At 48.6% G+C, this 72089-nt stretch overlaps 2 protein-coding genes across 2 annotated transcripts; both read right to left on the bottom strand.

Annotated features, from left to right (window-relative positions):
• Positions 1–17186: 17186 nt before the first annotated feature.
• LOC109787137 (UDP-glycosyltransferase 75C1) lies at positions 17187–19127 on the bottom strand. Its single transcript, XM_020345698.4, has one exon. The coding sequence runs from the start codon at positions 18963–18965 to the stop codon at positions 17454–17456; it is 1512 nt and encodes a 503-aa protein (XP_020201287.1). The 5' UTR covers positions 18966–19127; the 3' UTR covers positions 17187–17453.
• A 2653-nt stretch (positions 19128–21780) lies between these two features.
• LOC141027805 (uncharacterized) lies at positions 21781–50680 on the bottom strand. The gene is made up of 2 exons (XM_073505254.1): positions 50166–50680; positions 21781–22285 (listed from the first exon to the last, which is right to left on the bottom strand). Exons 1-2 carry the CDS (start codon positions 50678–50680, stop codon positions 21781–21783), a joined length of 1020 nt encoding a protein of 339 aa, XP_073361355.1.
• Positions 50681–72089: the final 21409 nt, after the last annotated feature.

The following is a 72089-nucleotide window of genomic DNA, read 5'->3' as shown; positions in this document are numbered from 1 at the left end:
CGATGACATGATGTAGACAAGATCTATCTATGTAGAGATAGACCCCATCATTTTATCCTTAGTAGCAACGATACATACGTGTCGTTTCCCTTTCTGTCACTGGGATCAAGCACCGTAAGATCGAACCCACTACAAAACACCTCTTCCCATTGCAAGATAAATAGATCAAGTTGGCCAAACAAAACCCAAATATCGGAGAAGAAATACGAGGCTATAAGATATCATGCAGATAAGAGATCAAAGAAACTCAAATAACTTTCATGGACATTAAAAGATAGATCCGATCATAAACTCAAAGTTCATCGATCCCAACAAACACACCGCAGAAGAGTTACATCATATGGATCTCCAAGAGACCATTGTATTGAGAATTCAGAGAGAGAGATGAAGCCATCTAGCTACTAACTACGGACCCGAAGGTCTACAAAGAACTACTCACGCATCATCGAAGAGGCATCAATGGAGGTGGTGAACCCCATCCGAGATGGTGTCTAGATTGGATCTAGTGGTTCTGGACTCTGCGGCGGTTGGATGAATATTTCGTCGACTCCCCTAGGGTTTTGGGAATATTTGGGTATTTATAGAGCAAAGAGGCGGTTCGGGGGCACCCGAGGTGGGCCCAACCCACCAGGGCGCGCCTGGGCCTCCTGGCGCGCCCTGGTGGGTTGTGCCCTCCTCGAGGCACCCCCCAGGCGCAGCCAGGGTCCATTATGTTCCTTCTGGTCCAAAAAAAATCTCCGTGGAGTTTCGTTGCGTTTGGACTCCGTCTGATATTGACTTCCTGCGATGTAAAAAACATGCAGAAAACAGCAACTGGCACTTGGCACTATGTCAATAGGTTAGTACCAAAAAATGATATAAAATGATTATAAAACATCCAAGATTGATAATGTAACAGCATGGAACAACCAAAAATTATAGATACGTTGGAGACGTATCAGTGGCCAGGCGAGTCGACTCCATGGCCAATGCCTCGGGGGTCGTCCCGGTGATGTGGGTGTTCAGGAGCTGCTCGTTCCTGCGACGAAGCTTGTCTCGCTTCTCCCGGGTCAGAGCTTGAGGCACGTACGACTCGTGGTCCATGGCATCGCCGTTAGCGTTGCCGTGTGACGCAGTCGCGCGGCCGCCCTGGGCGTTGGTGTACCCCAGGGGCGCGTGGTGCTCGGAGTTGTCTGCCATGAGAATTTCGGTGGTTGACTTGATTCTTTCGCACTCGGACTCCTCAGAGGAATCACCGAGTAACCCGTCGGAGAGGTCGAGGGCGGGCTCGTCAAATTCGAGAGACTCCACATGTTCTGTTGTGGCCTGTGTGGCCACAGGGTGTTTGATCCAGTGTTGCAGCCGCGAGCGCCAGGAATGCTTGCCGCGGCGTGCGAGAGTAGGCGAGCGGCTACTCGGTACGGAGCCGAGGGCTGCCGGACCAGGACTCCGTAGGATGATGCGTGAAAATGCATCGCGCTGCGAACGGGCATCGCCTCCATGTCCAGCGGGGCCTCGCGAAGCCACGCTGAGTCATCGGCGATGAAGGAGAGTGCCCCGAAACGTATTTCGCCGCCGACTGACATGATGATGAAGAATTCCACCTACGCAGTGAAACTTTGCTAGATGCCTATCCCCAAGGTGATGAGGACATGACTACCTTGGATACGACCAAAAATATTGCATACATGCATATTTGTCAGGTGATTTCTAGTGCAAACTATTCAATAATCTATTTATGTTGCCCAGAACAAAAATACTTCACACACTTTTGTGTTTTGTCTTGCAGGTGTATGGGACATTTGTACAATCCACATATGAAGATAAGGCAAAAGGAGAAGTTTAGGTTCTGTTCAAAAATTCCTCTCACGTCACTTTTGGGCCAAGAGAAGATAGAGTCCAAGTCTTTCACGTTCTGGATTCAGATTCGGACTACACACACATAACTGACTCAAAACGCCAACAACTTTTTCATACGGACTCCGAATTGGGTGATTCTTTTTTTGTTGGAAAGTAGATTTCGTCCTCTTTCCAACCCAATTGGATTCACCTTTAAATTCGTCTGGAGTGTTGAGATATGGACGAAACAATCTGACGCTGCAGCAGAATCCGAGTCAAACAACAAGTCCAAAGGTGTTGCATCACCTCCACTTGGGCCCATGAGCCTTGTACGACCTAGGGTTGGTTTTAGGCTTCCTTGAGACGTCCTCCCACCTCCTTGGCCGCCACCCCTTGCTCCTATATAAGTAGATCCATCTAGTAGTTTTTTCTTTGGGATTTATTTAGTTAAAAGTTAGCCATTGCAACTTCGTGTACTTCGTTTGTGTCCAACTACCAGACCAAAACCGCTTTCGGATCCCCACCTTTATCAATACTTCATCTATATTCACAATATTCAGATTGCATTATCATATTCTTGCTTGTTCTTCGATTGCCTGCAGGAATAGACCTTCGTGGTCAGGCTGATTGTGCTTCCAGTATCGTCAGTAACCTCGGGAGATTGGTTTAGCGATTGCTAAGGCACAACGTCGTGCACGATTGTAGTCGGATCGTCAATGTCGACTCCACCAAATCGATAGTTATCATCTCATCGAAAGATCGGGACACCCTCGCCTCTATCAAGTGGTATCAGTTTTCAGGTTGCTCGGTGAGAATTTCCAGTTCCCCCTAGATTAGATTTATTTTTTTACCTATTGTCCAAGAAAAAGCCACAAAAAAGTTAGATCTATTCATCCTTTTGTCCAAGCCAGTCTGAGCCTTTGCAATTTTCTTTTCATTGTTTGCATTATTGAATTATCGGTTGCATCGTCGTGTCGAGTTGCTGGTCTTAGGGTCTAGTTCGTTTAGAGTTTCGAGTTCTGTTCACATTAGTCACGTCGCCGCTGCATCGTTATCCCTTCCGCTGTCCACCACACCATCCATCAATTTCCATCACGTGCTACCCATAGTTCATTGTCACAATCATAGTTGAGGTCGTTGACATCTTCGCTTGATCCAATCTGCATCTTATCTAGTTTGTCTTGGAAAGAGGGAGAGAAAAAAAGCCAGAGAAAAAAAAGAGGAAAAAAAAGAAAAAGAAGTCAGAGAAAAAAAAAGAGAGAAAGAAAAAGAAAAAAAAGTGTGAGAAAAAAAAAGAGAAGAAAAAAAACAAAATTCGGATCTATCTAGGCTCAATCTCGTAGTTGAATTCGGATTGGAATCTGCTTTGTGCACTGTTCAGTAAAACAGGCATAACTTCCTCATACGAAGTCCTTTTTGGCTCCACGAGTACTCAAATGAAAGCTAGCGACGAGCCGCATCTAAATAGTTGCAGAGGCAAGTTCAATATTTGACACCTCAAAATCGTCTTATAAATAGGTATTTTTGCCCTCCGAAGTTCGCGGACACAGCTTATTGCTGTTTTTCAAGACAGTTTCAGAATTCTTTGACTCCTCATATCAACTCGGAATTGAGTGATTCTTTTTGCATTGGAAAGCTTGAGTTAGCAGCATTCTTTGAAAAAATTTATCAGAAAATTGGCTCAAACTTTTCAAGAGGAAAGTTGGAGAGAGAGTTGTTGTATATCCTGCTTGGCAGTTGTTTTTCATTATTATCCTTACTGCCGTTGTGATCTTCACTTATATCTTACTGTCTAGAGCTAGTTAGTATCCTTCATTGATGCTAGTTGTGCTACGCCGTGACCTCATTAGTGTTCTAGGCTCGCGTCTCTAGTCCGGTCTAGCCTAGGACCAACACAGTACCGTCGTTGAGCGTTTATTCAACATTGCATCTCTGAATTGATTATTGCTAATATTTTGCTACCATATATAGCCAACTCAGCTCCACATATTTCTGCACCGTGTATACGTACGTTCCCCTGGCAATCGCTTTACACAACCTTCAGAGTTATTTGACACCGCTGGTTGCCTGTCACCACCTACTGCTTGGTAAGAACTTGTAAGATATTGATATTTGCTTTACTGTGAGCACTTTACAACCACATCCTAGTAGTTCATAGGAACATTATTCTCGAATTTTGTTTCTTGTTTCTACTAATCATGACAGGTTCCGGAGATAGACGTTCTTGGACGATGGACACATCTTCACCAACACGAGAGTTGGGACAACACACACAAGCACATGGTCAGGTTATCTCTTTACCGTCATTTGAGGGTAGATTTAATCCTGCTATTTATCTAGCTTGGGAGCTTGAAGTAGAACAAGTTTTTAGTCACCATGACTTTTCTGAACTTGAGCGAGTACGAGCTGCCACTAGAGCATTTACTGGTTTTGCTTCTGTTTGGTGGAGTGTGCATTGTAAGAAAAACATTGATAACCAACCCACAACTAGGAAAGATTTGCAAAGCTGTAATGAGACAACAATTTTTTCCTCCTTACTATCGTCGTGAATTGCTTCACAAATTGGAACAATTAAAATAAGGAAGTAACACTGTTCATGCTTACTACCAAGAGTTCAAATCTTATATGCATCATTGTGACATAGAAGAATCTGAGGATGATACAATGAATAGATTTTTTGGTGGTTTGAACCATGATATTCAGGCACGATTTCAGTATATTCCTCGTTGCATTACTGGTATGTATGTTCGTGCTTGTACCTTTGAGAGACAGTTACAGGAGGAAGCATTGGGTGACTACAACAACAACTATTCTAGTTCATGCTCACCACCACCGCTTGGTTCCTCCACCGTTGCACCTACTAGAGCAGCCACACCTCAGATTGTGAGCGCGACATCATCTCAAGAGTATGGTACATTGCCATCATCCGTACCTGTTGGGGATCGTAGCAGAATTTTAAAATTTCCTACGCATCACCAAGATCCATCTATGGAGTATACTAGCAACGAGGGGAAAGGAGTGCATCTACATACCCTTGTAGATCGCGAGCGGAAGCGTTCCAATGAACGGGGTTGATGGAGTCGTACTCGCCGTGATCCAAATCACCGATGACCGAGTGCCGAACGGACGGCACCTCCGCGTTCAACACACGTACGGAGCAGCGACGTCTCCTCCTTCTTGATCCAGCAAGGGGGAAGGAGAGGTTGATGGAGATCCAGCAGCACGACGGCGTGGTGGTGGAAGTAGCGGGATCTCGGCAGGGCTTCGCCAAGCTTCTGCGAGAGGGAGAGGTGTTGCAGGGGGAGAGGGAGGCGCCAGGGGCTGTGGTGCTGCTGCCCTCCCTCCCCCCCACTATTTATAGGCCCCCTGGAGGGGGGAGCCGGCCCTGGAACCCATCTACATGGGGGGCGGTGGCCAAGGGGGGAAGGGGGGTGGTTTCCCCCCCCCCCCAAGCCAAGTGGGGCGCCCCCCGCCCCTAGGGTTTCCAACCCTAGGCGCAGGGGGAGGCCCAAGGGGGGCGCCCCAGCCCACTAAGGGCTGGTTCCCTTCCCACTTCAGCCCATGGGGCCCTCCGGGATAGGTGTCCCCACCCGGTGGACCCCCGGGACCCTTCCGGTGGTCCCGGTACAATACCGATAACCCCCGAAACTTTCCCGATGGCCGAAACTGGACTTCCTATATATAATTCTTCACCTCCGGACCATTCCGGAACTCCTCGTGATGTCCGGGATCTCATCCGGGACTCCGAACAACTTTCGGGTTTCCGCATACTAATATCTCTACAACCCTAGCGTCACCGAACCTTAAGTGTGTAGACCCTACGGGTTCGGGAGACATGCAGACATGACCGAGACGCCTCTCTGGTCAATAACCAACAGCGGGATCTGGATACCCATGTTGGCTCCCACATGTTCCATGATGATCTCATCGGATGAACCACGATGTCGAGGATTCAATCAATACCGTATACAATTCCCTTTGTCAATCGGTATGTTACTTGCCCGAGATTCGATCGTCGGTATCCCAATACCTTGTTCAATCTCGTTACCGGCAAGTCTCTTTACTCGTACCGTAATGCATGATCCCGTGGCTAACTCCTTAGTCACATTGAGCTCATTATGATGATGCATTACCGAGTGGGCCCAGAGATACCTCTCCGTCATACGGAGTGACAAATCCCAGTCTCGATCCTTGCCAACTCAACAGACACTTTCGGAGATACCCGTAGTGTACCTTTATAGTCACCCAGTTACATTGTGACGTTTGGCACACCCAAAGCACTCCTACGGTATCCGGGAGTTGCACGATCTCATGGTCTAAGGAAAAGATACTTGACATTGGAAAAGCTCTAGCAAATGAACTACACGATCTTTGAGCTATGCTTAGGATTGGGTCTTGTCCATCACATCATTCTCCTAATGATGTGATCCCGTTATCAATGACATCCAATGTCCATAGTCAGGAAACCATGACTATCTGTTGATCAACGAGCTAGTCAACTAGAGGCTTACTAGGGACACGTTGTGGTCTATGTATTCACACATGTATTACGATTTCCGGATAACACAATTATAGCACGAACAATAGACAATTATCATGAACAAAGAAATATAATAATAACCATTTATTATTGCCTCTAGGGCATATTTCCAACAGTCTCCCACTTGCACTAGAGTCAATAATCTAGTTACATTGTGATGAATCGAACACCCATAGCGTTCTGGTGTTGATCATGTTTTGCTCTAGGGAGAGGTTTAGTCAACGGATCTGCTACATTCAGGTCCGTATGTACTTTACAAATATCTATGTCTCCATTTTGAACACTTTCACGAATGGAGTTGAAGCGACGCTTGATATGCCTGGTCTTCCTGTGAAACCTGGGCTCCTTCGCAAGGGCAATAGCTCCAGTGTTGTCACAGAAGAGAGTCATCGTGCCCGACGCATTGGGAATCACCCCTAGGTCAGTAATGAACTCCTCTATCCAGACTGCTTCCTGTGCTGCCTTTGAGGCCGCCATGTACTCTGCTTCACATGTAGATCCCGCCACGACGCTTTGCTTGCAACTGCACCAGCTTACTGCTCCTCCATTCAAAATATACACGTATCCGGTTTGTGACTTCAAGTCATCCAGATCTGTGTCGAAGCTAGCATCGACGTAACCCTTTACGACGAGCTCTTCGTCACCTCCATAAACGAGAAACATATCCTTAGTCCTCTTCAGGTACTTCAGGATATTCTTGACCGCTGTCCAGTGTTCCATGCCGGGATTACTTTGGTACCTTCCTACCAAACTTACGGCAAGGTTTACATTAGGTCTAGTACACAGCATGGCATACATAATAGACCCTATGGCCGAGGCATAGGGGATGACACTCATCTTTTCTCTATCTTCTGCCGTGGTCGGGCATTGAGCCGTGCTCAATTGCACACCTTGCAATACAGGCAAGAACCCCTTCTTGGACTGATCCATATTGAACTTCTTCAATATCTTGTCAAGGTACGTACTCTGTGAAAGACCAATGAGGTGTCTTGATCTATCTCTATAGATCTAGATGCCTAATATATAAGCAGCTTCTCCAAGGTCCTTCATTGAAAAACACTTATTCAAATAGGCCTTTATACTTTCCAAGAATTCTATATCATTTCCCATCGATAGTATGTCATCCACATATAATAAGAGAAATGCTACAGAGCTCCCACTCACTTTCTTGTAAACACAGGCTTCTCCATAAGTCTGTGTAAACCCAAACGCTTTGATCATCTCATCAAAACAAATGTTCCAACTCCGAGATGCTTGCACCAGTCCATAGATGGAGCGCTGGAGCTTGCATACTTTGTTAGCATTCTTAGGATCGACAAAACCTTCCGGCTGCATCATATACAATTCTTCCTTAAGGAAGCCATTAAGGAATGCCGTTTTGACGTCCATCTGCCATATCTCATAATCATAGTATGCGGCAATTGCTAACATGATTCGGACGGACTTCAGCTTCGCTACGCGTGAGAAAGTCTCATCCTAGTCAACCCCTTGAACTTGTCGATAACCCTTAGCGACAAGTCGAGCCTTATAGATGGTCACATTACCATCCGCGTCTGTCTTCTTCTTAAAGATCCATTTATTTTCTATGGCTCGCCGATCATCGGGCAAGTCAGTCAAAGTCCATACTTCGTTTTCATACATGGATCCTATCTCGGATTTCATGGCTTCAAGCCATTTGTTGGAATCCGGGCCCACCATCGCTTCTTCATAGTTCGAAGGTTCACCGTTGTCTAACAACATGATTTCCAGGACAGGGTTGCCGTACCACTCTGGTGCGGAACGTGTCCTTGTGGACCTACGAAGTTCAGCAGTAACTTGATCTGAAGCTTCATGATCATCATCATTAACTTCCTCCCCAGTCGGTGTAGGCACCACAGGAACATCTTCCCGTGCTGCGCTACTTTCCGGTTCGGAAGGGGTGACTATCACCTCATCAAGTTCCACTTTCCTCCCACTCAATTCTTTCGAGAGAAACTCTTTCTCCATAAAGGACCCGTTCTTGGCAACAAAGATCTTGCCCTCGGATCTGAGGTAGAAGGAATACCCAATGGTTTCCTTAGGGTATCCTATGAAGACGCATTTTTCCGACTTGGGTTCGAGCTTTTCAGGTTGAAGTTTCTTGACATAAGCATCGCATCCCCAAACTTTTAGAAACGACAGCTTAGGTTTCTTCCCAAATCATAATTCATACGGTGTCGTCTCAACGGATTTCGACGGAGCCCTATTTAAAGTGAATGCGGCAGTCTCTAAAGCATAGCCCCAAAATGAGAGCGGTAGATCGGTAAGTGACATCATAGATCGCACCATATCCAATAGAGTGCGATTACGACGTTCGGACACACCGTTTCGCTGAGGTGTTCCAGGCGGCGTGAGTTGTGAAACGATTCGACATTTCCTTAAGTGCGTACCAAATTCGTGACTTAAATATTCTCCACCACGATCTGATCGTAAGAATTTTATTTTCCTGTCACGTTGATTCTCAACCTCACTCTGAAATTCCTTGAACTTTTCAAAGGTTTCAAACTTGTGTTTCATTAGGTAGACATACCCATATCTACTTAAGTCATCAGTGAGAGTGAGAACATAACGATATCCTCCGCGAGCCTCAACACTCATTGGACCGCACACATCGGTATGTATGATTTCCAACAAGTTGGTTGCTCGCTCCATTGTTCCGGAGAACGGAGTCTTGGTCATCTTACCCATGAGGCATGGTTCGCACGTGTCAAAAGATTCGTAATCAAGAGACTCCAAAAGTCCATCTACATGGAGCTTCTTCATGAGCTTGACACCAATGTGACCAAGGCGGCAGTGCCACAAGAATGTGGGACTATCGTTATCAACTTTACATCTTTTGGTATTCACACTATGAATATGTGTAACATCACGTTCGAGATTCATCAAGAATAAACCATTGAATAGCGGGGCATGACCATAAAACATATCTCTCATATAAATAGAACAACCATTATTCTCGGATTTAAATGAGTAGCCATCTCGAATTAAACGAGATCCAGATACAATGTTCATGCTCAAAGCTGACACTAAATAACAATTACTGAGGTTTAAAACTAATCCCGTAGGTAGATGCAGAGGTAGCGTGCCGACGGCGATCACATCGACCTTGGAACCATTCCCGACGCGCATCGTCACCTCGTCCTTCGCCAGTCTCCGCTTATTCCGCAGTTCCTTTTTTGAGTTACAAATATGAGCAACCGCACCGGTATCAAATACCCAGGAGCTACTACGAGTATTGGTAAGGTACACATCAATTACATGTATATCACATATACCTTTGGTGTTGCCGGCCTTCTTGTCCGCTAAGTATTTGGGGCAGTTCCGCTTCCAGTGACCACTTCCCTTGCAATAAAAGCACTCAGTCTCAGGCTTGGGTCCATTCCTTGACTTCTTCCCAGTAACTGGCTTACCGGGCGCGGCAACTCCCTTGCCGTCCTTCTTGAAGTTCTTCTTTCCCTTGCCTTTCTTGAACTTAGTGGTTTTATTCACCATCAACACTTGATGTTCCTTTTTGATCTCCACCTCCGCTGATTTCAGCATCGAATATACCTCAGGAATGGTCTTTTCCATCCCCTGCATATTGAAGTTCATCACAAATCTCTTGTAGCTTGGTGGAAGCGACTGAAGGATTCTGTCAATGACCGCGTCATCCGGGAGATTAACTCCCAGCTGAGACAAGCGGTTGTGTAACCTAGACATTCTGAGTATGTGCTCACTAACAGAACTATTTTCCTCCATTTTACAGCTGAAGAACTTGTCGGAGACTTCATATCTCTCGACCCGGGCATGAGCTTGGAAAACCATTTTCAGCTCTTCGAACATCTCATATGCTCCATGTTTCTCAAAACGCTTTTGGAGACCCGGTTTTAAGCTGTAAAGCATGCCGCACTGAACGAGGGAGTAATCATCAGCACGTGATTGCCAAGCGTTCATAACGTCTTGGTTCTCTGGGATTGGTGCTTCACCTAGCGGTGCTTCTAGGACATAATCTTTCTTGGCAGCTATGAGGATGATCCTCAGGTTCCGGAGCCAGTCCGTATAGTTGCTGCCATCATCTTTTAGCTTGGTTTTCTCTAGGAACACGTTGAAGTTGAGGACAACGTGGGCCATTTGATCTACAAGACATGTTGTAAAGATTTTAGACTAAGTTCATGATAATTAAGTTCATCTAATCAAATTACTCAATGAACTCCCACTCAGATAGACATTCCTCTAGTCATCTAAGTGAAACATGATCCGAGTTAACTAGGCCGTGTCCGATCATCACGTGAGACGGACTAGTCAAGATCGGTGAACATATCCATGTTGATCGTATCTTCTATACGACTCATGCTCGACCTTTCGGTCCTCCGTGTTCCGAGGCCATGTCTGTACATGCTAGGCTCGTCAAGTCAACCTAAGTGTATTGCCTGTGTTCCGAGGCCATGTCTGTACATGCTAGGCTCGTCAACACCCGTTGTATGCGAACGTTAGAATCTATCACACCCGATCATCACGTGGTGCTTCGAAACAACGAACCTTCGCAACGGTGCACAGTTAGGGGGAACACTTTCTTGAAATTATTATAAGGGATCATCTTACTTACTACCGTCGTTCTAAGCAAATAAGATGCAAAACATGATAAACATCACATGCAATCAAATAGTGACATGATATGGCCAATATCATTTTGCTCCTTTGATCTCCATCTTCGGGGCACCATGATCATCTTCGTCACCGGCATGACACCATGATCTCCATCATTGTGTCTTCATGAAGTTGTCACGCCAACGATTACTTCTACTTCTATGGCTAACGCGTTTAGCAACAAAGTAAAGTAATTTACATGGCTTTATTCAATGACACGCAGGTCATACAAAAAATAAAGACAACTCCTATGGCTCCTGCCGGTTGTCATACTCACCGACATGCAAGTCGTGATTCCTATTACAAGAATATGATCAATCTCATACATCACATATATCATTCATCACATCTTCTGGCCATATCACATCACATAGCACATGCTGCAAAAACAAGTTAGACGTCCTCTAATTGTTGTTGCAAGTTTTTACGTGGCTTGTATAGGTTTCTAGCAAGAACGTTTCTTACCTACGTAAAACCACAACGTGATATGCCAATTTCTATTTACCCTTCATAAGGACCCTTTTCATCGAATCCGTTCCGACTAAAGTGGGAGAGACAGACACCCGCTAGTCACCTTATGCAACTAGTGCATGTCAGTCGGTGGAACCTGTCTCACGTAAGCGTACGTGTAAGGTCGGTCCGGGCCGCTTCATCCCACAATACCGCCGAAACAAGATAAGACTAGTAGCGGCAAGAAGAATTGGCAACATCTACGCCCACAACTGCTTTGTGTTCTACTCGTGCATAGTAACTACGCATAGGCCTGGTTCATGATGCCACTGTTGGGGATCGTAGCAGAATTTGAAAATTTCCTACGCATCACCAAGATCCATCTATGGAGTATACTAGCAACGAGGGGAAAGGAGTGCATCTACATACCCTTGTAGATCGCGAGCGGAAGTGTTCCAATGAACGGGGTTGATGGAGTCGTACTCGCCGTGATCCAAATCACCGATGACCGAGTGCCGAACGGACGGCACCTCCGCGTTCAACACACGTACGGAGCAGAGACGTCTCCTCCTTCTTGATCCAGCAAGGGGGAAGGAGAGGTTGATGGAGATCCAGCAGCACGACGGCGTGGTGGTGGAAGTAGCGGGATCTCGGCAGGGCTTCGCCAAGCTTCTGCGAGAGGGAGAGGTGTTGCAGGGGGAGAGGGAGGCGCCAGGGGCTGTGGTGCTGCTGCCCTCCCTCCCCCCACTATTTATAGGCCCCCTGGAGGGGGGGCGCAGGCCCTGGAACCCATCTACATGGGGGGGCCAAGGGGGAAGGGGGGTGGCTTCCCCCCAAGCCAAGTGGGGCGCCCCCCACCCCTAGGGTTTCCAACCCTAGGCGCAGGGGGAGGCCCAAGGGGGGCGCCCCAGCCCACTAAGGGCTGGTTCCCTTCCCAGTTCAGCCCATGGGGCCCTCCGGGATAGGTGTCCCCACCCGGTGGACCCCCGGGACCCTTCCGGTGGTCCTGGTACAATACCGATAACCCCCGAAACTTTCCCGATGGCCGAAACTGGACTTCCTATATATAATTCTTCACCTCCGGACCATTTCGGAACTCCTCGTGACGTCCGGGATCTCATCTGGGACTCCGAACAACTTTCGGGTTTCTGCATACTAATATCTCTACAACCCTAGCGTCACCGAACCTTAAGTGTGTAGACCCTGCGGGTTCGGGAGACATGCAGATATGACCGAGACGCCTCTCCGGTCAATAACCAACAGCGGGATCTGGATACCCATGTTGGCTCCCACATGTTGCACGATGATCTCATCGGATGAACCACGATGTCGAGGATTCAATCAATCCCGTATACAATTCCCTTTGTCAATCGGTATGTTACTTGCCCGAGATTCGATCGTCGGTATCCCAATACCTTGTTCAATCTCGTTACCGGCAAGTCTCTTTACTCGTACCGTAATGCATGATCCCGTGGCTGACTCCTTAGTCACATTTAGCTCATTATGATGATGCATTACCGAGTGGGCCCAGAGATACCTCTCCGTCATACGGAGTGACAAATCCCAGTCTCGATCCGTGCCAACTCAACAGACACTTTCGGAGATACCCGTAGTGTACCTTTATAGTCACCCAGTTACGTTGTGACGTTTGGCACACCCAAAGCACTCCTACGGCATCCGGGAGTTGCACGATCTCATGGTCTAAGGAAAAGATACTTGACATTGGAAAAGCTCTAGCAAACGAACTACACGATCTTTGAGCTATGCTTAGGATTGGGTCTTGTCCATCACATCATTCTCCTAATGATGTGATCCTGTTATCAATGACATCCAATGTCCATAGTCAGGAAACCATGACTATCTTTTGATCAACGAGCTAGTCAACTAGAGGCTTACTAGGGACACGTTGTGGTCTATGTATTCACACATGTATTACGATTTCCGGATAACACAATTATAGCATGAACAATAGACAATTATCATGAACAAGGAAATATAATAATAACCATTTATTATTGCCTCTAGGGCATATTTCCAATAGTACCTACATCAGCTACATCTTTGCGATAAGGTAACTGTAAAGGTATTGATGATATAACTTCACATGAGAATGATGCATGCCTAGTTAACTTGAATACATCATGTGTTGAGTTACCTGTTGATTTGAGCGCATCACCTATTTTAGAGAATCATGTTACTGTCATGAATGCGTCATGTGATCAAACAACTGAAATACCAACAATTTTGAGTGCACCCAATGAATTAACTGTTGATGCAAAAGAACCAATGTTTAATCATTTTGATATGACCTCTAATCTTGGTGATGATTATGTGTCAAATGACTTATTGCATGTTTGTTTATTTAAGCATGTGGTAGCATGTAAATTTGATACAAGTAAGGCTTATTCACCAATGTTGGGATGGTTTAATGATGAATATTTTCAATCTTTTCATATGAATAAGAGCTTCATTTATATGTGCAAACTGAGTTACAATACTTTCATGCCTTCTACTTATTGTGATAATATTTTGGCTTTATATTTTATTAACTATGAAAGTTACTCATGTATACATGTGTCATATGTGCAAAATCCACGGGAAGTAAAAATGGATGACATATACATATACAACATGTACACCTTGTCTCTTTTGTTAGCCACATTTCAGATTATGCAATGCCGAGGACGGCTTTGTTTTCAAGAAGGGGAGGATGATGAGGACATGACTACCTTGGATACGACCAAAAATATTGCATACATGCATATTTGTCAGGCGATTTCTAGTGCAAGCTATTCAATAATCTATTTATGTTGCCCAGAACAAAAATACTTCACACACTTTTGTGTTTTGTCTAATTGCGGGTGTATGGGACATTTGTACAATCCACATATGAAGATAAGGCAAAAGGAGAAGTTTAGGTTCTGTTCAAAAATTCCTCCCACGTCACTTTTGGGCCAAGAGAAGATAGAGTCCAAGTCTCTCACGTTCGGGATTCAGATTCGGACTACACACACATACCTAACTCAAAACGCCAACAACTTTTTCATACGGACTCCGAATTGGGTGATTCTTTTTTTGTTGGAAAGTAGATTTCGTCCTCTTTCCAACCCAATTTGATTCACCTTTAAATTCGTCCGGAGCGTTGAGATATGGACGAAACAATCTGACGCTGCAGCAGAATCCGAGTCAAACAACAAGTCCAAAGGTGTTGCATCACCTCCACTTGGGCCCATGAGCCTTGTACGACCTAGGGTTGGTTTTAGGCTGCCTTGGGACGTCCTCCCACCTCCTTGGCCGCCACGCCTTGCTCCTATATAAGTAGATCCATCTAGTAGCTTTTTCTTTGGGATTTGTTTAGTTAAAAATTAGCCATTGCAACTTCGTGTACTTCGTTTGTGTCCAACGACCAGACCAAGACCGCTTTCGGATCCCCACCTTTATCAATACTTCATCTATATTCGCAATATTCAGATTGCATTATCATATTCTTGCTTGTTCTTCGATTGCCTGCAGGAATAGACCTTCGTGGTCAGGCTGATTGTGCTTCCAACATCGCCAGTAACCTCAGGAGATTGGTTTAGCGATTGCTAAGGCGCAACGTCGTGCACGATTGTAGTCGGATCGTCAACGTCGACTCCACCAAATCGATAGTTATCATCTCATCGAAAGATCGGGACACCCTCGCCTCGATCACAAGGTGGGCACCAACTATCGGGGTTACGATCCTGACAATGAGTACTAGGGGTACGAATAAGAGGCAGAGCCTAGCTACGGCGCAGGTGTAACACATGAAGGGTAACGGTTGCGCGAGTCCACGGAGGGCTCCACTCACGAAGGGTCCACGAAGAAGCCACCTTGTCTATCCCACCATGGCCATCGCCCACGAAGGACTTGCCTCACTCGGGTAGATCTTCACGAAGTAAGCGATCTCCTTGCCCTTACAAACTTTTTGGTTCAACTCCACAACTTGGCGGGGGCTCCCAAGCGACACCTAACCAATCTAGGAGACATCACTCTCCAAAAGGTGATAGATGTTGTGTTGATGATGAACTCCTTGCTCTTGTGCTTCAAATGGTAGTTTTCCCAACACTCAACTCTCTCTCACAGATTTGGATATGGTGGAAAGATGGTTTGAGTGGAAAGCAACTTGGGGAAGGCTAGAAATCAAGATTCTTGTGGTAGGATTGGTATCTCTTGATCTCAACACATGAGTAGGTGGTTCTCTCTCAGAAAATGTATGCTGGAAGTGTAGGCACGTTCTGATGGCTCTCTCACAAATGGAGAAGGGGGTGGAGGGGTATATATAGCCTCCACACAAAATCCAACCGTTACACACATTTGACCCTACTCGGTCAGACCGAATTGATGAACTCGGTGAGACCGATTTAGTTCAGAATGTGAACATTAGGAATCTCGGTGTGACCGACTGGAACAATTCGGTGGGACCGATGTGCTAGGGCTTAGGGCAAACGTCATCTCGGTAGCGCCGATTGCATCAACTCGGTGAGACAGTAGTGAAGCAATAGGGCAACAGAGAATTGGTCAAGCCATCTCGGTGAGACCGGCCGCTATTTCGGTGAGAACGAAATAATTGCAACAGGCAACAGAGAATTGACAAGGCCATCTCGGTGAGACCGAGATCCATATCGGTGTGACCGAACTGTTAGGGTTTCTGGCAGTGGCTATGTCATATGAACTCGGTGGCGCCGGATAGAATAAATTGGTGGGGCCGAGTTGGAGTTTAGTTGGTTAAGTCTCGCAACGAGCGCAACCCTTGTGTTTAGTTGCCACTATGAGTTTGGAACCCTGAACAGACCGCCGGTGTTAAGCCGGAGGACGGAGAGGATGAGACCAAGTCATCATGTCCCTTATGCCCTGGGGTTTTGACATATTTGGAATGAGAAAGTGGTTGAGGGTTTTGGAGCAATATCACTAAGCATTTGAGTAAGCAACCCATTAAGCAACACCTCATCCCCTTTTAATAGTATTGGCTTTCCTATGAACTCAATGTGATCTTGGATCTCTAAAATAGAAATGAAGAGTTTTGAACTTTTGCCAATATGTGCCCTTAGCCTTTTGAGGAGTCCACATCTCTAGTCCATGCCATGCCATTCATTGAACTTTGTGAAATATTACACTTGAACGAATATTAGTTCAATGAGTTATATATTGTTATGAATTATCAAAACCATCGGGAGATTAATTGCACTTTCAAAGGGCTACATCCGCTCTACTATAAGGGCAAAGGACCGACGAGGAAGTGGTGAATTCATCGGCCCTCTCCATCTTCGTTTTGTGTATCTAGTAATTTTAGTTTAAATCTCTGTCCATTTGCCGGCTGAACTGTGATGCTTAAACTGTGTATTTTGATCTGAATTAACTACCGGCTGGTTCTATGTCTATTTATTCTATGTTCTGGAATTTCGTTGATGATCTATACGGTTTATTTTAGGTTTCATCGATAGTATGGATTTTTTTTTTTGAATACATAATGTAGATTTAGGTGACATGAGGTGCACTGCTGCGGGAGCATTTGAGGATTGATCAGTCAGTAGTCAGTGTCCGCAGACGCATCCAGTGGTGTGCGCGGACGTATAAGGGCCGGAATAGCTTGCTGTAGATGCTCTTAAAGAACCCACTTGAAGTGCACGGCTGTAGACTTAGCATATTTAGATGTGCATTAGGAAAAACGACCTTCTATCACCCGATGACATGATTAAGAACCAACTTGGAGTGCATCAAAGTACGGCTGCATTTTCCTATCCTTTTTAGACAAACAAAGCTAGTATACGGCTTTGTGCATCTCCATACATCGCCCTGTCCTCGGTCTTGAGAATGACCGAAAGAGACAGACATCCGGACACGATAAGCATCGCGTCAATCACTTCGCTTCAGCTTTCGATCCTCTTATCCTTCCATGGGCAGGGCAGTCACAATCCCCCGCGGCATTACACTCACAACAGTAACTAACCGGAATAAACGTGCAGCCGCAGTAACAATTTCAGGTACTACCGCCTGCAATCCGCCGCACAAACTCCCTCAGGCTCCGCTCTGAGCCGCCGCCGTCGGCCACGGCCACCCTCGCCTCCTCCTTCCACGACGCGGCGCGCGACGTCACCGCCTCCGACGTAGCTATCTCCACGCACCTCCTCAGCTCCCCGGCCTCCAGGACGCCATCCTCCGCGCGCGCCGTGGCGCGGACACCCACGCCCAGCGCCCGCTCCACGAGCCACGCGTTCGTCCCCTGGTCCGAGTACTGCGGCGCCGCAACTATGGGCACGCCGCAGGCCACGCTCTCCAGTGTCGAGTTCCACCCGCAGTGCGTCACGAAGCACCCCACGGACGGATGCGAGAGCACGCGCGCCTGGTCGCACCACTCCACCACCATGCCACCGGCGTCGTCGTCGTCGTACGTGGCCGCCGACGCCGTTGCGAGGAGTCCCTTGATCGCATCGCCTTCGTCCTTGTCCCTGCAGTTGTCTTTCCGTAGCACCCATAGGAACGGCCTGTTGGACTGGCTCATGGCGTCCGCTATCTCGGCGACCTGCGTCTTGCTCATCACCGACGTGCTCCCGAAGGAGATGTACACCACCGACTTGGCCGGCTTCGTATCCAGCCAGTGGAGGTAGCCTTCGCCGTCGTGGTCGAACAGGTCGTTTGGACTGTTGCCGTCGTGGCCGTCGTGCAGGAACGAGAGCACGGGACCGACGGTTACCACTTCGACGTGAGGCCTCAACGAAGCCAGCGCATCAGGCTCCATGGCCTCGAACGTGTTGGCGAGGACGTACGTAGGGGGCTTCTCGGAGTCGCCGTCGAGCGCGTCGATGAGCTCGCGGAACTCCGGGATCAGGCAGGCAAACGGGTCGTCGTCCGAGGTGACGGCGAGGAAGGACGGCAGGTCCCGGAACCGGAGCGGCGGGAGGCCCGGGATACACACCTCGGCATTCGGGTCACGCGACGCGGCGGCCGCCATGACGGCCTCCCGGCTCCCTCGGAAGTAGTGGTAGTACGCGGCGAGCGCGGTGACCGGCTGGATCCAGAACACCGCGACGACCGCCACGCCGTACGCCCGCGCAACGGCGGCCACCCACGGCATGAGCAGCGTGTACACTGCGCAGGTGACGGGGTGCCCGCGATCGCCAAGGCGCCGGAGCAGCCCGGACAGCGTGCGCGCTCCCTCCAGCCTCACCTGCGACATGTAGTGCGCATAGTCGCCCGCGGTGCGGTCGAACCCACCGTCGTAGCCGTCGGAGTAAGCGGCGTATGCGACCCCGCCCTCTTCCCTTATCTCGTCGCCGCCCACCGCGCTTGTTGCGTCAGCGAACATCTTCCGAAAGGCCGAGACAGGGGTGCATATGGTGACGCGCGCACCGCCGGCGCCGGCGGCCGCGCGCACGAGACGGCGCGCGAGGTGACGCGCCGGGGTGATGTGGCCCTGCGCCGGGTACGTCACGATCAGGAAGTGAGGCTGGCTCTCCTCATCCGTGGCACGCACGTCTTCCTGCAGCTCCATTGGCGGTAATAACTCGAGCAAGCTTGGGTCGCGCGCTTTGACACGAGGGATGGGAGTGGAAGTGGGAGCGACGAAAAATGATTTTTCTACCAGTACCGGTACCAGTACGGCCGTACCTGGCGACGAAGCATATCAACCTTTGGCTAGACACGAGTCGTTTTTCCTCTCAGGCGGCCGACTAAAAACCCCTCCCGCCGCTAGGAGAGTCCGTTCGCCGCCTTCCTCCGGCGGCCTCCCTCCGCCGGCGGCCTGGCGACCCCCTATGCACGTGGATTGTGTAGTTTAGGTTTTTGGTCTTCATCGTCTTGACTTCGACGACGGTGATGGGAGTGCCGAATAAAAAAGATTCAGATCCTACCGAGGCAATCGGTACTATGGTCGTAGATGAATTTAAAAAACCAGTCTGTTTAAATAAGAATGACGTGGCAGCGACGGCATTCTTGTGGTGGAGTCGACGTTTTAGTCGTGCAAGGATGTTAGGTCTAGAGTTTGATGGCGTGTTTGAGGTGTTGCCCTGATCTGATTCGTTGAACGATAATGGATTTGACTTTGGCGAGCCATCTTGAAGCTCCATAAAGCTACATATTAGCAATAGAGCCAAATCAAGCTCAGCTCAGAAGGTGATTCGTCATTTTTTTCCTTTGGTGGCTGTTGCGATGGTGTGGGAGCCAAGTGACTTTTCAGTCTAGTTTTGTTAGGTCGGTGGTGCCGGAGCCTGGACTCATATGCACCATTTGCTACAATAAAATCTAAAATAAATTCAGAAAATTCAATATATTTTTAGCAACAAGCATTGATGTATGTTCCACGTGCGTGAAAATTTTCACGTTGAAATAACATTCATAGAGGTTTGGGAAAAATAATAAAACTGTTAGTCCAAATAGATTGTTTTTGGAAGCATTTGGAGCATCGGTTTTATTTCTTTTGCCGACACCTCCATGAATGACATTCCATCACAAACAGTTGCACACACTTCAAAGTTTGTTTTAAAAAATCAGATTTTTTGAATTTATTTAATATTTTTTGAATTTTACTGTAGCAAAGGGTGCATGTAAGTTCGGGCTCACAAGAGTACTTCGGCGAAGGGTGAACTGCCCCGGTGAAAATTTCAAGCACGAGCTGCCGCCCCACAAGACGCGCTCTAGAAGCCGGGACTCCATGGCCGGCCCTCGAGTGCACCGCCTGGGCCTCCACCTCGGTGCAGGCTCCCTCTTGACTCTCTTCCGTCTCCTGTCATAGCCCCACCACGGCGTTGTAATTTCGTCCGGGTTGCCTTGCCACCGCCGCCCATGGCGTAAGAAGTGATGTGCCACCGCGCCACGACCAATTTTGAAGGCAAGTGGCTCTCAGGAGGGAGAAAATCGAGCTGGATTTGACATCACAGAGCTCACCCAGCATCCCATTGTCGGTATGTCGTCGCCCCCATCGCCAACGCCTCCTATGGTGCCCAGGTTGACACCCGCATCACTGTCGGCGCATCCACCATGTTTGGTGAAATGCTCAAACGAAATTGCTTTTTTATTGAATAAGATGGTATGTACTCAATATAATGTATCAAATTGATAATTTTCCACTGACTTGTAATTTGCCATGAATATAAATTAAAATTGAGATCTATACTTTTTTTTCATTTAGAGAATTAGAAGCTAAAAAATATGTCTATTCATTCTGGTTATGCTGCAAAAGTTCAAAACTGTAATTTTCATCTAATTTTCGGTATGCTGCAAAAGTAAAAATAAATAAAAAGAATTGACTAGCCTAATTTTCTATCCATTCTGTTCATAACTGGTTTGGATAATTAAAATACGGGTATATTGTTGGGATGCTCTTGTGTCATTATTCATTGTCTATCCTAGAAGGCTGAAATTATTGGAAGGGTTGCTGCGTCCAGATTAGCCACGATGGATTAGTAATGGTGTCGAAAGCTTTTGGAGTCAAGTGGCTGATCCTATATCTACTCAGCGAATCGGGAGAAATCTACCTAGATAATCGTAAGGCCCCCAACAGAATTTCTACGCACACGCACCCATCTGCCATCTCTGTCAGTATATGGTCCCCGTCCGGCCGTTCGCCCGACAACGTCGCTGCCCCGGTTCGAGTCCATCCCACGTGCCGTGTTCAACACATTTGTCGCAAGTTTCTCGCATGGCCCTGCCCTGCACGGGCAACACCAAGCAATGCAAAGACCTGCAGAGACGAGCTCCTGTGCTTGGTAGTTGCGACACTGTCGCTGTGCCTGCATGGGACCGAAGCATCTTTCTGCAAAGGGAGGGACTACATGTACCGTTGCCGTAATGCATACGAACTGCTTTAGAGCAACTTTAGTAAAAGACATATAAAGCGCGTTTTATATTTAGCCTCCCGAGGCAGTCTTATGCCCTTCAATCTTGAGGTAATAGCACCCGACATCATACAACTTTCAGGGGTTGTAATGATTTGGTCAAAAACTTGTAAAAGTGAACTGAGGGCTCCATCAACTTGCATCTCCATGTGACGTTTTGGTCCAAAGCCAATTACCGCGCGACAGGTGGCACCCTGATGGTTGGACCCGTTAGCACATGCACTTTTGCACAAAACCTCTTGCCGTTCCACTCAATTAACCCGCATAGAAAAGTTGGTCAAAATTCAATACATAATCTGCCAAAGTACAGGCACTCAACCTTGCGTTCACTTTTGCATAGTTTTAGGCGCTCAACCTCATAATTCAATGCTTTGTCCAGTGGTTGTTTGGATAAACAAAATTAGCACTTAATTTTAACAAAATCCGCTTTCTGCTCTCGCGCCTCCCTCTGTCGCCCCCTCGCGTCGCCTCCCCCTAGGCGACGCCAGGGCCCCCGAACCCTAGCGCCGCAGGCCTCCTCTCGCGCCTCCCTTTGCCGCTGCTGCCGCCGGCGAGGGCCGCGGTGGCGGCGGGCCCGACGCCGAAGGCACCTGGGCGGGTGGTTGCGGCGAGATCCCATCTGAGGCGGCAGGGGCAGCCCTTCTCGTGGGTTCCGAAGGCGGCGGCTGGGGCGGCGATCCCTTGCCGTGCGGCGGTGGCCGAAGCGCCATAAGCCGGCGGAGCGGAGGCCCTGAAATGGACGGCGGCGGTGGCAGCGCCCCATCCGTCGGGGTGCCTGATCTGCACGGAGATGATGGTGGCGGCGACTACGGATCCAACCCCGATCGGATCCGCCGCGGGGTGGCCTTCAGCCGACCGGCGGCGCGTGGAGGGACCGGTGAGGAGATGTCGGATCTCCAGCGGTTTACCGACGTCGGCGTTCGTCTTGGTGGCGAGACTCCGCTCGGTTCCAGCCAACCACGAGATCGGGACGACGTGGCTTCCGGTGAAAATCGCGCCTGACTGCGGTCATGGCGGACGATGGCGGCGTCTCAGACGTCGTTCCCTTCTCGAGTCATCGTTGTTGCAGGTCACGTCAACCTGATCGGAAGGTTCCGGAGGAAACCCTAGATCTGGGTCTACCGGATCGGACGATGGCGATGTTTCGATGTCGTTCTCCCTCCTGGGGGCATCGTTTTGGAGCAAGTGTTGGCTGGAGGGGACAAGAGAAGGAGCGGCGTGGTATCTGACACGTCGACAACGGCGGGTCTCAGCGGCATGGAGCAGCGGGGTCTCGCCGGTGGGCGTGTGATGATGGACGAGCGCAGGATGGCGGAGTTGTCTGGCGTCGTGGTGGCGTCGACGACAACTAGACCGGGCAAGGTACATGCAACAGTACAACACTAAAGATGGATTGGTGGCAGGTGGCTGCGGGCGGCCTCATACCCGACAGGCGTCCAGGTTGAGGAGTGCGCCGGACTGGTGGGTGTCCCATACCCGGCAGGCGTCCTGGTTGGGACCTCAGGTCTTAGATGTTAGGTATGGCTGCAAGGTCTGTTTGGTATTAGGCCCAGACTATCAGCATCCCTTCATCAACTGGATAGGAGTAGCGACAGATGTTGCCTAGACGGTGGCTTTAGTCTTACTTTTGTATGACTTTGTAAGGTCTTGTGCGAATAATTAATAAAGTGGCTGCAATGCATCGTCCAGATGCAGAGGCCGGAGGTCCTCCTCCATTTCAAAAAAAAGTAGGATTTTTAGCTAAACTAGTTTTTTTTACTAATAATTCAGTTACAAATAAGTATGCATAAAATCTTGTTTGAATGGTAAACCATGTTTAAGCACAAGGGCTGCACCATTGCCCCATGGTTGCCACTACCGAGCACGGAGCCGTGGCCACGGCCTTGCTTCCGCGGAAGAGATGGTTGCGTCCTGCGGGGTTCCTCGTCGTACTCCTTGGCTGGTGTCCGTCATTTGATATAGGCTTAGTAGCGCCGCAACTCGACGGGTGGCACAACAATGACTAAGCGCCGCAGCTCGACTTGTGGCACAACAATGAACGAGAGACGATGAGAACGCTGATGAGGCCATGTAGTGGAGGCGCTTGACAGTTCTCCATGCATCTTTAGCGTAGACTGCGGACTGCGCAGCTCAGCGACAAGGCCGTGACTCGTGAGTGCAGGTGGAAAACCAGTCTGAGCGACACGACATCGTCGCCGGTGAAACTGAGGAGATACTGATGGCGGCCATGTGGCTTCTACTTGGCGACTCGGTGCGACGACGGCGGCGGCCGTGCGGCTTCCACTCGACGACTCCACGATTCGGCGCGACGACGTCGGCGGCGGCTTCCACTGGAATACTAGGCGTGTGCGCTCGGCGGCGGCCGCTTCCCTCGACGACTTGGTACGCATGGACGGCGGCGGTTTCCACTTGCCGACCCAGCGCGCGTCCACTCCCGCTTTCCTTCGTCGACTCGGCCAAGATCAGTTGCGATGAGTATCCGTATAATCGTGTTTTCATAAAACGCATATTCCTGGCTTTGTGGAAACTGAATGTTGCTAATTCACTTTTTTACTGCAGGGCCCAAACATGGTTTAAGTCTGTTACACGGTTGTCTGGGTTCATGGAAAACTAGTTCTGCCAAAACTACTTATCTATTCATTCCTTTTGAAGCAGATATAATTACTGCTGAAGCTTTGGCCATGCGAGTTGGCCTTGTGTTTGCGAACGTCCTTGTATGTAATCGAGTGGAAGCGAATCAGATTTGTTAGATATATATTTGGGATACTTGTATTTGATAGTCTAGAATTTATAATCCGTCTCCTACTTTATCTTCAGGAAAAGCATCTTGCCCTCTAAGTCTTGTACTCAATATATACTCGGCCTCGAGGCTCAATAATACATCCATCATATTCCGCAACAATCCCTCTATCTCCCTTCTAACATGGTATCAGCCTAACCGATCCAAACCCTAGCCGCGCCGTCGTTTCCGCTCCGCGCCGCCCCCGGGGCGGTCGGTCTCCATGATCGCCGCCGGGGGCCGCGCCGCCCGTACCTAGGGTTCGTCCGCCGGCCATGTTGGCCGGCTGCCCTAGAGAGACTTTTTCCCGGGCCCTTGCTCCGGGTTTTTTCGCTCTCTCGCCGGTCGTTTTTTGATCGACGTTTTTCTTTGTGGTTTTCCGATCTATTCTTGATCGGTTTGCGTCGCCCGCCGCCGCCGTCGATCCCCGTGCGCCTCTACTCCGACCCGGCGCGACCAGCCGGCCTCTCCTCCGACCCGGCGGCCACGCGCGCCGAGGCGGCCCGTTCGGGCTAGCCACCGTCCGCGCGTCGCCCTGCGCCGGTCGTCACCGCCCTGTTCCGACCGGGACACCTGCATTGCCGCGACCCGGCGGCCTCGCGCCATGCGTCGGCCAATCATAGCCGACGCTCGCGCGCCGGCCCGCCCATCGATCCACGTCACCCGCCTCCGCCGCGTCTGCATCAGGCTCGTCCTCGGCTGCATCAGGCTCGTCGGCCGCCTCAACTCGGGCGCCGCTGCTCCGTTGGTCGCTCGGGCCTCGCTGCCCGGGCGTCGGCGCTGCTTTGGTAGCCCGGGTGCCGGTGCAGACGTCCCCCGCCGTCCGTCGTCACCGGCCTCATCCCGGACTCTGCCGCCACCACTCCTCCACCGAGCGGCGTCCCTGACGTCGCGCGCGATCGGCTTGATCATCCGCTCGCCGCCGCGATCCGCCTCATCTACGCCGCGCGACCGACCTGGCCCGTCGGTTACGCGCGCCTCCGCTGGTCCCGTGAAGATCGTCCCCGAGTTCAGCGCGCCTCTCCACCGATCGAGCATCATGTCACAGCTTTGCAAGTACTTCAAGACTCCTGAGCGCACCATCAACTTTGAAGAGATTGACCTCCAAGAAGATCTGTCTTATCATGAGCACCCCGTTGCTATTCTTGAAGAAACTGAGCGCAAGACTCGCAACAAGTCAATCAAATTCCTGAAAGTGAAGTGGTCGCACCATTCCGACCGAGAAGCCACCTGGGAACGCGAGGATCACCTTCGTTTCAAATATCCGGAGTTCTTTCAGTCCTAGATCTCGGGACGAGATCCTCTCGTAGTGGTGGAGTGTTGTAACGCTCCGGATGAAACTTTCCATATTTGTAACTCCAACTCTTGCCATTTTCGGCTATGTGTTATGATATTCCCTTCGTGGTCGGGTTTGTCTTTCGTTTTGCATTTTTTCATGTCATGCATCTCATATCACGTCATCATGTGCATATCATTTGCATACGTGTTCGTCTCATGCATCCGAGCATTTTTCCCGTTGTCCGTTTTGCAATCTGACACTCCCACACGCACCGGCGCCCCCCTCTTGTCTCTTTTCGTGAGCGGGTGTTAAACGTTCTCGGAATGGACCGAGTCTTGCCAAGTAGCCTTGGTACACCACCGGTAGACCACCTGTCAAGCTTCGTTCCATTTGGAGGTCGTTTGATGCTCCAACGGTTAACCGGGTAACCGCAAAGGCCTTTTGTGTTTTGCAGCCAAACACCCCTCCAAACAGCCCAATAACCCATCTAAGCCCCCTCCATGCTCTCGGTCGTTTGATCACGATCGTGTGGGCGAAAACCGCACTCCATTTGGAGTCTCCTATCTCCCTCTACCTATAAATAGGTGATCCCCGCGGATTTTTCGCGCAGACGAAACCCTAGCCCGCTCCCTCTCCGCCGCCGGACGCGTCCGGTCCGCGCCGGACGAAGTCACCACCGCCTCCGCACCACTCACGCGCCGCCACGTGGCGCCCCGCCGCCCGCGCCAGCCTGTCGAGCCCATCGCCGGCCCCCGCGGGCCCGTACGCCGCCGCCCGCGCCCGCGTCTCCGCCGCCCCACGCCCCGTCTCCCGCGCCTCCGCCTCCTCCCGCGGACCCCGCGCCTCCGCCGCCGCCCAGGTCTCCGCCGGCCGCCGCCGCCCGGCCGCCGACCACCCGCGCCTCGTCCGCCGCCGTGCCGCCCCGCTCCTCCGCCGGCGACCCCGCCGCCTCGCCACCCGCGCGCGCCTCCCCGCCGCCCGCGCGCTCCGGCCTCCCCGGCGCTCCCTCGACCTTCGCCGGAAGACTCCCTCAGCTCCAACTCCGGCGAGCCGCCTCTGCCTCGAAAATCGCGCCCACAAACCCTAGATCGAGGTTGATTTTCCCCCCTCTGTTTTCTGCCAAGTCCCGAATTTATCACTTTATGTTGCTCTATTCATCATGGCATATCTCATTGCATATTGCTCCGTTTTGCGTGCATGATACATCTAAATGTTCATCACGAGATGCTCTTCATTTTGTTCCATTGTGACATGCTCATTTGAGTCTATATTGAGGCCCAAATCTCTGATGCAAGAGTGCTATATGTTGTTTACTGCTGTTACTTATCAGAACTTGATGTTTTGTTATTTTTGTTGCATTTGATGTGTGCATCTTACGGGCATGAGCTCTACAAATGTTTTGATCTATGCCATGCCATCTTTACAGAGGTCTATGCCATGTATTTTTGTGATCTATGTGGTGACTAGCACAATCATGCAAACTAGGCATCGTGATATTTCTGTTTTCAGGGACTTAGGATTTTGGCAAGTCTTTTACTGCTGTTATTTTAATGCCATGTATCCATGTGTCTACAGTGAGATCTATACTTATTTTGAGTATGTTAAGTAAGGATGTTTTCAACATATGGTTGTGCTCTATCCATACATGCCCCTGTTTGCAATTATGGAGTGCCCTACCATGTCTCAATCTTGCTCTACTTTTGCTATAAAATGTTCCTGGCAGAATGTTAACATGATATTCAATTTGCCAAGGTTGTTTTAGTTGATCCATACATACTATGTACTTGCTCTTGCCATGGTTAGCTTCATGAACATGCCATCTTGCTGTAGGTATGCTTGTTTTGTCATCCATTGCTTTGTGATGAGTGAATCGAGCTCACAAAGATGCCTTGATAATTCTGTTAATGCCATGTTCTGTTTTCTGCTAAGTCTGAAACCTGTTAACGAAACTTGCTATGTTTACATGGGTGCCATCATATCTTCTGATCCTTTTTGGCTCATGATCAGTAAGGGACTTTTGTTCTATGCATCTAGTAAATTCATGCCATGCCTTGTTTTGCTATGATAAGTGCCTATAGCATGTTGATTGCTTGCTCTGAACATTGCTACCTGATGCTGTTTCAGCCATGTCCAGTATTTTCACAAGTCTGTGAAGCTGATATCTTTTGCACTTTTGCCATGCTTGTTTGAACCTTTTATTTTGTGATTTAGCTGTAGCTCAGTGTTCTTCTTTTGTCAAGCATCTCTTGTAGATCACTGCCATATGCTTTGTTGCTATATTGGGCTGCTGTAGCATAGTTACTTGATGTATTATAAGTGCTATCATGCTGTTAATCGCAGAATCGTGTCATCCTTGTTTTGCTTGCCATTTGCAAACAGTGCATCCGTTTCCGGTGATCTTTATATCGATTTCGACCGAAATCATCTCATCTTTCCAGTGGAATACTTGGGTTGCCAAGTTGATGCCTTGTTCATCCTTTTTCTTCCGGAGCACGCATATGCATCGCATATCACATCTCGCATATCATGCATGTATTGCATCATGTTGCTTGTGCATTGCACCATGATTGATTGTGGTTCCATTGCTTGTGTTCTTGCTTTGGGTAGAGCCGGGAGACGAGTATGCTTACGAGGAACCTGGTGAGAACGCTTACGAGGATCAAGCTTTCGTCAACTCTGAGAACCTTGCAGGCAAGATGACCATACCCTCGAAATCACTTATATCTTTGCTTTGCTAGTTGTTCGTTCTATTGGTATGCTGCGCTACCTACCACTTGCTATATCATGCCCCCATATTGCCATGTCAAGCCTCTAACCATCTTTTCCTAGCAAACCGTTGTTTGGCTAAGTTACCGCTTTTGCTCAGCCCTTCTTATAGCGTTGCTAGTTGCAGGTAAAGTTAAAATTGGTTCCATGTTGGAACATGGATATTTTGGCATATCACAATATCTCTTATTTAATTAATGCATCTATATATTTGGTAAAGGATGGAAGGCTCGGCCTTATGCCTGGTGTTTTGTTCCACTCTTGCCGCCCTAGTTTCCGTCATACCGGTGTTATGTTCCTTGATTTTGCGTTCCTTGCGCGGTTGGGTGATTTATGGGACCCCCTTGACAGTTCGCTTTGAATAAAACTCCTCCAGCAAGGCCCAACCTTGGTTTTACAGTTGCCTACCTAAGCCTTTTTCCCTTGGGTTTTCGCGAGCCCGAGGGTCATCTTTATTTTAACCCCCCTGGCCAGTGCTCCTCTGAGCGCTGGTCCAAACTAGAGCCCTTTGCAGCGCCACCTCGGGGAAACTTGAGGCCTGGTTTTAGTTGTACGGACTGCTCATCCGGTGTGCCCTGAGAACGAGATATGTGCAGCTCCTATCGGGATTTGTCGGCACATTCGAGCGGCTTTGCTGGTCTTGTTTTACCATTGTCGAAATGTCTTGTAAACCGGGATTCCGAGACTGATCGGGTCTTCCCGGGAGAAGGTTTATCCTTTATTGACCGTGAGAGCTTATAATGGGCTAAGTTGGGACACCCCTGCAGGGTATTATCTTTCGAAAGCCGTGCCCGCGGTTATGAGGCAGATGGGAATTTGTTAATGTCCGGTTGTAGAGAACTTGACACTTGGCTTAATTAAAATACATCAACCGCGTGTGTAGCCGTGATGGTCTCTTTTCTGCGGAGTCCGGGAAGTGAACACGGTTTGAGTTATGCATGAACGTAAGTAGTTTCAGGATCACTTCTTGATCATTCCTAGCTTCGCGACCGTTGCGTTGCTCCTCTTCTCGCTCTTATTTGCGTATGTTAGCCACCATAAATGCTTAGTGCTTGCTGCAGCTTCACCTCATTACCCCATCCTTTCCTATAAGCTTAAATAGTCTTGATCTCGCGGGTGTGAGATTGTTGAGTCCTCGTGACTCACAGATTCTACCAATACAGTTGCAGGTGCCGACGATACCAGTGCAGGCGACGCAACCGAGCTCAAGTGGGAGTTCGACGAGGAACGTGGTCGTTACTATGTTTCGTTTCCTGATGATCAGTAGTGGAGCCCAGTTGGGACGATCGGGAATCTAGCATTTGGGGTTATCTTCCTTTCATTTGGATTGGACCGTAGTCGGTCTATGTGTGGATTTTGGATGATGTATGATTTTAATTTATGTATTGTGTGAAGTGGCGATTGTAAGCCAACTCTCTTTATCCCATTCTTGTTCATTACATGGGATTGTGTGAAGATGACCCTTCTTGCGACAAAACCTACAATGCGGTTATGCCTCTAAGTTGTGCCTCGACACGTGGGAGATATAGCCGCATCGTGGGCGTTACAAGTTGGTAATCAGAGCCATCCCCGACTTAGGAGCCCCCTGCTTGATCGAATCGCTTGCGTTGTTGAGTCTAGAACAAAAATGTTTTGAGTCTTAGGATTATATATATCGGAGAGTAGGATTCTTTTTACTCCTCAGTCCCTTCGTCGCTCTGGTGAGGCCTCCTGACGTAGAAGTTTTGACTCTTCTCTCCTCAAATTTCACAAAAAAAAAATTTAGGATCACACGGGTATCTTAGAATCGTTCAGATGGTTTTGTGACGAGAACATTGTTCTTGGTGCCTCCTGACATTTAGGGGTTGTGGCAGTGTCCCGGGAGTTGAGCTCCGAGGTGTTGTCGTCACAATTTTGTCGTTGCAGTTCTGGAATACCTGAGTTTTGCCGACATCAAAAATCTCTTTTATGCAGTTGTTGGTGAGGTCACCTCGACGCCACCCAGTACTGGGGCGGGAGTTCGGGAGTATTGCCATAACTCGTATAACGGATGATTTTCGAAGGTTGAGGTACACGATTTCCGAAGGTTTCTTGGTTATGTGTTGATGGATGGATACAGCTGGATCTAGGGATTGCTAGTTTGGGTGATATATTTTGTGTCCCCTGTATCCCCAACACCAGATTGCATAACCAGAAAGTTTCGGGAGTTTATAGGTGGGATTCAAGTAGCTCTTAGCATTTCTTCCCGCAGATATTTGGTTTGTGATTGGGTAATCCTTACCACTTATTTGTTCCAGTCGTACCTTGTTATTTTATTCATCAACCCTTTATCAAGTGGCTTCTCACCTTATGGAAGTGTGATGATTTACTATGGAATTCATTCGTTCATCCTTGTTCGAATGTTTATTGTGAAGACTATATGTTGCAATTTCTATCCGTTGATTCAATTTGTCTATCTGTCTATCAAGATGCTAACGGATGTCACCCTCTTCAGGATGGCTCCGCCAACGCGTCAGAACCCGGAACGCAATGATGGGAGTCAGGCGAACCCTCTGCCACCACCTCCGCCTCCGGAGGCATGGCAAGCTATCATGGCAGCCACCAACGCCAATGCTCAGATGATTTTGCAACTCTTGCAAGAGCGCACCCAAGGGCAAGGCAACCAAGGAAATCAAGGCCAAGGCAACAATCAGCCTCACTTCGCTACCCTCAACCAATTCCTCGCAAATCAGCCGAAGTCTTTCAGCTACTGTGCCGAGGCCACATACGCCGATGATTGGCTCGTGGACATCAACGAGCATTTTGAATGTAGCAATGTCAGGCCTGAGAACTTTGTCAAATTTGCTTCTTTTCAACTCAAGGATCAAGCTACCGAGTGGTATCAACAATACAAAGATTCCAGAGGAGGTCGTGTGATTACCTGGGATGATTTCCGCCGAGACTTCAAAGCTCACCACATTCCACAAAGTGTTGTTGAGAGCAAGCGTGAGGAGTTCCGCAATCTCAAGCAAGGCAGCATGTCTGTGTATTAATACAATACCCAGTTTCAGAAACTCGCTCGCTTCACTAAGCAAGACGTTCCTGATGAAAAGAGTATGATCTATCAATTCAGAGGTGGCCTTAGAGAAGATCTGCAATTACCTCTCGTGCTTTTTGAGCCGACCAAGTATGATGATTTCTACAACATGGCACAGAAGCAAGAGGCTGCTGAGCTCAAGTGTGAGGCTTCTAAGAAGAGAGTCAGGGACGCAGTTCAGTCTTCTTCTTCCTCACTAGTGGCTGCTAAGCAACAGAAGTTCTCGTTGCCTCATCCTCCTCCGTTTCGTCAGCCTTTCCAGCAGAAGAACAAAGGTGGCCATGGATCTTCCCACCCACCCAACCCTGGCTATCAGAACAAGTCTCAGAATCAAGCTCCAAAGTCAAATGCTCATTATCATCATCCACTCTCAGAGGTGACTTGCAACAAGTGTCAGCAGAAAGGTCACTATGCTAACAAGTTCTTCAACCAAAGGCGCCTTCTGCCTCCTCCTCCCGTGAGATCTTCCAGCAATGTAGTGGCCAAGCTTAATCCCAAGTCTGCAAAGGTGAACATGATGAATGCAGCTCAAGCAGAGGAATGTACTGATGTGATAATGGGTAATCTCTCAGTTAATGATATTCCTGCAAAAGTCTTATTTGATACTGGTGCATTGCATTCTTTCATTTCAAGACCTTTTGTGGCTATGCATGATTTGGTTACTCAAGTATTGTCGAGTCCATTGTCTATTTTTCCCCGGCTCGGCAATTGACTTCTCGAGTATTCGTTCGGGATTCCGTTATCAAGATGGGCGACTATAAATTTCTGTCTTCTCCAATTGTCCTTGGTGACTCGGATATTGATCTAATTCTCGGGATGGACTGGCTTTCTAAGCACAAGGCTCAACTTGATTGTGCTGCCAGGGAAATTCAATTGACACACTCTTCTGAGGATGTTATCATCTATGCCGCTCGTGATGAAACCATTCGGTTGTTTTCTCTCAATGAGAAGGGCGAGTTGGATGCTATTTCTCAGATTCCAGTCGTTTGTGAGTACCAAGATGTCTTTCCAGAAGAGCTTCCGGGTATGCCTCCTCATCGGCCAGTCGAGTTCGTTATCGATCTTGAGCCTGGCACGGAACCCGTTTGCAAGCGTCCATACAAGCTTGGACCCAAGGAGCTAAAGGAATTGAAGAAACAGCTCGATGAACAAGAGCGTCTGGGTTTGATCAGACCGAGTTCATCTCCGTGGGGTTGTGGTGTTCTTTTTGTCCAGAAGAAGGATGGCACGGACCGACTTTGTGTCGACTACCATCCATTGAACAAGAAGACAATTAAGAACAAGTATCCACTTCCCAACATCAATGAGCTATTCGAGCAACTTAAAGGTGCTAAAGTATTCTCCAAGCTTGACCTTCGAATGGGTTATCATCAGATTCGCATTCGTGAAGAAGATATTCCCAAGACAGCATTCAGAACAAGCTTTGGTTCTTATGAATATACTGTCATGTCTTTGGGTCTTGTCAATGCTCCTCCAACATTCTCTCGAATGATGAACTTCATCTTCAAGCCCTATACCAATGAATTCGTCCTAGTGTATCTCGATGATATCTTGGTCTTCTCCAAGAATAAGAAGGATCATGCCAAACACTTGCGATTGGTGCTCGACAAGCTCAGAGAGTATCAATTCTATGCGAAGTTTTCCAAATGTGAGTTTTGGCTTGATGAAGTTCTTTACCTTGGTCATATCATCTCTGCCAAGGGCATCGCTGTTAATCCCGAGAAGGTGTCTGCAATTGTGAATTGGGAACCTCCTCAGAATGTCAAGCAGCTCCGTAGTTTCCTTGGTCTTGCAATCTATTGCCGAAGATTCGTTGAGAATTTCTCTAAGATTGCAAAGCCTCTTTCCAACCTCCTCCAGAAGCATGTGAAGTATGTCTGGACTCCTGAGTGTGACGTTGCTTTCAACACTCTCAAAGAGAAACTCGTCACAGCTCCTGTCTTAACTCCTCCTGACGAATACAAGTCATTCGAAGTTTTCTGTGATGCTTCTCTTCAAGGTCTCGGTGCTGTGTTAGTGCAAGACAAGAAAGTTGTGTCCTATACCTCTCGTCAGTTGAAGCCCAACGAAAAGAACTACCCCACTCACGATCTTGAGTTGGCGGCAGTTGTCCATGCATTAATAACATGGAGACATCTCTTGTTGGGAAGAAAAATGGACATATTCACCGATCACAAGAGTCTCAAGTACATCTTCACCCAGCCCAACCTCAACCTCAGGAAAACTCGATGGGTCGAGATGATTCAAGAGTACAATCTGAGTATTGAATATACTCCAGACAAGGCCAATGTCATTGCAGATGCTTTGAGCAGGAAGGCTTATTGCAACAGCTTAATTCTCAAGCCATTTCAACCGGATCTTTGCGAAGCTTTCTGCAAACTCAATCTCCAAGTTGTTCCTCAAGGCTTTCTTGCCAACCTCCTAGTCTCTCCTACTTTGGAAGATCAAATTCATGAGGCACAACTCCTGGATACCATGGTGAAGAAGGTGAAACGTGGTATTGACAAGGGTCTTTCCAAATACAAGTGCTATCACATTGATGACAGAGACACTTTATTCTTCAAGGACGAAGATGCACCATTATGAATGAGGCGCACAATTCTATTCTTTCCATTCATCCTGGAAGTCATTATGAATGAGGCGCACAATTCTATTCTTTCCATTCATCCTGGAAGTACGAAGATGCACCAAGACCTCAAGCAGTCGTATTGGTGGACTCGAATGAAGCGAGAAATCGCTCAATTCGTGAATGAATGTGATGTCTGTCGAAGGGTGAAAGCAGAACACCAACGACCAGCTGGTCTCCTCCAACCTCTTGCTATTCCAGAATGGAAGTTTGATCATATCGAAATGGACTTCGTGACTGGATTTCCTAAGTCCAAGCGCGGAAATGATGCTATCTTCGTTGTCATCGATGAGCTTACTAAAGTGGCTCATTTTCTTCCAATCAAAGAATCTATCACAGCAGCTCAGTTGGCAGAGCTATACACCTCCAGGATTGTCTCCTTGCACGGCATTCCACAATTGATATCTTCAGATCGTGGAAGCATCTTCACTTCTAAGTTCTGGGACTCCTTCCAGAAGGCCATGGGCACCAACATTCGCTTCAGCACAACTTTCCATCCTCAAACTAGTGGCCAAGTCGAGCGAGTCAATCAAATCCTTGAAGATATGCTCAGGGCTTGTGTCATTTCTTTTGGCATGAAGTGGGAAGATTGTCTTACATATGCCGAGTTCTCCTACAACAACAGCTTCCAAGCGAGTTCGGGCAAGGCCCCATTCGAGATTCTCTATGGCAGAAAGTGCCGTACTCCTCTCAATTGGTCACAGACTAGTGAACGCCAACTTCTTGGCAATGACTTAATCACAGAGGCTGAAGAAATGTGTAAAGTCATCCATGAAAATCTCAAAGCCGCGCAATCGCGCCAGAAGAGTTACTATGATAGCAAGCACCGTGACTTGGCTTTCGAGATCGGAGACCATGTCTACCTCCGCGTCTCTCCAATGAAAGGCACTCGTCGCTTCGGTATCAAAGGGAAGCTTGCCCCTAGATACATGGGTCCTTTCAAGATCATTGGCAAAAGAGGCGACCTCGCCTATCAACTTGAGCTTCCCTCCAACTTCGCGAACGTGCACGATGTGTTCCACATGTCACAGCTTCGCAAGTGCTTCAAGACTCCTGAGCGCACCATCAACTTTGAAGAGATTGACCTCCAAGAAGATCTGTCTTATCATGAGCACCCCGTTGCTATTCTTGAAGAAACTGAGCGCAAGACTCGCAACAAGTCAATCAAATTCCTGAAAGTGAAGTGTTCGCACCATTCCGACCGAGAAGCCACCTGGGAACGCGAGGATCACCTTCGTTTCAAATATCCGGAGTTCTTTCTGTCCTAGATCTCGGGACGAGATCCTCTCGTAGTGGTGGAGTGTTGTAACGCCCCGGATGTAACTTTCCATATTTGTAACTCCAACTCTTGCCATTTTCGGCTATGTGTTATGATATTCCCTTCGTGGTCGGGTTCTGTCTTTCGTTTTGCATTTTTTTCATGTCATGCATCTCATATCACGCCATCATGTGCATCTCATTTGCATACGTGTTCGTCTCATGCATCCGAGCATTTTCCCCGTTGTCCGTTTTGCAATCCGACACTCCCACACGCACCGGCGCACCCCTCTTGTCTCTTTTCGTGAGCGGGTGTTAAACGTTCTCGGAATGGACCGAGTCTTGCCAAGTGGCCTTGGTACACCACCGGTAGACCACCTGTCAAGTTTCGTTCCATTTGGAGGTCGTTTGATGCTCCAACGGTTAACCGGGTAACCGCAAAGGCCTTTTGTGTGTTGCAGCCAAACACCCCTCCAAACAGCCCAATAACCCATCTAAGCCCCCTCCATGCTCTCGGTCGTTCGATCACGATCGTGTGGGCGAAAACCACACTCCATTTGGCCCCGGATTTTTCGCGCAGACGAAACCCTAGCCCGCTCCCTCTCCGCCGCCGGACGCGTCCGGTCCGCGCCGGACGAAGTCGCCGCCGCCTCCGCACCACTCACGCGCCGCGCCAGCCCGCCGAGCCCATCTCCGGCCCCCGCGGGCCCGTACGCCGCCGCCTGCGCCCGCGTCTCCGCCGCCCCACGCCCCGTCTCCTGCTCCTCCGCCTTCTCCCGCGGACCCCGCGCCTCCGCCGCCGCCCAGGTCTCCGCCGGCCGCCGCCGCCCGACCGCCGACCACCCGCGCCTCGTCCGCCGCCGTGCCGCCCCTCTCCTCCGCCGGCAACCCCGCCGCGTCGCCACCCGCGCGCGCCTCCCCGCCGCCCGCGCGCTCTGGCCTCCCCTGGCCGGATCCGGCCTCCCCGGCGCTCCCTCGACCTTCGCCGGAAGACTCCCTCGGCTCCAACTCCGGCGAGCCGCCGCTGCCTTGAAAATCGCACCCACAAACCCTAGATCGAGGTTGATTTCCCCCCCTCTGTTTTCCACTAATTCCTGAATTTATCACTTTATGTTGCTCTGTTAATCATGGCATATCTCATTGCATACTGCTCCGTTTGGCGTGCATTATACATAGAAATGTTCATCACGAGATGCTCTTCATTTTTTTCCAGTGTGCCATGCTCGTTTGTGTCCATCTTGAGGCCCAAATCTCTGATGCAAGAGTGCTATATGTTGTTTACTGCTGTTACTTATCAGAACTTGATGTTTTGTTATTTTTGTTGCATTTGATGTGTGCATCTTATGGGCATGAGCTCTACAGGTGTTTTGATCTATGACATGCCATCTTTACAGTGGTGTATGCCATGTATTTTTGTGATCTATTTGGTGACTAGCACAAGCATGCAAACTAGGCTTCATGATGTTTTTGTTTTCAGGGACTTAGGATTTTGCTAAGTCTTTTACTGCTGTTATTTTGATGCCATGTATCCATGTGTCTACAGTGAGATCCATGCTTCTTTTGAGTATGTTCAGTAAGGATGTTTTGAACATATTGTTGAGGATATAAACCTTAGAGTCACCCGCCAGGAGGGGCCGGGTTACTCATAATGGTCATCGTCTGAAGCCCGGTGCCAAGCCTGAAGACGGCGGGCCGAAGATGGGCTTAAGACCCGGATATGGCTTAAGGCCCGTAGTTACAACCGTCATTATGGTATAACTTGTAGTGTAAGGCAAGAATATTTGAGAGTCCAAGCCGGACACTCTTATGAGCCGGCCGGGACTCTGAGAGCTGATGGGCGTCAACCTCTCTATATAAAGGGACGACCCGGCGGCGGTTTAAGGGCAAGAAGGATCTCGTCGAGAGCCAGGCATAGCAGTTAAGCTCCCTGGTCATCGAAACCCTAATCAATACCACCTCAACTGGACGTAGGCTTTTACCTTCACCGTAAGGGGCCGAACCAGTATAAACCTCGTGTTCCTTGTCCCATTTAACCCCTTCAAGCTTCCTAGCTGCGATGGCTCCGCGACTAAGTCCTAGCTCGAGGACATCTGCCGTGACAATTCCACGACAGTTGGCGCCCACCGTGGGGCACGCGCATGGTGGATTTGAGTTCTTGAAGGGCAGCTTCGAAGGGCTCAAGGGATACGCAGTGGGCCGGATGACCAAGAGTCATCGCGGCAAGCTCTACATCGACGATGCAAACTGGGGCCCCGACGCCGGCTCAATTGAGTACGGATACCGGGTCCCCTTCGACGGAAACCAAGGAGGTGGCAAGCGTAAGGCCGACGGCAGCCTAGAGTTTGTGGCCAACGCCAGCTCACAAGGGAATAACCAGCGACGCAAGGGGAGGCCGCCTCCCCGAGCCGGCGGGTCAGGCCCGACGCTGGAGCAGCTGTTGAATGAGCCTTGTCCAAGGCACGGCTCTAGGGAGAAGCCAGCTACTCATTTATGGAAGGATTGCACGATCATGAAGGCCTTTAAGAGTTCCAATGCTTTTAATGGCAACCATGGCCCAGGTGGCAGCTCAGGCGCTGGCGGTTTTCATGGCCCGGGCGGTGGCTCAAATTCTAATCCATAGAACGGTCAAGGGGGCTTTAATCAGCAGTCTGGCCAGGGTCATCAACAGCAGCAGGGGGTTATCAGACCAATCCAAAGCAGCTTAATGGTGGACTGTATCATGTGTTTACCACCAGTCCGTGTAAGCGAGATCAGAAGCTTCATAAGAGGGCTGTGAATGCGGTTGAGCCAGCGGTTCCACGCTATTTAAGATGGTCTGAGCAGCCTATCGTGTCGAGTAGGGAGGATCACCCTCCCCGGGTTGATAATCCGGGTCACTTGGCCTTGGTGGTGGCTCCTCAGGTGGGAGGATATAAGTTCACTAAGGTGCTCATGGATGGAGGCAGCAGCATCAACATCCTCTATTATGAGACTTTCCGTCGTATGGGGTTGATTGATAAGAACCTCAGCCAGTCAAACACTATTTTCCATGGTGTGGTGCCTGGTAAGTCGGCTTATCTAGTTGGCAAGATCGAGTTGGAAGTGGCCTTTGGAGACGAGTACAACTACAGGGTGGAAAAATTGACCTTTGAGTTGGTCAAGATAAGAAGTCCGTATCATGCTATATTTGGGCGGCCGGCTTACTCCAAGTTCATGGCACGGCCGTGTTACGTATATCTATAGCTCAAGATGCCGGGTCACAATGGGACCATTACGGTTCACGGCAGCCGGAAGGTGGCCTTGGAGTGTGAGGAAGGCGATGCAGCTTATGCAGAATCTGTTTGTGCAACAGAGGAGTTGAAATTTTACAAAGACAATGTTGACCCAACAGATATGACCTCTCTAAAAAAGCCGACTACGGAGCATGAGCCGGCAATGAAATTTAAGTCGGCTGATGAGACTAAACTTGTTGACTTCGTTCCAGGTGATTCATCTCAACAGTTTAGCATCAGTGCCAATCTGGATCCAAAATAGGAAAGTGCGCTCATCGAGTTCATCCGTGAGAATAGGGACATTTTTGCATGGAAACCTTCTGACATGCCAGGTGTACCTAGAGAACTCGCTGAGCACACTCTCAATGTTGATCCGAAATTTAAGCCGGTCAGGCAGTTCCTTCGGCGGTTTAATGAAGAGAGGCGGAAAGCCATTGGTGAAGAGGTGTCCCGGCTCTTGGCGGCGGGGTTTATTGTTGAAGTCTTTCACCCAGAGTGGTTAGCTAACCCGGTGCTCGTGCTCAAGAAGAACGACACCTGGCGGATGTGTGTGGACTACACGGACTTAAACAAAGCATGTCCGGCTGATCCTTTTGCCCTTCCCCGTATTGATCAAATCATTGATGCTACGGCAGGTTGCGAGCGCTTAAGTTTCTTGGATGCTTATTCAGGATATCATCAGATTAAAATGGCAGTTAAGGACCAGGAGAAGACGGCGTTCATCACCCCCTTTGGAGCCTTCTGCTATGTGTCTATGCCTTTTGGACTCAAAAGTGCACAGGCGACTTATCAGCGTTGCGTGCAGAACTGTCTTCATAACCAGATTGGGCGCAATGTTCATGCCTATGTGGATGATATTGTGGTTAAGTCCAGGGAGAAGGAAACCTTGATAGATGATCTGAGGGAAACCTTTGATAATCTCCGGGTCTACAAGATGATGCTTAACCCGGCCAAGTGTGTTTTTGGTGTTCCTCCAGGCAAGCTCTTGGGTTTCTTGGTTTCTAACAGAGGCATTGAAGCTAACCCAGAGAAGATCAAGGTAATCACCTGTCTGGCTAAGCCGGCGTGTATAAACGATGTCCAGCGACTGGCGGGTCGTATCACTGCTTTAAGCCGTTTTATAAGCCGTTTGGGTGAGAAGGCCATGCCATTGTACCAGTTGATGAAGAAAACTGATAACTTTGTCTGGAATGATGCTGCTAATACTGCTTTTGAGGATTTGAAGAGACAGCTGGAAGAGCCCCCTGTCCTTGCTGCTCCGGTTGACAAGGAGCCTTTATTACTATATGTAGCTGCTAACACACGGGCCGTCAGTGTGGCTTTTGTGGTGGAGCGCAAGGAACAGGGTAAGGAGCATCCGGTTCAGCGGCCGATTTATTATGTCAGCGAAGTGCTCATCGAGTCCAAACAATGGTATCCACACTGGCAGAAGCTTGTTTATGGTGTGTTCATGGCAAGCCGGAAGCTTAAGCACTATTTTCAAGGTCACCCTATCATTGTGGTTAGTTCTGCCCCCCTTGGAGATATCATCCAAAACAGAGAGGCTACAGGGAGAGTGGCTAAGTGGGCTATAGAGCTTGGGCCTCATGGTCTAAAGTACGTGCCACACACTGCTGTTAAATCTCAAGCTTTGGTGGATTTCATCAATGATTAGACAGAGCTACAAGTGCCCGAGGAAAAGCCGGATAATACATACTGGACTATTCACTTCGATGGGTCCAGGCAGTTGGAGGGCTCGGGGGCTGGAGTTGTATTGGCTTCCCCTAAAGGTGACAAGTTCCATTATGTGCTACGGTTGATGTTTCCTTGCACTAACAATGCGGCTGAGTACGACGCCTTGCTCCATGGTCTTCGGATGGCTAAGGAGATGAGCTTGAGCCGGGTAAGGTGCTTCGGCGACTCAGACTTAGTGGCTCAACAAGTATCAGGCAAGTGGGATTCCAAAGACCCTCTCATGGCGGCTTATCGCCGTGAGGTTGATGCCATTGCTGGACACTTTCAGGGTTACCAAGTAGAGCACATCGATCGCAGGAAGAACGAGGCGGCTGATGCTTTAAGCCGGCTGGGCTCTCAGCAAAAACCGGTGCCGCCTAATACTTTCCTGGATGTCTTGCATAACCCTTCTGTTAAGTTGCTTACAGAGGAAGACTTGGCTGTCCCTAACCCGGAGGCACAATTGGTGGCGGCTCTCCACATCATCCCGGACTGGACAGTGCCTTATCTAGCTTATATGACCCGAGGAGATTTGCCTGAGGATGAAACTTTGGTCAGACAAATAACCCGGCGGTCTAAGTCAATGGTTGTTATCAATGGTGAGCTGCATCGCCGCAGTGTTACGGGAGCGTTCCAGCGCTGTGTCTCCCCTGAGGAAGGTCAAGAAATCTTGCGTGAGATTCACGAAAGGGATTGTGGCCATCATGCCGGCTCAAAATCCCTTGTGTCCCAGGCTTTTCGTCATGGTTTTTATTGGCTGACGGCTCATGCTGATGCGGAGGACTTGGTCAGTAAATGTGATGGTTGCCAGAGGTTCTCACGACGGGCTCATGTGCCGGCTCAGGAGCTGAGGATGATGCCAATCACTTGGCCATTTGCGGTCTGGGGACTTGACATGGTTGGGCCTTTTAAAAGGTCCAAGGATAAGAAGACCCACCTCTTAGTGGCAGTTGACAAGTTCACAAAGTGGGTTGAGGCAGAGCCCGTTAGCAAGTGTGACGCAGCCACGGCGGTTCAGTTCATGAAAAAGGTGATATTTCGCTTTGGCTTTCCACACAGCATTATAACTAACAACGGCACCAATCTATCCAAGGGTGCCATGGAGGAGTTTTGTCAACGAGAGCATATTCGACTTGATGTTTCATTAGTGGCTCATCCTCAATCCAATGGTCAAGCTGAGAGAGCTAATCAGGAGATTCTGAAGGGCATCAAACCCCGGCTTTTGGTCCCTATGCAACGGACGCCAGGTTGTTGGGTGGAGGAGTTACCCTCCGTGTTATGGAGCATCAATACTACTCCTAACAGGTCTACGGGTTACACGCCTTTCTTCATGATTTATGGAGCGGAAGCAGTCCTCCCCAGTGACATCCGTCATGACTCGCCTCGAGAGGCGGCTTATGTTGAGGCGGATAATGAACAGGCGCGCCAAGATGCTCCTGACTTGTTGGACGAGCAGCGTGATGTGGCAGCGGCTCGATCCGCGATTTACCAACAAGACCTGCGCCGTTATCACAGTCGCCGGGTTAAGTCCCGGGTCTTCCAGGAAGGTGATCTGGTGCTCCGGCTCATCCAAGATCAAACAGATGCGCACAAGCTATCCCCGCCTTGGGAAGGACCCTTTGTGGTCAGCAAGAACTTGCACAACGGGTCATATTACCTCATTGACATTCGGGAGCACAAAGATTCACGCAAGTCGGAGGAGGAGACCCGTCGGCCGTGGAACATAGCTCAGCTTCGGCCCTATTACACTTGAGCCACCAACTCTCATAATGTACCTATTTCTATAGCCATGTATATATTATGATAAGCAATAAAGCAGGACCTCTGTCCTTTTTTCAACTCCAAAGGTGAACGTGTTGTTTCCATTGCAAGATCACATGATAACTTGAAGGAGGATCCGGCTTATGATCGTATTCGAATCTAGCCGTACGCAATATAATCACTTGGGGGCTTCCTGTTCAAACATAGGTCGTATTCGAACCAAAGAGAACATAGCTGTCGATACCCATTTGATTGGCAAAGTGCCGAGCTCATTGGGGAGTTTTCTTTGATCATATTTGAATCATAGTTCAACCCCCTTTGGGAACCGACGTGGATCGTATTCGAATCAGCGTCGTTAAACAACTGCTAAGGTCATTTGGGGGCTTCCTGTTCAAACATGGGTCGTATTCGAACCAAAGAGAACATAGCTGTCGGTACCCTCTTGATCGGCATCGCCAAACCCGCTGGGGGCTATATGATCGCATTCGAATCTTAGCTTAACCCCTTTGGGACGGGTCTCTGGTCGTATTCGAACCGGAAGCCCCTGAGTTTTGATTTTCTGATTTACAACGAGTTCTTCTGATTGTATCAACAGTGTACACGGCGGTTCTTATTCCGTCGGCTTAACTTTGATTCACAGTGCTCGTCAAACACAATTGGCGTTATCAAGACTGGTAAACCGGAATTGAGGTACCAACCTTATTACCCGGGTTATATAAACCGGAAGTGTATTTAAAGGCCGGTAAGTGTGTTATTACGGTTATATCAAGGATATAATTGAGGACCAGTCTTTCATGACTTAGATTTATATTCCGGGTTATATGTGTCAGACTATGATTCTCAGTGCGGTAAGCCGCCTAGAGACTTGTGATTTGTTCTTCTACGCAGGATAGTTAAAGACAACTATTTGAGCTTAAGGAAGATGAATGATCAATTATGACCCGGAGGAGTATAAGGAAGCAACTTCAATGGAATTAAGCGTTCAGAATGTGCACGATGGCATGACAAGGTTAAAATGTTGATCCTACTCTATTACAAGACTCCCAGAGTCCAAAAGATGAGGCATTGTTTTCAGATGTAGTCATGAGCCGCCTACAAGTTAAGATGCTTGTCGGGTTGAAGCTTCCGGCTCATCCCTCTCCGCTCCTCCGGCTATTCCCATGACCTGGAAGGTTGATGATTTCCAGTCAATGCCGCTCAAAGCTTCGAATTGAGCCTCCTCGTCAATTAACCCGGCCGGGTTAATGTCTGGGGCAAAAGTGTGCTTACGAGTCGGCGGGACCAAGCCGACGGCTTCGTAACGCGGAGTAGGGATCCTCTGATTCTCTGCATCGTAGCCCGACTGGTACTTTGTCAGATCAGTATCATTCCCAATCAGGGTGGCCACCAGGCGCACGATCTTCACACAGGCAGCGAAGTCCTTTTGATCGAAAGGAGTGCCGTCTTCCTTCAAGATGGGGTAGCCAAGTGCAATGTCCGCCGGGTCTAGCTCTGGAAGGAAAGCCTTGGCCCGGCTCAGAGCAGCTATGGCTCCGGCTCTTGCAGAAGCCCGTCGCAGCTCTTGGACACGTTGAGGAAGAACGGCAAGCCAGCGAAGAACTTCCGCCAGGTGAGTCGGAACCTCATTGGATAGGGCCACCACGGCTAGGGCGCGCTGTGACCCGGTGTAGAGTTGCTCCACCAGAGTGTACACGGCCTTCAACTTGGTCAGCACATTTTGGTTGAGGTTGGCGCTTCTTGGACCTGTTGAACAAAGTAAGATAGGCCGCTGGTAATGATGGGAATTACGAGACATAAAGATTATAAACTTGACGAAAGCCGGTGGAATGACTTACCGAAGATTGCGGCGACCATCTGTGACACGTGGCGCTTTAAGCCGGAGAGTTCGGCGGTTCTCTCCGTCAGAGCCTTCTCCGCCTGTTCGGCCCGGCTCACCAGAGTAGCCTTCTCTTCGACCCAAGTCTTCCTTTCAGCTTCAAAGTTCTTTTTCAGCTTCTCTTGAGCGGCGATACTGGACTCAAATTTGGCGTTGGCCTTCCGGGTCTCAGTTTCCTGAGTCTTCAGGCGGTTCTTCAGATCAGAGATATCAGCCTCAAACTTCTTGCAAGTAGCCTGCACAATTTCCGGGTTATAGTATGAACAGTTATTATGCAATTTTAAAGTCCCAAGCACTTTCCAAGCAAAGACACTTGGCACTTGGGGGGCTAATGCATGTCGAACGTTTCTATCTACAAATTACCGGTTCATGGAAGTAAGCCGGAAATTAAGTCTACAACATATTCAATCATAAGTCGTCGACTTGGGGGCTAGTATGGTAAAGATAACTATGCAGTAAGCAGTAGAGTGGTACCTCAGACTTCTGCTGTATCTGATTCACCATGTTGATCTCCAAATCCCGGCTCTTGTGCACCTGACTCACATAGCCAGAGACGATCTCTCCGACGCTCAAGTTAGTATAGTTGGTGAGGTCCAGATTGGCCCGGCTGCGCTCTAGCAACTCTTCCTTGGCGGAGCACTTGGCCAGCGCAGTGGGTCTCCCCGGCTCAACAAACTCCGTCCGGGTGATTACCACGTCCGGGTCATCGGCCGGCTGAGCTGGGCTGGAGATATCCGGGTTGGTGGAAGTCTCCGTGGCTGGCTCGTCGGTGGGAGCGGTGGCTTCAGGAGCAGAGGCGGCTGGCGGCTCTTGAGCGGAAACTTCCGGTTCCGTCACAACCGACTCCTCCGCCGGCTTATTCTTCTTTGCTCTTTTACTGAGCTTTGCTTGAGCGCTGAAAGGACAAAAGGTTAGTACAAAAGTATGAGTAAAGATAAAGCACAGCAAGAGATGATCATCATTACCCGGGTACGGTCTTGAAAGCCGGCAGATTCGACTGCATCGAGTCACCAGAGGAAGGAGACGTCTCCTGATAATTTGAATCAGAAGAATTGAGAGGTTGACGTATAACACCCGCCAGAGGATGAAAAGGATATAAGTTGGAGATAACCTCGGACCGGCGCTTCCTTGATGCCTCAGGTAAGCCGGAGGAGAGGTCAGCATCCTTGTTGGTCCGGGTGTGCCGCCGGCTCTCATGAATCTGTTGCCTCAAAAGAAATTGAGGATCTTGATAAGCTAAAGGATGTGAAAATCTTACTTTCCGGGTTACCCTTCGGACTTTCAGCCTTGGCAAGGGCTCCGAGTCGGAGGAAAGTGTCATTACCTCTTCAACCACCGGGTTACTTGCTCCGGTGTCATCCTGTTGATGAACAGTATTGATAAGGTGGACAGAAATAAACAAGAAATACAACAAGAGCTTATAGGTTCAGGGGTTACCTCTGACTCGGAGCTGTCGCTTAGTTGCAGCAGCTCTGAAGCAGTAGGCCTGCTTCCCTTCTTGCGGGGAGCGGCTCTCTTGGCGGCTTTCTTAGCCTTCCTGGCCTTCTTGGCCACCTCATGGTCATATTTGACCTTCCAGAATTTGTCATCAGCCTGAAAAATGCAATGACGATTTCTTAAGGTTCAGATGAATGCTATCTACAGAAGAAAATAAGATGTTCAGATCAGCGGCTTACCGCTGGGGCTGGGTTGGTCTTGCAGAAGGGGCTTAAGCCGGTCCTCCCGCAGTCTGCCAAGCTCTCGTTCAAGAGGGCCTTGGTCATGTCTTCAGCAACGTCTTCAGGAAGATCGTTGCGGCTGTGTCTCAGGGTGTCATCTTTCCGGCCCGTGTACTCACACATTAAGCCGGGGCGGCGGCTTAAGGGGATCACCCGCCACGAGATCCAGACTCGGACCAGATCAATGCCATTAAGGCCATTTCCCAGGAGAGCCTTGATTTTGTTGATGGTGGGGATCAGAGGTTAGCGCTCCGACTGAGATAACTTGTCTGACAGAGGGTGAGTTGGTTCCAGACGCGAAGGACGAAAGCCGGGCAGCGGGCTCTCGTCAGCCGGCGAAGTGTCTTGGCAGTAGAACCACGTCTGGTTCCAGTCCTTTGGGTGGCTTGGCGGCTCGGCGTAAGGAAAAAGGCAGTCTCTCCGTCGCTGAATGGAGATTCCACCAAGTTCTAAGCTTGGCCCGTTGGCGCACTCGTTCTGGTGGTTCAGATAAAAGAGCTCTCTGAAGAGCAGCAGGCTGGGCTCTTCTCCAAGGTAGACCTCGCAGAATACTTGGAAGTTGCATATATTCGACACCGAATTGGGTCCTATGTCTTGTGGCCGCAGGTCAAAGAAATTCAGTACATCTCTAAAGAACTTTGAGCCGGGCGGTGCGAAGCCCCGGCTCATGTGATCCGCGAATATTACCACTTCACCATCCTTTGGTTGCGGTCTCTCTTCTGATGGGTCAGGGGCACGGTAGGACATGACGTCCTTCTTGGGCAGGTAACCCATTTTTACAAAGTCTGCTAAGGTGTCATCAGTGACGTTGGACCTCATCCAGTTGCACGTGATGGGTGCTTCGGGAGCTTTGGGAGGCATGGTGAAAGTCGGAAGCCTATGATAAAAGGAAATGTCCGGTTTAATTATAAGCTGGAAGAAATTTACAGTTCAATGTTTAAAGTGGCGGCTTATGAAGGGGCCTAATGACATATAGCTAAGTGCGTCGAGTTATCTAAGCCGCTGGACGCATTGAGAGTAATTCAATTGTCTATAGTTTTATCATAAATAAGCCGGAAAATTTCACGGCGCGTGGCTTCTTTTGAGCCGGAAGGTTTTACGGCGCGTGGCTTCTTTGAGCCGGAAATGTAAGCCGCCATAGCTCAGCGGATGCAGTTTTTTACTAAGTGTGGTGAAAATAAGTTTCACAGATCGCAGTGAGTATTTTGGATCAAAACGGTCGACTAAAAGGAAAGGTTTCTAGACCTAAAACAGACGCAGAGGAAGTTCCTAAGTTTGAACGGAGCTTTTATGCAGTAAGAAGGGATCTATGAACATTGGAAACGAGCGTGAAACAACTACCGCAGCAGTTCTATACAGTCAGAGATCAAGAAAGGTGGTAAAAATGAAATCTACCGAGAACTAGCGAGGAACGGCGAAGAACACGGGAAGAACAGGAAGAAACCCTACTGCAGATCTGTTCTACGGGGTAGCAGAGACTTACAAGTGTTGGAGAGTTGCGGAGATCGCCGCTGTTTATCTAGTCACGTCAGGTTGATGCAGCGGCCGGAGTTGGTGAAGACAAGAAGACCCGCGGCGGCGGCGGCGGCGGTGGAGCTCGAGCACAACACTGTGGCGAGAGGAAGAAGATGGAGGTGGCGAAGTGACTGGAGGCTCATTGGGCTGGGCTATTTATAAGGCGAGGCTCATAAGTGGGCGCGAGAAACAAGGAGGCCACGACGTGGCTATCTCGCCATAAAAACGCCTCGATTTTCGGGACGGCAGTTAAAGATAAGATCCGTTGCGGATATGGTGGAGTAAAAAATGGACTTAATGGAAGATGACGTCACGGCAGATTACCCGGAATCCAGAGGATGACGTCACGCCGGGTTATGGCCTTCACACAATTGTAAGCCGGAGATTTTCTGTCGAAAGGATTGAAGATTGACATGAGCCGGCTCAAATCAATCTGGGGCCTAATGTTGAGGATATAAACCTTAGAGTCACCCGCCAGGAGGGGCCGGGTTACTCATAATGGTCATCGTCTGAAGCCCGGTGCCAAGCCTGAAGACGGCGGGCCGAAGATGGGCTTAAGACCCGGATATGGCTTAAGGCCCGTAGTTACAATCGTCATTATGGTAGAACTTGTAGTGTAAGGCAAGAATAGTTGAGAGTCCGAGCCGGACACTCTTATGAGCCGGCCGGGACTCTGAGAGCTGCTGGGCGTCAACCTCTCTATATAAAGGGACGACTCGGCGGCGGTTTAAGGGCAAGAAAGATCTCATCGAGAGCCAGGCATAGTAGTTAAGCTCCCTGGTCATCGAAACCCTAATCAATACCACCTCAACTGGACGTAGGCTTTTACCTTCACCGTAAGGGGCTGAACCAGTATAAACCTCGTGTTCCTTGTCCCGTTTAACCCCTTCAAGCTTCCTAGCTGCGATGGCTCCGCGACTAAGTCCTAGCTCAAGGACATCTGCCGTGACAATTCCACGACACATATGGTTGTGCTCTATCCATCCATGTCCCTGTTTGAAATTATGAAGTGCCCTAGAATGTCTCAATCTTGCTCTACTGTTGCTATAAAATGTTCCTGGCAGAATGTTAACATGATATTCAATTTTGCCAAGGTTGTTGTAGTTGATCCATACATGCTATGTACTTGCTCTTGCCATGGTTAGCTTCATGAACATGCCATCTTGCTGTAGGTATGCTTGTTTTTGTCATGCATTACTTTGTGATGAGTGAATCGAGCTCACAAAGATGCCTTCATAATTCTGTTAATGCCATGTTCTGTTTTCTGCTAAGTCTGAAACCTGTTAACGAAACTTGCTATGTTTACATGGGTGCCATCATATCTTCTGATCCTTTTTGGCTCATGATCAGTAAGGGACTTTTGTTCTATGCATTTAGTAGATTCATGCCATGCCTTGTTTTGCTATGATAAGTTCCTGTAGTATGTTGATTGCTTGCTCTGAACATTGCTACCTGATGCTGTTTCAGCCATGTCCAGTATTTTCAGTGTCTGTGAAGCTGATATCTTTTGCACTTTTGCCATGCTTGTTTGAACTTGTTATTTTGTGACTTAGCTGTAGCTCAGTGTTCTTCTTTTGTCAAGAATCTCTTGTAGATCACTGCCACATGCTTTGTTGCTATGTTGGGGTGCTGTAGCATAGTTACTTGATGTATTCTAAGTGCTATCATGTTGTTAATCGTAGAATCGTGTCATCCTTGTTTTACTTGCCATTTGCAAACCGTGCATCCGTTTCCGGTGATCTTTATATCGATTTCGACCGAAATCATCTCATCTTTCTAGTGGCATACTTGGTTTGCCAAGTTGTTGACTTGTTCATCCTTTTTCTTCCGAAGCACGCATATGCATCGCATATCACATCTCGCATATCATGCATGTATTGCATCATGTTGCTTGTGCATTGCACCGTGATTGATTGTGGTTCCATTGCTTGTGTTCTTGCTTTGGGTAGATCCGGGACGATCGGGAATCTAGCATTTGGGGTTATCTTCCTTTCATTTGGATTTGACCGTAGTCGGTCTATGTGTGGATTTTGGATGATGTATGATTTTAATTTATGTACTGTGTGAAGTGGCGATTGTAAGCCAACTCTCTTTATCCCATTCTTGTTCATTACATGGGATTGTGTGAAGATGACCCTTCTTGCGACAAAACCTACAATGCGGTTATGCCTCTAAGTCGTGCCTCGACACGTGGGAGATATAGCCGCATCGTGGGCATTACAGACGTGTCCCCGGGCCTGGCAAGCCTGGTGCGGTGCTTTGTCAACTTTGTCTTCGACCGTCTACGCATGCCCGGTGCTGGCAACACCGACGCGTGCCTTCGTCTACGATGTGTCCCCGGGGTTGGCAAACCCGGCGCGACGCATCGTCAACACCATTTTCCTTTCTGGCGCATCACTTCTTCGACACCACTACGCCCATGACTAACTCGGCGCCTCCTTGCGCCTGCGGCTCCACGACGACTCGCTCGACACCGGCTACCCCGACTCGACATCGACCACGGCGTTCTTCGCACGGCTACCTCGACCACGACTACACCACCTTCCGCTCTCGGCTACATCGACATCAGCACAAAGGGCTATCATCCGCTTGAGCAACTCGTCAGCTTCCTCTACAGTCAACGCGCCCACGACGCGACACCGTCCACGATGCTCCCGCTAGTACTGCGGGGGGATGTCAGTCCGTCGGCTGCTATTCTCTCCAGTCTGACCGTCCGCGACGCTCCTGTTGTTTGCAACGCTACCGCTACGACTGCGGGGGGATGTTAGAGATATATTTGGGACTTGTATTTGGTAGTCTAGGATTTGTAATCCGTCTCCTAGCTTATCTCCAGGAGAGGCGTATTGCCCTCCAAGTCTTGTACTCAATATATACTCGCCCTCGAGGCTCAATAATACATCCATCATATTCCGCAACAATCCCTCTCTCTCCCTTCTAACAAGATTCTCTGCAGGTCATCAATTTTTGCAATGGTCAAACAACTTGATGGGACGCTGCAGCGGCCATTTTCGCAGAATATCTAGACACTAGTAATTCTATTGAAAAGGTCATTTTAAGCACTGTTATCGATCTTGTAATCAAGCGGCTCATGTGCTAGCTCATTTTTTATTGTAATAAGATTTCTTTTAGCTGGTTGGACGAGCCTCCTGACATTGTTGTCAGCAAGCTTGTAGACGATGTAAACCTATTTTGAGTTTCAATAAAACTAGCCATGATGGCCTTCCCTAAAAAACTACTTATCCAAACAAGGACGCCCAACACACCTCCTGACCCTCTTAGGATCGGTCAGCAAAATCTGCGCGAGGTGCTCACTGTCCATGATAACCTTCTTATCTGCCTCACTGAATTCCTTAATGTTTGCGAATTCCATGGCAAAGAGAGCAGCGACACCACCAATGGAACCACTTCCACTGCGTGCCAGCCGACTAGCAGTACCTGGCCCCGGAGATGGAGGCGGCATGTTGGAGTTGGAGTTGGACGGCTCCAGGCCGGAGGGTTCAAACTTGAACTTCCCTACAAGGTTGTCCGCCGACAAGCTGCGGCAATGCCTGGGCAAGCTACCGTCCGCGCTCTCGGCTTCATTCTCGCTGCTATCAACGGGGCTCCACGCGGGAGCTTGGCAGTCCAGCTGGTCGCGCCGCTCCTGGCTGACGGGCCCGGAGGAGCCGACCGTGCCCACGCCACTCGTACTCATGTTGTACGCACCAAGGATCCCGTCGAGGGTGCTGTTGTTCGCGGCCACCAGGGCCTCCGCGTTCACCGGTGCCGGAGGTGGCATGGGCAGGTTCGGCTGGGAGGAGAATGCGAGGAGAACGTCGCTCTACGACCGCTGATGCCCTGCCCATAGCAGCGGGAGTCCGGATGCCCCCCGCTCGGAGCCCGACGGCCGTGGCAGTCCGGACATCCCCCGGTCTGAGCCCGGCGGCGGCGGGGGGAGAGCGCGAGCGCCGCCGGCGCAAATAGATCGGGGTACGGGGGGCCGGAAGAGAAAGTCCATGGAGAAGAACTAGGGCTGCGACAACGAGCGTGAGTGATGGGATCCTGCGCCACCGCTCGCCGGCGGCGGCAGCGACGGCGGTGGCAGCAGCGGCACGTGGTAGTGCCGAAGCCGGGGATGAAATGGACGACTACGTAGGTGGGGTGGGCCGGCGAGTGAGGGCAGGAGGTGGCGTAGGGAGTAGGAGGAGAGGTCGGCGGCGGCCGAATGAGAGGTTAGTGGCGATGGGATGAGAGGCGAACACACATGGATTGTCTAATGGTAGGCGTCCATGTGGGCCCAGCAGTGGGAGGACGCGGCAGTGGTGCGCGAGTGCGCGAGGACGTAGTAGCAGGACCGGTCAGCGCATGCACCAGCAACAAGCTATCTACCATAAAGTGAACGCAAATGCTAAGGGCGCATCAGTCTTGTAGTGCTGTAGTGCGGGTTGATTGAGTGGAACGGCAAGGGGTTTTGTGCAAAAGTGCAGGCGCTGACCGTTCCAACCACCAGGGTGCCACTTGTCACGCTGTGATTGGCTTTGGTTCAAAACATCACATGAAGGTGCAAGTTGAAGGAGCCCGCAGTTCACTTTTGCATGTTTTGTACCAAATCATCACATTCCCTGCAAGTTGTAGGATCTGGGGTGCTATTACCTCTTCAATCTTGTCTATACACATTATGATGGCTGGTTGGGCCCTTGATGTCAGCTTGGTTATGCACATGCTTGATTTGGTGGGTCATGCATGTCTAACATCCTAAGATGTTAGAGTATCTACGGCCGGACTTGGCAAATCTGACCCCTCAAACGCCCGTGTGCGCGTCCGGGAGCGTCTGCGGGGACTGATCGGGCACGCCTTATATTTTGTCTTCCACACTCGCGTCCCTCATATCCGAAACCTCAAAATCATGCAATTCAACGCTACGTAAAACACATGATCAAAGCGTAGTTCATCGGATTAGCCGGACAAAAGGAACATGATTCATTGGAGTTCAACGGCGGACAGTGCAAATCCATACTACAAACTTATGAAACATAGATAAAATATAGATAGAGCGAGGAAGGGCGCACAAAATCACCATTTCCTCGCCGGCCCCTTCCCCTTTCGTCGTCGGCGTGGCTCTGCCCCTCCTTCGTGTAGGCGTCGGTGGGCAGAGGCGCGTCGTCGTCAGAGCTAGAGGTGGAGCCATCCGTCATATCCGAGTCAGAGCTGCACCTCATGCCCGACAGCCTGCGGAGCAGGCGGTCCTGCTCCTTCGCATGGCGGGCCGCCTTCGCCGCTGCTTCCTTTGTTGCCTCGTGCTCTGACAACTCAATGGCGAGTCGGAGCGCCTTGGCATTCTTGCGGCGGAGGCGCCGCACATCCGTTTCTGCCGTCATGAGTGAGCGGTGGAGGACAGATGCGAGGAGTGGTGCCTCAGGATCGACCGGCGCGCTCGCGCGCAGACGGTGTGCGGACATCGACTCGGATGCCGCTGCCGTCTCCCTCGCCTGCTGCCGCTCGTGCCAGGCCGCTCATGCCTCCGACTCATGCGTCCGAGTGCGCGATGGCCCCGGTGCCAGCACGAGGACCCAGCGGTGGCTGGGCACCACCTCCGGAGCAGAGTGTGCTGGTGGTGGGCGGCGTACCTGGAGGAGCGGAGCAGAGTGGTCGGAGCTGCGCGCAGGGCGGGAAGGGCCGGCGACGTCGCCGACGCTGTGTCGACGCGCGTCGGGCACTGACAAAATGGATCCGCCGCTGCCGAGTCCGTTTTGGTCGATAACCAAATGCCTCAATGCGATGCGGAGGGCGACCTCCTCCACATTGTCGGGGTCTGCTTCGGGCAGCAGGCTAGACCAGTCGTCATCGGAGCCAGAGTTCCCACCGGAGGCAACGCTGCTTCTGTCGTTGGCCATCAGATGCATTTGGAGGGGATCAGAAGTGGAGTGGGCAGAGAGGGGAGTGAAGTGGAGTTCGGATTGACTGTGGTCTAGGGTTTTCCGGACGGCAATATTTGTGGGGCACGCATGGGCCAGGTTGGGCCAAGCCGACATGGCGGGCGCACCCGGACGCACCCGGACTGCCCCATATCTGCCCCATATTTGGGCTGGATATGAGGGGTGTCGTTCAGTCCGGGCATTTGAGGCCCGTTTGGGGCGCTCGGTTGGGTCGATTGTTTGTGACCGGTCAGCCCGCTCGGGCGCTTGAGACATGTTTAGGGCGCCCGGCTGTAGATGCTCTTAGGGCATCTCGCAACCTGCAAATTTTCTCCTGCATCTGTCCGTGGACAATGGAGATTAGTCAGCGGACATGGATGCGGTAGGCCGTCATCCAACCGTAGTCGCATACATTTTAACAATAGTTCAAACTAAGTGGACGAATTTCGATCAAACCGAACGATTTAATTAAAGTTCGGACATAATTTACATAAAAGATGGATATTTCGACCATTTAACAAAAAAATAACCTTATACCAAACAACCACCTCGTACATGTGACTGCCATGCCCTGTCGCACTACCGTCTCCGTCAATGCCACCGTCGCCGTCGTCTTCGTGGTCCCTTCAGCGGCAGAACGGTGCCAGCAAGCCACAACAGCCTTGTCTGGTGGCTGCCTGCCGCTCATGGAGGAGCCGCGCCGTGCGGAGTGCTGTTGCAGCCACTGCCGACGTTTCCTTTAGAGCCCTGGCGGCGGCCTTGCCGTGATCGGCATTACCGGAGCAGTCTCTAAGTGACCACTCCTCACCGATCTTGACGAGCTCGCCGTCAAGGCGGTGGCGGTGGCACCTGGTGGCCGTCGCTGTGCTGGTCATGGAGCGGTTCAGCGCCCACGCGGCGGCGAGGTCAGGGTCATTACGGACCTAGTCCAATGCCACGTCGCTCTTGGAGAACGCGCAGCGGCGACCTGGATTGCACCGGTCGTACCTCGCTTCCTACCGAGCCGCACGCTCTGCCTTAGAGACGACGACCATCGAGCCCATGGGACCACAGTAAACGCCTCCCCTGAGGTAGTGGAGGAGGCGGCCCCGCCTTCTTGATCGCGGGTGGCAACTCCTCCTTGATGGTGAGGCGGTAGCAGCGCGGCGACGACGATGGCGCGTCCATGCGGCCGTACTAGCGATGTGGCGGGGACGCCCGCTCCTCCATGACCCAGCATTCGATCTGGACGTTGTGGTGGTGTGGGGGCGAGGCCACTTCTTCTTGAAGCGGCGTCCGATCTAGACGCCGCGGTTTCCAGGGGGAGGCTGGCTCCTCCTTCACAGGAAGGAGAGGGGACGCCGGCTCATTCTTCACGCTGTAGCGCGGCAGGGACGACAACTCCTCCTTCAGATGCACCGGCGATGGAAGTAATGGGCCCATGTAACCGAGCGACCGCTCTGTCATTATCTCGACCTGATGGACGAAATCTTCGTCTATCAGAGCGGCCTCCTTGAGGAGTCGGGGCGGCTGCTACGGTGGCGCCTGGTCCTACTCGTCACTGGAGGAGATGAGAATTTCCTCCTTGGCGGAGGAGCCGGCCGCCATGGATGTCGACGGGCCCAGAGAGTAAGGGTGGTGATGCCACGAACCGCCGGAGGAGTTGCTCGGGGAGGGAGACTGTGGCTCTGTGCGTTGCTGGCGCATGACTTACATAGCCTTGGCGAGGCCCAGGCGAACGAGCGGTCAGCCCGCTTCAATGTGGCGGAATGGCAGGAGTTGGTTCCTCCATAACGCGGCACAGTGAAGCAGCGACTGCCGAGAGGTCGCACTGGTCAGCACCGCCCTCCATCCGGTCACATCATGCGGCATCAGTACCAAGCACTCCGTGTTTTGGGGTGGCACGAATGTGGCGCGGTAAGCGGCGCGTGCATCAGAAGAAAAGTGCGGGAGGGGCGGGTGGGGTTTTTGGGTGGGCAGGTGGTCAGAAGAGGGCTTGGGAGTGGTCCAAACTTACGCAAAGCCCCCCATGTTTGTCTCCAGTTTGCGGGAACAAACACGTCCAGACAAATACAGGACCGCGCTGGATGGCTTCCGCGGTGCGGACAACGCGGCCTGGACGGAAGCTGGAGGTTTGCAGGTTGGCGCCGGAGATGCCCTTGGTAGACGAAATCGATTCGCTAAGGATGGTAATATATCTATGGACAAAAACATAAATTAAATTGGCCATATATTAGTTTTTTACTGAGTTGATTGTGATTCAACTTGTGCTTCACAAATCAAATGCTTTCAAACTTTAGACCATGACAAAATGATGGAAAGTTTGGTGCATTTAGAGCATCTTCATCGGATTTGGCAAATCCGGCGCCTCAAAAGCCTGCGGATGTGTCAGACCGGGTCTGCGGATACTGACAGATAATACCTCAAATTTCCCTTATAAAAAACGGACAACTCAATTAGCATACCTCAAATCCATACAAAGTCATGCAACTACGTAAACGATGTAACACACATCGTCCGGCTACTACATCAGCACAATGCCATCGGACTACCAAAATTTGGCATGTTCTATCTACATACTAGCTATGGAGAACGACTTTCCCTGCCCTTCCGGCGCCCTTGTCGTCCATCTCGGGGAAGTAGCGGTCGAAAACATAGTATGGATCAAGCCGGATCTGCTCTTTGCCGGAGTTGTCCGACCCATCGCTCCGCTCCTTCTCCTCCTGGGGGGGTGGGGGGCAGTTCGGACATGGCATGGACAAACCGATTTTCCTCTCAGGCGAGGGCGCGCGTGTTACGTCGCTGCCGCTTCTTTAAGATGCGGGCGCGGGTGGCTACCTCCTCTGCGTCAGCACTCGCTGCCACCTTGTCGATAGTGAGGCGGGCCTCGGACACCGTCATCCTCTCCTTCCCACAGCAGGCACACTGGTCCTGCTAGCACTCGTGATCCGGTAGACTGGTGGTGGGGAAAGGGAGATTGGAAGGCTCCCGGGAGGGTCGCGATGATCCAGTCCCGGAGGATCCGAGCGCCTGATTGCGTGGACGCAATGGACTCACGCCGGACAAAGCCCGCCGTCGGTGGGGCGTAGTCCTCCTGTGACTGGTGGACTGCAACGCGGATGGCCATTGCCTCCTCCAACCCGCATGGGACGACGCCCCAGTCGACGAATCCAGACTTGTCGGAGTCAGATCCACTACCCGCCATGACGGGGAAGACTGGAGATTGCCGGACAGGAGCTTGGGGTGGAGTGGAGTGGCTAAGGTTTGGTCCGGGGAGCAGATGGGGACAAATATATATGGCGTCAAATGGGCCAGCGTGGGCCGGGACCGACATGGTGGACGCACCCAGTTACACCCAGGCCTCCCCATATCCGCCCCATATTTGCGCCGGATATGAGGCATGCTGGTGAGCCTAGGCGTTTGAGGCCGATTTGAGGTGCCCGTCTGGATCGGGTCTTTTAGCCGGTCTGTGACTGGGTCGTCCGCCCGGGCGGATGAGGGCGGTTTGAAGCTCCCGACTATATATTCTCTTAGTTGATGGATTATCCATGCAACTTCAATTTACTTTGTAGTCGTCACTGATCAAATTACTCGGTTATTTGATTAAGTTTTAACATGGAATCCAACATATATACTTATATATGAAGACGGCTAAGCTAGCCCGCCTCATGTGCTTACACAATGTTATGTGAGGTGTGTTGACATTGCGTGATACGTCTTCGTCGTATCTATAATTTTTGTTTGTTTCATGCCAATATTCTACAACTTTCACATATTTTTGGCAACAATTTATAAGTTTTTCTTGGACTAACATATCGATCCAGTGCCCAGTGCCAATTCCTGTTTGTTGCATTTTTTGTTTTGCAGTAAATCCATATCAAACGAAGTTCAAATGCGATAAAATTTTACGGAGATTTTTTTGGAATATATGTGACTTGGGGAAAAGAAGAGTCAACACGAGGCGATGCTCGAGGGAGCCACGAGCTCAGTGGGCACGCCCTACCCCCCAGGGTGCGCCATGTGAGCTCGTGACTCCTCCGTAAGTTGGTTGGGGCCCTTCTTTCGCTGCAAGAAAGCTAATATCTGGAAAATAAAATCTTGTTAAAATTTCAGCCCAATCAGAGTTATGGATCTCCGAGAATATAAGAAACAGTGAAAGGCCAGAAAACAGGAACGCAAAACAGAAAAGAAATAGAGAGAGAGAGAGTGCCAATCTCGGAGGGGCTCCTGCCCTCCAGGAGCCATGGCGGCCATGGACCAGAGGGGAAAACTATCCTCCCATTTGGGGGGAGGCCAAGGAAGAACAAGAAAGAGGGGGGGGGGGCTCTCTCCCCCTCTCTCCGGTGGCATCAGAACACCATCGGGGCAATCATCATGTGACGGCGATCTACTCCAACAACTCTGTCATCAACACCTCCATCACCTTCCCTCATCTATATTCAGCGGTCCACTCTCGCGCAACCCACTGTACCCCCTACTTGTACATGGTGCTTTATGCTTCATATTATTATCCAATGATGTGTTGTCATCCTATGATATTTGAGTAGATTTTTGTTGTCCTTTGGGTAATCGGTGAATTGCTAGGATTGGTTTTCAATTTCTTGTGGTTATGTTGCTGTCATTTCATGCCCATCATATGAGCGCGCGCGTGGATCACACCATAGGGTTAGTGCTACTTGTGAGCTCCATTGGGATTTCCTCGAAGAGGAGAGAATGATGCAGTATGATAGAGATAAGTATTTCCCTTAGTTAATAACCAAGGTTATCAATCCGGTAGGAGAACCACGCAAGACCTCGTGAACAACACCTACACACAAAAGAACAAATACTTGCACCCAACGCAATCAAGGGGGTTGTCAATCCCCTCGGTGGTTAATTGCAAGGATCAAGTCTCATAATGGTAGATAGATAAAAAAACACAAATAAAATAACGATAAATAAATTGTAGCAAGGTATTTTAGGATTTCAATATATGATAAAGATAGGCCCGGGGGCCATAGTTTTCACTAGAGGCTTCTCTCTCGAACAAAAAGCTTACGGTGGGTAGACAAATTACTATTGGGGAATTGATAGCATAGCGCATAGTTATGATGATATCCAAGGCAATGATCATGTATATAGGAATCACGTCTGAGACAAGTAGACCGACTGTGACGCCCCCGATTCAATCGTACACTAATCATACACGCAAATGTGTACGATCAAGATCAGGGACTCACAGGAAGATATCCCAACACAACTCTAAACACAAAATAAAGTCATACAAGCTCTATATTAGCAGCCAGGAGCCTCGAGGGCTCGAATACAAACGAGTCAGCGTAAGCAACAATATTTGAGTACAGACATAAGTTAAACAAGTTGCCATAAGATGGCTAGCACAAACTGGGATACAGATCGATAAGGCAAGGCCTCCTGCCTGGGAGCCTCCTAACTACTCCTGGTCGCTAGCGGCCTCCACGTAGTAGTAGGCACCCTCGGGGTAGTAGTAGTAGTCATCGGCGGCGATGGCAGCTGGCTCCGGGGCTCCGAGATCTGATCGCAGCAATCAGGTATAGAGTGGAAAAGAGGGAGCCAAGCAACCGTGAGTACTCATCCAAATTACTCGCAAGACTTACATCAGATCTACACTACATATGCATCAGTATCAATAAAGGGGGTAGTGTATGTGGACTAAACCGTAGAATGCCAGAATAAGAGGGGGAGAAGCTAGTCCTATCGAAGACTACGCTTCTGGCAGCCTCCATCTTGAAGCAGTAGAAGAGAGTAGCAAGTATAGTATCAAGTGTCAAAGTATAGCATAATCCTACCCGGCGATCCTCCCCTCGTCGCCCCGTGGGAGAGTGATCACTTGGTTGTATCTGGAACTTATCTGGGTGTGTTTTATTAAGTATCCGTTTTTAGTTGTAAGAGGCTAGAATACAACTCCAAGCGCCCTGTTACCGTGGACACGACAATTCGAATAGATCAACTTCCCTGCAGGGGCGCACCACATTGCCCAACACGCTCGATCACTCTGGCCGAACACACTTTCCTCGGTCATGCCCCGCCTTGGAAGATCAACACGTCGTAGCCCTACCTACGCTCAACAGAGAGGCCATCACGTCGGTCTACATCCTAAGCGCGCAGGGGTCTTGGTCCCATCGCCCTTTGCACTCCTGCATGTTGCGAACGCGACCGGTGAGCAGACCTAGCCCCCTTATACAAGCGCAGGCGTTCCAGTCCAAGCCGGCGCGTGCCACTCAGTCGATGGCGTCTGGAGAGCTTCGGCTGATACATACGACGCCGAGTGCCCATAACTGTCCCCGCGTGGTGGATAGTGCGTATAGGCCAAAAGACCAACTCAGATCAAATATCAAAAACTCATTAGGCGTGTTATTAAGAAATAACTGCGGACAATGACCAGGGACCAGGCCCACCTCTCTCCTAGGTGTCTCAACCTGCCCTGTCGCTCTGCCACAAATACTCAATTAGAGGGCCGTTGGATAACATGTCCTTTCAGCCCCCAGACCGTGAATCACTCGCGGGCACTCTACGAGCCGACCCGACTTTAGTCACAACATGTATCATGTATAGTATGTATATAAGTATATACCCATGATCAGCACCCGACGTGATCACGACCCGATAGTATAGCATGGCAGACGGACAAGAATGTAGGGCCACTGATGGAATACTAGCATCCTATACTAAGCATTTAGGATTGCAGGTAAAATATCAAGAACAATAGCAAGGACGGTCTATGCAACAGTATAGGATCAAACCGATAAACCCGTAACAGCTACACTACTCTAATGGAAGCAGTAGAGAGAAGGAGTAGGCGGTATCAGGATGATCAAGGAGGTTTTGCTTGCCTGGAAACTCTGCCGAGAAGGAGGGGTCGTCAACACCGTAGTCGAACTAGGGGTCGCCGACAGTCTCGGGGTTTACCAGAGAGAAGAGGGGGAAGAAACAATAAATACAATGCAATCAGATGCAACACGATGCATGGCATGACAAAAAGCGGTGCTAGGTGTGACCTTACACAGTACTACGCGGTACTAGCGACGGGGGAAGACATCCGGGAAAGTATTCCCGGTGTTAGGCATTTTCGGGCAGATGAAACAGAGGGGGACACTTCCATGTTTGCTATGATAGAGGCACGTGACAGATGAACGAGGGGCATATTCGGAATGTCGTATTTTTTTGAGAAACTTTCATATATAAAACATTTTCATCTGAGTTATGGATTATTTTATATTAATTTTCAAAGTTTTAAATAATTTTCTAGAATTATTTTAATTTGAAAATAACTCGAGGAAAAGCTCGGGAGGTTCCGGAGACGCCGATGGTTGTGATCCTGGGCGAGGTAGAGCCGGCCGCGACGGTTGACGACGCGGGGGCGACGTAGGAACGTCAGCGGTGATGCTCCCGGCTTGATCTGAAGAGCGGAGCCGACATGGACGACGACGGTGGTCCTCCGGGACGTCTCTACATGGCGCGGGGTGAGGGATGGCCACGGGATCGACGGCACCGGGGCGCCAGAGGCGTTCCTCCATGAGACCGGGCGCCATGGAATGGCCGCCACAGCTCCCCCCGTTATTGTACCGGAGGTCGGAGGCTAGTGGGGGCGTGGGCTGGGCCTCCCCAGCTCACATGGGTCTTTTCCTTCTTTCTCTTTTTTGTATCTTTTCTCTGTTTTACATTTTCTCCTTTGTTTACCAGTTTCTTTTGCTACTAAATGTTTTTTTTGTAAAAAGTGAAACTTTGCACATAAATCAAACACAACATTTTTAGGCCACACACAAAGTCTCAAGCGGTTTGTAATTGTGTGAATATTTGGTTATATTTAAAGGCCTATATTAGATGTTGTTGGGCAACTTATTAAATTTTTAAGAATTTATTTGTGGGCCAAATTATGTGGGTTTCTAAATGATAAATATTTAGGAATTACTTGCAAAATTATGAACTATTTTTTTGCTATATTGAAAATGTAAAATATTTGACTTTCATTTTAAATTTGAATTTGAATTGGTTTTCAATCAAGGGGCAATTAAGCTTAGTAATCAGGGTGACATGGCATCAGTAGTGTGGAGTTACTGTAGCATGATTCTGGGGGTGTTACAAATCTCCTCCACTACAAGAAATTGCGTCCCGAGATTTAAGAGGTGGAGTAAGGGGGAAAGTTCTGGTTACGAAATTCTAATGGATCTTCTCGTTCTTGGTCGCTCTTCTCAAAGAGGTCGATCCATATTGATGCATTCATTTCTCTGCTTCGAGTCATCATGATGAAGTCGTCATCCTTTCTTCGGGAACTCCATCGTACTTACGAAAAGGATAAGGGGTAACTTCAAAAGAACAGAATTCTACACGGTTGCTTATCTGGCAGATAACTTCAGGGGAGGTGGCAGAAAGTAACTCTCTAATTGAAACTTAAGAAGATATTGAGAGCAAAGTAAGAAAGCACCATGAGAAGTTTCGAGTGGGCAATTAATAGTTCGATGCCTAATAAGAAGGTGAAAGGGGTTTAGAGCAACAAAAATAAGTGTTGCGTCTGATACCGGAATGAAACATGGTAAGGAATTTAGCCCGCGAATTACATATGAAACTAAGCGTGAGGAATAAATTTTGAAATAGGGATGTACAGGAGAGTCAGGTTTCAATCTTGTGGAACTGTGGGTTATGGGCCCACCATGTGGGTTAAAAGTAGAAAGGGCGCAGACATCTTGCACGGTCATGATATCAAGGCATGTCAGATGATAGCGTGTCAGTTATGTTGGCAACAACATTGGCACCAAGGGCGAGGGACGAAGAGAACCATTTTCCTGCTTGTAGGAATTAGGCGGACCAATAGGCAAAGTTCTCGTCCATCGGTGGTTACCGAAATGTCATCAACAAAAGTAACAGGGTCTTACTGATAGAGTTGTACAACGAGGTGTTTACATAAGCAGTGAATTATCACTACTCAGATAAGTTTAGATTACAAGAAAGGTTAAACAAAACAATGGAAAGGAAAATGTGTTTATACCTGAGGATCAGGAGTATATCTTTTCCAAGGAAAGGCAAAGTATCATATTAATGATAGGGCACCCAGTATGTAACCATCTAGGGAAAAGGGGCGAGGAAACTCATGATGTTACCCATACAATGGTGTTTGGATAATTGATCAAGAAACATTTAGCATTATGCTTTCAACGTTCTTGTTGATGTTTGAGTACCACGGTCATGTAAAGGTCAAACTTTGGATAAAGGTCAAACTTTGGATAGCATTGACATGGTCATCAGGTAAAGGTCAAACTTTGGATACACAAAGGATCCATCGGAAGCAACTTATAGAATAAGTCTTACAATTTCAGCAAGGAAAAGATGAGGATGTGGCCTACAGGCTCAACAACAATTCATCAAGATTTCCATAAACAAGGATTTCCACAATTAAGTGAACAAGGTGATAGCATTGGACACACTGATATGTCCATTTTGCATCATGTTTTCTTACTGTTATTTATAATATTTTTATCCATAATAATGCTTTTTGGAGTAATTCTAATGCCTTTTCTCTCATAATTTGCAAGGTATACACCAACAGGGAGAATTCCGGCAGCTGGAAATCTGGACCTGGAAAAGCTACGTCAGGCCACCTATTCTGCACAACTCCAAACAAGCTGAAACTTCACGGAGATTTTTTATGGAATATTTAAGAACTATTGGAGCAAATAACTACCCTGGTGGGTTGTGCTCACCTAGGCCCACCTCCGGTGCCCATCTTGTGGTATATAAGTCATTTTGACCTAGAAAAAATTAAGGAGAGGACTTTCGGGACGGAGCGCCACCGTCTCGAGGCGGAACTAGGGCAGGAGCACTTTTGCCCTCCGGCGGAGCGATTCCGCCGGGGGAACCTCCCTCCCGAAGGGGGAAATCATTGTCATCGTCATCACCAACGACTCTCCCATCTTGGGGAGGGCAATCTCCATCAACATCTTGAACAACCCATCTCATCTCAAACCCTAGTTCATCTCTTGTGTTCAATCTTGTCACCGGAACTATAGATTGGTGCTTGTGGGTGACTAGTAGTGTTAATTACATGAAAAAGAATTTAATTTTTCCAAGTTTAGTAGAAATCTTCATGAAAAAGAATTGCCTAGTAAGGATGAATTAATTGGTCTTGCTTCTATTGCTGTGCCACCTACTGACCCTTTAGAATAGTATTTGCTAGACCATGAAAATGATTTACATATGCATGAAAGGAACGAAATAGATAAGATTTTCTTTGAACAACGTCCTCTACTTAAACACAACTTGCCTATTGAAACTCTGGGAGGTCCTCCTCCACCTAAAGGTGATCCTATGTTTGAATAAATAAAAATTACAGACACTTTGAAATATGCTTATCTTGATGAAAAGAAAATATATCCTGTTATTATTAGCGCTAACCTTTCAGAACATGAAGAAGAAAGATTGTTGAAAGTTCTAAGGAAGCACCGAGCTGCTATCGGATATACTCTTGATGGTTTAAAGGGCATTAGTCTCACTCTATGTCAGCACAAAATTAATATGGAACCTGATGCTAAACCCGTATTTGATCACCAACGTTGGTTAAATCCGAAGATGAAAGAGGTGGTAAGAACGGAAATATTAAAACTTCTGGAAGTAGGTATAATCTATCTTATAGCTGATAGTAGATGGGTAAGTCCTGTTCATTGTGTCCCTAAGAAAGGAGGTATAACAATTGTTCCTAATGATAAGAATGAACTAATTCCACAAAGAATTATTACATGCTATAGGATGGTAATTGATTTTAGGAAATTAAATAAAGCAACTAGAAAAGATCATTACCCTTTGCCTTTTATTGATCAGATGCTTGAAAGATTATCTAAGCACACACACTTTTGCTTCCTTGATGGATATTCTGGTTGTTCACAAATACCTGTTTCTCAACCTGATCAAGAAAAGACCACATTTACTTATCCATTTGGAACCTATGCTTATAGACGTATGCCTTTTGGTTTATGTAATGCACCTGCTACCTTTCAAAGATGTATGACTGCTATATTCTCTGACTTTTGTGAAAAGATTGTTGAGGTTTTCATGGATGACTTTTCTGTTTACGGGATGTCTTTTGATGATTGTTTAAGCAATCTTGAGCGAGTTTTGCAGAGATGTGAACAAACAAATCTTGTCTTGAATTGGGAGAAGTGCCACTTTATGGTAAATGAAGGCATTGTCTTGGGTCATAAAATTTCTGAAAGAGGTATTGAAGTGGACAAAGCTAAGGTTGATGCAATTGAGAAAATGCCATGTCCTAAAGATATAAAAGGTATTCGTAGTTTCCTAGGTCATGCTGGTTTCCATAGGAGGTTTATCAAGGACTTCTCTAAAATTTCTAGGCCTCTCACTAATCTTTTGCAGAAGGATATTCCTTTTGGTTTTTATGATGATTGTTTAGAAGCCTTTGAAACGCTCAAGAAAGCCTTAACTTCTGCACCTATTGTTCAACCACCTGATTGGAACTTGCCTTTTGAAATTATGTGTGATGCTAGTGATTATGCCGTTGGTGCTGTTCTAGGACAAAGAGTTGATAAAAAATTGAATGTTATTCATTATGCTAGTAAAAGTCTAGACAGTGCTCAAAGAAATTATGCTACTACTGAAAAAGAATTCTTAGCAGTGGTGATTGCTTGTGATAAATTTAGACCTTATATTGTAGATTCCAAAGTAACTGTTCACACAGACCATGCTACTATTAAATATCTTATGGAAAAGAAACATGCTAAACCTAGACTTATTCGTTGGGGTTCTTTTGCTACAAGAATTTGATTTACATATCATTGCGAGAAAAGGAGCTGAGAACCCCATAGCTGATAGCTTGTCTAGGCTTGAAAATGTGCTTGACGACCCACTTCCTATTGATGATAGTTTTACTAGTGTACACAGAGGCTAACGTGTGGGCCAGGAGGCCCGGTTGACCAGTCAAACTTTGACTAGTCAGCAGGGTGTGGGCCCTCCTGTCATTGACTGTTTAGTTTTATTAGCCTAATTAACAAGTTAATTAAGTTAATTAATTATCTATTTAACTAATCAATTAATTTAATTATTATTTTATATCTTTTAAATTTATGTATTTTTAATAGGGGACAGGGCCCCATTGGGCAGGGACTTAGCCGTGCCCTCTAGTGGCTGAACACGCGCACGCGCAGAAGGCCCGGGCGGCCATGACGCCTGGCCGGCGGCAGCGGAGGCGGGGTGGCCGATAGTGGCTAGGGGGCGAGTGGCCGCATGGGAGGGGGGGAGGGGGGAGGCAGCAGCCCAACAGCGGGGGCACGCACCGGGGGTGCGGTGGGGAGCTTCAGTGCGGCGCAGCGGCACGACGTGCAATGCGAGCAGCCGCGGCTATGGGCGCGCAAGGCGAGGGCGGGCGCGGGCGGAGTGCATGTCGACAGGAGTGGCGGGGAGCGGACACATGCGGGCGCGCGGGCGCGTGAGGGCCCTGGATGGGGCGCCCTGGGTGCGGCCTATACGCGGCGGGACAACAGCAGTGGCGGCAGCAGTTGGTCGCGACAGCGGTAGCTGAAAGCAATGACACTAGCTGGCCACAGGCAACAACAGCAGGTGAGCGGCAACAGCCGCACTAGTAGCAGCAGCGCGGGGTTCGGCAGGAGCGGGTGCACGAGCTAGGGGCGCAGTCTAGGAATGTCGGCGCAGACGCATCGGCAGGGGCACAGGGGGGTGAGGTGAGCGCGTGCCCATCTGGTGCACGGGCACGGTGACGGTGGCGCCAAAGGGTAATGGTTTCGACGGGAAACAAGGGGAATCAGTCGAGGGCCTCACCGCAGTGCTCGAGGAAAAGCTCGAGAGGTTCAGGAGGCGCCGATGGTTGTGATCCTGGGCGAGGTAGAGCCGGCCGCGACGGTTGACGACGCGGGGGCGACGTAGGAACGGCAGCGGTGATGCTCTCGGCTTGATCTGAAGGGCGGAGCCGACATGGACGACGACGGTGGTCCTCCGGGACGTCTCTATATGGCGCGGGGTGACGGGTGGCCACGGGATCGACGGCGCCGGGGCGCCAGAGGCGTTCCTCCATGAGACCGGGCGCCTTGGGATGGCCGCCACAGCCCCCCCCGTTACTGTACCGGAGGTCGGAGGCTAGTGGGGGCGTGGGCTGGGCCTCCCCAGCCCACATGGGTCTTTTTCTTCTTTCTCTTTTTTGTATGTTTTCTCTGTTTTACATTTTCTCCTTTGTTTACCAGTTTCTTTTGCTACTAAATGTTTTTTGTAAAAAGTGAAACTTTGCACATAAATCAAACACAACATTTTTAGGCCACACACAAAGTCTCAAGCGGTTTGTAATTGTGTGAATATTTGGTTATATTTAAAGGCCTATATTAGATGTTGTTGGGCCACTTATTAATTTTTGAAGAATTTAGTTGTGGGCCAAATGATGTGGGTTTCTAAATGATAAATATTTAGGAATTATTTGCAAAATTATGAACTATTTTTTTGCTATATTGAAAATGTAAAATATTTGACTTTCATTTTAAATTCGAATTTGAATTGGTTTTCAATCAAGGGGCAATTAAGCTTAGTAATCAGGGTGACATGTCATCAGTAGTGTGGAGTTACTGTAGCATGATTCCGGGGGTGTTACAAATCTCCTCCACTACAAGAAATTGCGTCCCGAGATTTAAGAGGTGGAGTAAGGGGGAAAGTCCTGGTTACGAAATTCTAATGGATCTTCTCGGTCTTGGTCGCTCTTCTCAAAGAGGTCGATCCATTACATTGATGCCTTCATTTCTCTGCTTCGAGTCATCATGATGAAGTCGTCATCCTTTCTTCGGGAACTCCATCGTACTTACGAAAAGGATAAGGGGTAACTTCAAAAGAACAGAATTCTACACGGTTGCTTATCTGGCAGATAACTTGAGGGGAGGTGGCGGAAAGTAACTCTCGAATTGAAACTTAAGAAGATATTGAGAGAAAAGTAAGAAAGTACCATGAGAAGTTTCCAGCGGGCAAGTAATAGTTCGATGCCTAATCAGAAGGTGAAAGGGGTTTAGAGCAACAAAAATAAGTGTTGCGTCTGATACCGGAATGAAACATGGTAAGGAATTTAGCTCGTGAATTACATATGAAACTAAGCGTGAGGAATAAATTTTGAAATAGGAATGTACAGGAGAGTCAGGTTTCAATCTTGTGGAACTGTGGGTTATGGGCCCACCATGTGGGTTAAAAGTAGAAAGGGCGCAGACATCTTGCACGGACATGATATCAAGGCATGTCAGATGATAGCCTGTCAGTTATGTTGGCAACAACATTGGCACCAAGGGCGAGGGCCGAAGAGAACCATTTTCCTGCTTGTAGGAATTAGGCGGACCAATAGGCAAAGTTCTCGTCCATCGGTGGTTACCGAAATGTCATCAACAAAAGTAACAGGGTCTTACTGATAGAGTTGTACAACGAGGTATTTACATAAGCAGGGAATTATCACTACTCAGATAAGTTAGATTACAAGAAAGGTTAAACAAAACAATGGAAAGGAAAATGTGTTTATACCCGAGGATCAGGAGTATATCTTTTCCAAGGAAAGGCAAAGCATGATATTAATGATAGGGCTCCCAGTATGTAACCATCTAGGGAAAAGGGGCGAGGAAACTCATGATGTTACCCATACAATGGTGTTTGGATAATTGATCAAGAAACATGTAGCATTATGCTTTCAACGTTCTTGTTGATGTTTGAGTACCACGGTCATGTAAAGGTCAAACTTTGGATAAAGGTCAAACTTTTGATAGCATTGACATGGTCATCAGGTAAAGGTCAAACTTTGGATACACAAAGGATCCATCGGAAGCAACTTATAGAATAAGTCTTACAAATTCAGCAAGGAAAAGATGAGGATGTGGCCGACAGGCTCAACAACAATTCTTCGAGATTTCCATAAACATGGATTTCCACAATTAAGTGAACAAGGTGATAGCATTGGACACACTGATACGTCCATTTTGCATCATGTTTTCTTACTGTTATTTATAATATTTTTATCCATAATAATGGTTTTTGGAGTAATTCTAATGCCTTTTCTCTCATAATTTGCAAGGTATACACCAACAGGGAGAATTCCGGCAGCTGGAAATCTGGACCTGGAAAAGCTACGTCAGGCCACCTATTCTGCACAACTCCAAACAAGCTGAAATTTCACGGATATTTTTTATTGAATATTTAAGAACTATTGGGGAAAATAACTACCCTGGTGGGTTGTGCTCACCTAGGCCCACCTCCGGTGCCCATCTTGTGGTATATAAGTCATTTTGACCTAGAAAAAAATAAGGAGAGGACTTTCAGGACGGAGCGCCACCGTCTCGAGGCGAAACTTGGGCAGGAGCACTTTTTCCCTCCGGCGGAGCGATTCCGCCGGGGGAACCTCCCTCCCGGAATGGGAAATCATTGTCATCGTCATCACCAACGACTCTCCCATCTTGGGGAGGGCAATCTCCATCAACATCTTGAACAGCACCATCTCATCTCAAACCCTAGTTCATCTCTTGTGTTCAATCTTGTCACCGGAACTGTAGATTGGTGCTTGTGGGTGACTAGCAGTGTTAATTACATCTTGTAGTTGATTACTATATGGTTTATTTGGTGGAAGATTATATGTTCAGATCCATTGTGCTATTTAATACCCCTCTGATCATGAGCACGTTTATCATTTGTGAGTAATTACTTTTGTTCTTGAGGTCACGGGAGAAATCATGTTGCAAGTAATCATGCGAACTTGATATGTGTTCGATATTTTGATAGTATGTATGTTGTTATTCCCTTAGTGGTGTCATGTGAACGTCGACTACATGACACTTCACCATATTTGGGCCTAAGGGAATGCATTGTGGAGTAGCAATTAGTTGATGGGCTGCGAGAGTGACAAAAGCTTAAACCTCAATTTATGCGCTATTCCGTAAGGGACCGATTGGATCCAAAAGTTTAATGCTATGGTTAGAATTTATTCTTAATACTTTTCTCATAGTTGCGGAGGCTTGCGGGAGGGTTAATCATAAGTAGGAGGTTTGTTCAAGTAAGAACAACACCTAAGCACCGGTCCACCCACATATCAAATTATCAAAGTAGCGAACACAAATCGAACCAACATGATGAAAGTGACGAGATGAAATTCCCGTGTACCCTCAAGAACACTTTGCTTATCATAAGAGACCGTTTTGGCCTGTCCTTTGCCTCAAAAGGATTGGGCTACCTTGCTGCACTTTTGCTACTACTATCGTTACTTGCTCGTTACAAATTATCTTGCTATCAAACTACTCCATTACTTACAATTTCAGCACTTGCAGACATTACCTTACTGAAAACTAACTGTCATTTCCTTCTGCTCCTCATTGGGTTCGACACTCTTACTTATCGAAAAGAGCTACAATTGATCTCCTATACTTGTGGGTCATCAAGGCTATTTCTGGCGCCGTTGCCGAGGAGTGAAGCGCCTTTGGTAAGTGGAATTTGGTAAGGAAACATTTATATAGTGTGCTGAAATTTATGCTCACTTGTTACTATGGAAAACAATCCTTTGAGGGGTTTGTTCGGGGTATCTTCACCTCGTCCGGAACCAAAATTAGCTACCCCTCAACCTACTGCACCTACTGAAAATATTGAATATGAAATTCCTTCGGGTATGATAGAACAACTGCTAGCTAATCCTTATGCAGGAGATGGAACCGACCATCCTGATATGGACTTGATATATGTAGAACAAATTTGTGGATTGTTTAAGCTTGCAGGTTTACCCAGGGATGAAGTTATGAAAAATGTTTTCCCTTTATCATTGAAGGGAAACGCATTGACACGGTATAGGCTATGCGATGATATTGGATCATGGAATTGGAATCGTTTGAAAATGGAGTTTCATCAAAAAAAATCCTATGCATCTAGTTCATCGTGATCGGAATTATATATATAATTTTTGGCCTCGTGAAGGAGAAAGTATCGCTCTAGCTTGGGGGAGGCTTAAGTCAGTGTTATATTCATGCCCCAATCATGAGCTCTCAAGAGAAATTATTATCCAGAATTTTATGCTCGGCTTTCTCGTAATGATCAAACCATGCTTGATACTTCTTTTGCTGGTTCTTTTATGAAGAAGACTATTGAATTCTGGTGGGTTATTTTGGAAAGACCTAAACATAACTCTAGAGAATGGGAACTCGACGAAGGTAAAGAGTCAGGTATTAAACTTAAGTATGATTGTGTTAAATCTTTTATGGATACCGATGCTTTTCAAAAGTTTAGCACTAAATATAGACTTGACTCTGAGATAGTAGCCTCCTTTTGTGAATCGTTTGCTACTCATGTTGAACTCCCTAAAGAGAAGTGGTTTAAATATCACCCGCCTATTAACGAATAAATTAAAGAACCGGTACCAGTTAAAGAAGAAACTATACTTTATAATGTCGATCCAGTTGTCCCTTCTGCTTATATTGAGAAACCACCTTTTCCTCCTAGGATAAAGGAACATGCTAAAGTTTCAACTGTGGTTAACAAAAGCTATATTAGAACACCTAAACCTAATGAACAAATCAAAGTAGAACCTAGCATAGCTATGGTTAAAGATCTCTTAGAAGAAGACATGGATGGGCAGGTTATTTACTTCTGCGAAGAAGCTACTAGAATTGCTAAACCTGATAAAAGGGATAAACATAGACCCGCTGTGGGCATGCCTGTCATCTCAGTTAAAATAGGAGATCATTGTTATCATGGCTTATGTGACATGGGTGCTAGTGTGAGTGCTATTCCTTACACCTTATATCAAGAAATTACGAAAGACATAGCACCTGCAGAGTTAGAAGAAATAGATGTTACTATTAAACTTGCTAATAGAGACACCATATCACCATTTGGGATCATTAGAGATGCTGAAGTCTTGTGTGGGAAAATAAAATACCCTACTGATTTTCTTGTTCTTGGCTCCCCACAAGATGACTTCTGTCCCATTATCTTGGGTAGACCTTTCTTGAACACAGTAAATGCTAAGTTAGATTGTATGAAACAAACTATCGGTGTTAGCTTTGGTGATGGGTCTCATGAATTTAATTTTTCCAAGTTTAGTAGAAATCTTCATGAAAAAGAATTGCCTAGTAAGGATGAATTAATTGGTCTTGCTTCTATTGCTGTGCCACCTACTGACCCTTTAGAACAGTATTTGCTAGACCATGAAAATGATTTACATATGCATGAAAGGAACTCCATCGTACTTATGAAAAGGATAAGGGGTAACTTCAAAAGAACAGAATTCTACACGGTTGCTTATCTGGCAGATAACTTCAGGGGAGGTGGCGGAAAGTAACTCTCGAATTGAAACTTAAGAAGATATTGAGAGCAAAGTAAGAAAGTACCATGAGAAGTTTCGAGCGGGCAATTAATAGTTCGATGCCTAATCAGAAGGTGAAAGGGGTTTAGAGCAACAAAAATAAGTGTTGCGTCTGATACCGGAATGAAACATGGTAAGGAATTTAGCTCGTGAATTACATATGAAACTATGCGTGAGGAATAAATTTTGAAATAGGGATGTACAGGAGAGTCAGGTTTCAATCTTGTGGAACTGTGGGTTATGGGCCCACCATGTGGGTTAAAAGTAGAAAGGGCGCAGACATCTTGCACGGTCATGATATCAAGGCATGTCAGATGATAGCGTGTCAGTTATGTTGGCAACAACATTGGCACCAAGGGTGAGGGACGAAGAGAACCATTTTCCTGCTTGTAGGAATTAGGCGGCCCAATAGGCAAAGTTCTCGTCCATCGGTGGTTACCGAAATGTCATCAACAAAAGTAACATGGTTGTTGAGGATATAACCCTTAGAGTCACCCGCCCAGCGGGGCCGGGTTACACATACGGGTCATCACCTGAAGCCCGGCGCCAAGCTTGAAGACGGCGGGCCGAAGATGGGCTTAAGACCCGGAGATGGCTTCGGGCCCGTAGTTACAACCGCCATTATGGTAGAACTTGTAGCGTAAGGCAAGAATAGTTGAGAGTCCGAGCCGGACACTCTTATGAGCCGGCCGGGATTCTGAGAGCTGCTGGGCGTCAACCTCCCTATATAAAGGGACGACCCGACAGCGGTTTAGGGGCAAGAGAGATCTCATCGAGAGCCAGGCATAGCAGTTAAGCTCCCTGGTCATCGAAATCTTAACCAACACCTCCTCAACTGGACGTAGGCTTTTACCTTCACCGTAAGGGGCCGAACCAGTATAAACCCTCCTGTTCCTTGTCCCATTAACCCCTTCAAGCTTCCTAGCGGCGATGGCTCCATGACTAAGTCCTAGCTTGAGGACATCTGCCGTGACAATTCC

The sequence above is a fragment of the Aegilops tauschii genome, chromosome 1 (assembly GCF_002575655.3).
Source record: "Aegilops tauschii subsp. strangulata cultivar AL8/78 chromosome 1, Aet v6.0, whole genome shotgun sequence".
In the NCBI taxonomy this organism is placed as follows: Eukaryota; Viridiplantae; Streptophyta; class Magnoliopsida; order Poales; family Poaceae; genus Aegilops; species Aegilops tauschii.
Note: the sequence above shows the minus strand (reverse complement) of the source record. Positions and strands in the feature narration are given on the sequence as shown.

Excerpts from the sequence above, each read along its gene's own strand:
- LOC141027805 (XM_073505254.1), bottom strand. The coding sequence starts at position 50,680 with ATGCCACCTCCGGCACCGGTGAACGCGGAGGCCCTGGTGGCCGCGAAC. Across the intron at positions 22,286-50,165 it reads GATCCTAAGAGGGTCAGGAG|CCACGTCGTCCCGATCTCGT; the intron begins GTGTGTTGGGCG and ends TTTCACCGGAAG.
- LOC109787137 (XM_020345698.4), bottom strand. The coding sequence starts at position 18,965 with ATGGAGCTGCAGGAAGACGTGCGTGCCACGGATGAGGAGAGCCAGCCT.